The sequence below is a fragment of the Ochotona princeps genome, chromosome 1 (genome assembly GCF_030435755.1).
Source record: "Ochotona princeps isolate mOchPri1 chromosome 1, mOchPri1.hap1, whole genome shotgun sequence".
Taxonomy (NCBI): Eukaryota; Metazoa; Chordata; class Mammalia; order Lagomorpha; family Ochotonidae; genus Ochotona; species Ochotona princeps.
Genome location: NC_080832.1, coordinates 169,620,741 through 169,691,579, shown reverse-complemented (window position 1 = coordinate 169,691,579; position 70,839 = coordinate 169,620,741). Strand labels below are relative to the sequence as shown.

Sequence of the window (70,839 nt, the reverse complement as noted above, 5' to 3'; positions counted from 1 at the left end):
ACCCAGGGTTTCTACACCTTGCTGCTCCTCTGCCTTCAACACGTTTATCAAGATCAGTGGTTCGTGGCTTTGAGAGTAATTAAAGCTGTTTGTTCTTTCTCCTGTCAATCACAATGGCTTTGAAACTCATAATTTATGTGTCATTCCAGAAGAATGAAGAAAGAGGTGAATGAAATAAGAAAATTTACCATTGTCAATGTACAGGCAGGCGTGATGCTCCTGAAATACTTGTGCAACTCCTGTAATCACGTGTTTTATGTTTCGATGGCGTAACTAAGGATGCAGAAGTTAGATGGAGAAAGGGAATGCCTTGGTGAGCTTCTATTGTCTGTAGTGCATTCACTGATCCGGCCTTAACTATTGCTGTTGTTCAAAAGAGTGTCCTATCTTAAAAAGAGACTTTGGGAAAAATAACCAGAGCCCTGCTGTCTTCCAGGCAGCCAGCAGTGTGACCAGAGGAGCTGAATTCCCGAAGAAATGGAATATACTTGTAATTGTCACAAGTTTTCGGTTTGAGGAAGCCACAGATTTGGCAACCAAAGCTGGTGTTGACTTGAAACTTCCTGAGACAACTCTGGGAACTCAGCAAGATAACCTGGAGTATACACTAAACACAAGAGTGACTGTAAAGAAATAACCAGTGGTGCCACAGTGAAGCCCTCTTATTCACTCCCTTAACACCTCTTCAGTGAACACGACTTCTCAGTTTGTCCAGGTGTACCACTGCCACCTGAGTCACACAGCGGCCACCTCAGTCACACAGCGGCCACCTCAGACACAGAGCGGCCACCTCGGTCACAGAGCGGCCACCTCGGTCACAGAGCGGCCACCTCAGACACAGAGCGACCACCTCGGTCACAGAGCGGCCACCTCGGTCACAGAGCGGCCACCTCAGACACAGAGCGACCACCTCGGTCACAGAGCGGCCACCTAGGTCACAGAGCGGCCACCTCGGTCACAGAGCGGCCACCTCAGACACAGAGCGGCCACCTCAGACACAGAGCGGCCACCTCGGTCACAGAGCGGCCACCTCGGTCACAGAACGGCCACCTCGGTCACAGAGCGGCCACCTCAGACACAGGGTGGCCACCTCAGTCACAGAGCGGCCACCTCAGTCACAGAGCGGCCACCTCAGACACAGAGCGGCCACCTCAGACACAGAGCGGCCACCTCGGTCACAGAGCGGCCACCTCGGTCACAGAGCGGCCACCTCAGACACAGAGCGGCCACCTCAGACACAGAGCGGCCACCTCGGTCACAGAGCGGCCACCTCGGTCACAGAGCGGCCACCTCGGACACAGAGCGGCCACCTCGGTCACAGGGCGGCCACCTCGGTCACAGAGCGGCCACCTCAGACACAGAGCGAACACCTCAGACACAGAGCGGCCACCTAGGTCACAGAGCGGCCACCTAGGTCACAGAGCGGCCACCTCAGACACAGAGCGGCCACCTCGGTCACAGAGCGGCCACCTCGGTCACAGAGCGGCCACCTCGGTCACAGAGCAGCCACCTCGGACACAGAGCGGCCACCTCGGTCACAGAGCGGCCACCTCAGACACAGAGCGGCCACCTCAGACACAGAGCGGCCACCTCGGTCACAGAGCGGCCACCTCAGACACAGAGCGGCCACCTCGGTCACAGAGCGGCCACCTCAGACACAGAGCGGCCACCTCGGTCACAGAGCGGCCACCTCAGACACAGAGCGGCCACCTCGGTCACAGAGCGGCCACCTCAGACACAGAGCGGCCACCTCAGACACAGAGCGGCCACCTCGGTCACAGAGCGGCCACCTCGGTCACAGAGCGGCCACCTCGGTCACAGAGCAGCCACCTCAGACACAGAGCGGCCACCTAGGTCACAGAGCGGCCACCTCAGACACAGAGCAGCCACCTCGGTCACAGAGGGGCCACCTCGGTCACAGAGCAGCCACCTCAGACACAGAGCGGCCACCTCGGTCACAGAGCGGCCACCTCAGACACAGAGCGGCCACCTCGGTCACAGAGCGGCCACCTCAGACACAGAGCGGCCACCTCAGACACAGAGCGGCCACCTCGGTCACAGAGCGGCCACCTCGGTCACAGAGCGGCCACCTCAGACACAGAGCGGCCACCTCGGTCACAGAGCGGCCACCTCAGTCACAGGGTGGCCACCTAGGTCACAGGGCGGCCACCTCGGTCACAGAGCGGCCACCTCGGTCACAGAGCGGCCACCTCAGACACAGAGCGGCCACCTCAGACACAGAGCGGCCACCTCGGTCACAGAGCGGCCACCTCGGTAACAGGGCGGCCACCTAGGTCACAGGGCGGCCACCTCAGACACAGAGCGGCCACCTCAGACACAGAGCGGCCACCTCGGTCACAGAGCGGCCACCTCGGTCACAGAGCAGCCACCTCAGACACAGAGCGGCCACCTAGGTCACAGAGCGGCCACCTCAGACACAGAGCGGCCACCTCGGTCACAGAGCGGCCACCTCGGTCACAGAGCGGCCACCTCGGACACAGAGCGGACACCTCGGTCACAGAGCGGCCACCTCGGTCACAGAGCAGCCACCTCAGACACAGAGCGGCCACCTCGGTCACAGAGCGGCCACCTCGGTCACAGAGCAGCCACCTCAGACACAGAGCGGCCACCTCGGTCACAGAGCGGCCACCTCGGTCACAGAGCGGCCACCTCGGACACAGAGCGGCCACCTCGGTCACAGAGCGGCCACCTCAGACACAGAGCGGCCACCTCAGACACAGAGCGGCCACCTAGGTCACAGAGCGGCCACCTCGGTCACAGAGCGGCCACCTCAGACACAGAGCGGCCACCTCGGTCACAGAGCGGCCACCTCAGTCACAGGGTGGCCACCTAGGTCACAGGGCGGCCACCTCGGTCACAGGGCGGCCACCTCGGTCACAGAGCGGCCACCTCGGTCACAGAGCGGCCACCTCGGTCACAGAGCGGCCACCTCAGACACAGAGCTACCACCTCGGTCACAGAGCGGCCACCTCAGACACAGAGCGGCCACCTCAGACACAGAGCGGCCACCTCGGTCACAGAGCGGCCACCTCGGTCACAGGGCAGCCACCTCAGACACAGAGCGGCCACCTCAGACACAGAGCGGCCACCTCGGTCACAGAGCGGCCACCTCAGACACAGAGCGGCCACCTCGGTCACAGAGCGGCCACCTCAGACACAGAGCGGCCACCTCGGTCACAGAGCGGCCACCTCAGTCACAGGGTGGCCACCTAGGTCACAGGGCGGCCACCTCGGTCACAGAGCGGCCACCTCGGTCACAGAGCGGCCACCTCGGTCACAGAGCGGCCACCTAGGTCACAGAGCGGCCACCTCGGTCACAGAGCGGCCACCTCGGTCACAGAGCGGCCACCTCAGACACAGAGCGGCCACCTCAGACACAGAGCGGCCACCTAGGTCACAGAGCGGCCACCTCGGTCACAGAGCAGCCACCTCAGACACAGAGCGGCCACCTCGGTCACAGAGCGGCCACCTCAGACACAGAGCGGCCACCTCAGACACAGAGCGGCCACCTCAGACACAGAGCGGCCACCTCAGACACAGAGCGGCCACCTCGGTCACAGAGCGGCCACCTCAGACACAGAGCGGCCACCTCAGACACAGAGCGACCACCTCGGTCACAGAGCGGCCACCTCGGTCACAGAGCGACCACCTCAATTACTGAGCGACCACCTAGGTCACAGAGCAGCCACCTCAGACACAGAGCGGCCACCTCGGTCACAGAGCGGCCACCTCAGACACAGAGCGGCCACCTCAGACACAGAGCGGCCACCTCAGACACAGAGCGGCCACCTCAGACACAGAGCGGCCACCTCGGTCACAGAGTGGCCTCCTCAGTCACAGAGCGGCTCCCACTCAGCACGAGGTGAGCCAGGACTGAGTGCTCTGTGATCCCGGCATCTCTCTGCCAACCTTCATCCCTGGGAGATGAGGCCACACCCCAGGAACGAATGCTGTTTGCACCCACCTTACCCGAAGGCCTTGTTCATCCTGCTTCAATGTTTCTCTTCTTCTCGAACAAGCTTTGAATGCCTCAGTGTTCCTCCTTGAGGAAGGCTTAGGATGCAGCCGTGATACTGCATGAGAGTATCTCAAATAAGGCTAAGAAAACCTCAGGGGGTCCCTGGAGCAGTAGCCTAGCAGCTAAGGTCCTCACCTTGCATGTGCCTCGATCCCGTATGGGCGCCGGTTTTAATCCCAGTGTCCTCACTTCCCGTCCAGCTCCCTGCTTGTGGCCTGGGAAAGTAGGTGAGGACGGTCCAAAGCCTTGGGACCCTGCACCTGCGTGGGAGACCCGGAAGAAGCTCCTGGCTCCTGGTTTCAGATCAGCTCAGCTGCAGCCATGGTGTCTGCTTGGGGAGTGAGTCAATTGACAGAAGATCTTCCTTTCTGTCTCTCCTCCTCTCTGTGTGTCTGGCTGTACAATAAAAATAAATAAATCTTAAAAGAAAAAGGAAGGAAAGAAGGAAGGAAGGAAGGACAAAAGAAAGAAAGAGAGAGAGAGAAAGGAAAGACAGAAAGAAAGAAAGAGAAAGAAAGAAGGAAAGAAAGACCTCAGGGAAGAAGAGATTCAGTTGTATGACTTGGCGTAACACAAACACTGCTGTGAAACAGAAGTTTAATTTAATGGTCGGTGTGTATATCACAACTCACAATTAAACCAAGGGTTTCTGTGAGAACTTCAGAAACAACCGAAAGTGCCCAAGAAAATGACTCAAAACGGATGGAGAGCTTCCAGTTATGTTTGATTTTTGGAGACAACATTTTCAGGTACATGTAGGACGTTCATTTTTTTTTCTTTTGCCTGTAAACCTTCCACTGAATGTATCAAGCATTAATAATTTACTGTTAAATGAGCTTTTTTTAACTTCATTCTTTGAAGACGTCTCTTTTCAGAAGCTAACCTTAAAGGAGCATTCAGTTTATGTGTGATTTTTGTTGGCCTTACGGGGATAGTTCCATTAAATGCATGCATTTATCGTACATAAAGTTACAATCTCCTTGAGAAAATGAATGTTGGACAGGGATGGAGAGAAGGAATTTACGTTAAAAATATTACCAGGAGCACAACATTAGCAATGGTCTTAGTGCATTTTCTGTTGCTGTACCTGAATGCCATAGGCTGAATGGTTTGCAAAGAAGGGAGACTGATTTGGTGCATGTTTCTGGAGGATGGGAAATCGGCAAGCCCAGTGCCAGGTGAGTACCCCTGCGGCTGCACTGGAACCTGGCAGAGAACATCACTTGGCGAGGCAGAATGACCATGCTGGTGCCCGACTCCTGCTCCATAACGAGTCATGACTGTCTTTGGGAAGGGCCCATCCCATGTTCCACCTAATCCCAAGTACCTCCCAAAGGACTCACATGTGAATACCATCAACATGAATCGGGAAATTGTAAGCTTTTTTTAAAAATTTAAATATACATATTTTTATTTTTATTAGGAAAAGGCAGATTTACAGAGAGAAGGAGAAACAGATCTTCCTTCCACCAATTTATTCCCCAGTTGGCTGCAACAGCCAGAGCTGAGTCAACCTGAAGCCAGGAGCCTTTTCCAGGTCTCCTACATGGGTGCAGGGTCCCAAGGCTTTGGGCCGTCCTCGACCGCTTTCCCAGGCCACAAGCAGGGAGCTTGATGGGAAGTGGAGCAGTCAGGACAGGAAGCAGTGTCCATATGGATCTCCACGCCTGGAGGTGAAGGATTAGCCAATCAAGTCGTTGCACCAGACCCCAAAGTGTAAACTTTGAGACACTTTCAAACCATAGTAACCATTGAGTAGCAGATGTTTTAAGTTGTTGTTAAAAATATATACTGAATAGTGCAGGAAATGATCAGCCAGAAGCAGCCACTGTGACATAGCAACACGCATTTCAGTGGATTTTCTCTCTGTGGAGCAGTTCTGAAGAGATCATAGAGATTTGTTTCTTTTTCTGTTTGTTTCATCATGAACCAGCTAAGCAGGATGACAATCCGTCCTTCTGATGGGGTTTTTCTGCTGCTGTCATTCTGTTCACCTGCAGTGTACAGTACTTCCCGCACTTTCCTGGAGCCCCCACCCTCCTGCAGGAGGATTCCGTCTTTAACAACTCTTGCTTTGCTCACTGGAGGAAAAAAAAAAATGGAGGTTAGAACAGAAGACGATCCAAAGCTGTGCATCCACAGAAGAGCTGGTTTTGTGACTCGACTCATCATGCTGAACCATCACGGTCAAATCAGTGCTGGGTATGCCCTTGTGCTGGATTGTCTCACAGCTCGCATGGCTGGCAAGTTTGCTGAGCGAAAGGGAAAAGATTGATCTTCATTCTGGAACGAAGCTGGAAGGTGGCCCTGGAGTCCTGAAATCTGGTGACGCTGCTAGACACGGTTCCTGGCAAGCCCAGGTGTGCTGAGACCTTCTCGGACTACCCTCCTTTGGGTTGTTTTGCTGTCCGTGATAGGAGACGCATGATGCCGTCCGTGTCATCAAGAAGGCTGCTTGGGTTGGCAAGATGAGCATGTCTGCCCAGAAAGCTCAGAAGGCTAAGTGAGTATTATCCTTCGTACCTGCCACCCCGTCTTCATCAATGGTGGCGGAACAGTCTCAGAGCTGCTAGTCTCAATTGGCCATGTGATTCATAGGAAAAGGCTGGCTCATGATAACAACGCATCATACAGCTTTCAGAAGAAAAGGAGAATGTTTTGTGGATCATTTGTTTCTCGTGTATGGTGGTTTTGAAGGGTTTTTAAAATCAGTACTTTTTCATGGAAACAACCTGATCAAAAATCTGTCACAGAACTTTGAGACCCATTAGAATAAAATTTAACGAGAAATAAACAATAATATATAAACGGAAAGAGAATGGAAATCCCAGAAGTAGGCTCATATTTACACAATTAATTTTCAACAGAGGCACTGAAGCAATTCATCGAACGCCAAGGGAACTCTCTCATGTGTTATATCTTAAAAGAAATTGTAATCCGTCTTCTACATGCTACCAGGATTTTATACATTAAAAAAATTTATTTATTTACTTGAAAAGCAGATTCGCTGCCCAGATGACCTCAACCAAAGCTCCATCCAGGACTCCCAGGCGCTTTGCAGGAGGCCCTGTACTCGGGCCGCTCGGGCCACCTTCGCCTGCTTTTCCAGCCACACGAATCAGGAAGCTAGATGTGAAAGGACGCAATGAGGACTAAACTGGTGCTCACAAGGCAGGCTGGGCATGCAGATGAACAAGAGATAAGATCTATAGCTTTAAAAAGGATACGAATGAAAATCATGAAGACAAGAAATCACAAAAAATGATGTTTTGGAGTGTTTTTTTAAAGATTTATTTTTTTTTTATTGGAAAGTCAGATATACACAGAGGAGAGACAGAGAGGAAGATTCTCCATGTGTTGATTCACTCCCCAAGGGACCACAACAGCTGGAGCTGAGCCGATCCAAAGCCAGGAGCCAGGAGAGTCTTCTGGGTTCCCCACGCAGGTGCGGGGTCCCAAGGCTTTGGGCCATCCTCGACTGCTTTCCCAGGCCACCAGCAGGTCACTGGTTTGGAACTGGGGCGGCCGAGATTAGGGCGAGTACAAGGCAAGGACTTTAGCTGCTAGGCTACCACACAAGGCCCAGAATGATTTTCTTAATCTATCTGATTTCATAAAATTTTTATGTGTTTTAGCCTCATAGTTTCATGCGATTTTCTATCTCTGAAGTTCCCTGGCGATTCAATAGTTTTTTTTTTCTGCATCTAGTGACAATATTAGCTTTCTTTTCAACATAGTTTTGCGACTCCTTCAATTCCATGTTAACTGTAAACGGTAGCCAAGTTGCACTTCCAGTAGCTGTCCGTTTCTGCTATATCATTTAAACAGACGGTTCTTGAATGAAAAGTATTCATTTCACAATGCCTTATCTCAAACAGCACTTAAAGTGTTATGTTTAACGTTGAACAATTATAGCTCAAGGAAGTAATTATGGAACAGATTTATTTTTGCTGTCTGTGGTCCTTGAGGTTTATTCTGTATGCTTAGTTCTTCCTTTGGCCCTGGTGAAATTTAGGCGAGTCACAAACTAAGCATTTCAGCATCATATTGAAATATGCTGTCTCAAGTCCAGCCACAGAAGCCATCTCCTGGCAGCCAAAGTTCTCTGTAGATAAATCCAATCCAAGGCCATGGTTCATCACGTCCTGGCCAACTGCGCTCCCACTCAGGAATTCCAGAATTAACTCCAAAGATAAAGCTTATCTCTTCACTGTGACCCTTGTTGTGGCTTGAAGGCCAGGTCACAACCGTCTTCAGAGAGGAAGACAGGAGATGCAGAAAGCAGAAGCAGAGAGGGGCCACAGGAACCTCCTGCACTCTGTCAGCTGTCAGCTGCTGGTTTCACTTCCTGCTAGAACTCTGGTTGCATTCCTGCCTCTGGGTCTACGGAATCCCTCAGTCATCCTTAGTTGTCAACTCCCACCTATGGGGGGGAGGGGGTGGTGCCGCGAGGCAATCTTATGTTTAAAAGGTCCAAATCAAACAAAAACAAAATGGCTTAGGAGCATTTTTCCCCACAACCAACCAATCCTATTTATGGTCCATGTGTCCTTGGTTTTTCCCACTACTGAATTCCTCGGTTCATTTGCTGTCAAGTCAGTTTCCTTCTCATCCCCTAAAGTGCGGAGCGTGGCGCTACCCAGATCATTTCTGTTCCACAAAACGTCAGGGTCACACTAAAATTTCTGCACACTAGATTTTCTTGACTGATTCAGTGGCTCTTATGATTGTTTTTAAAAATCCTAATAGCTTCGTATTGTCCTTGAAAAAAATTTTTTTTTGTCCATCGCTTCGAATGTAGCCAATAACTTTAATATTGTAAAACTGAAGCACTTGAGTATTTTTGGCTTTTGAATATCAATGAATTCTGTTTTTAGAATTCAGCCTGGGTTAAGCATAACCCAAGGGATTTCGAAAAACTCATCGAAACTGGAAATAAAAGATATGTTAAGTTTCCAGAGCTTTTGGAAGCTTCCTTGTATCTTTAGTGATAACAGCAAAAAGAATAACATTCGTTCACATCGCTAAATAAAAATTCAGTATTTCCAATATGTTTTTTGATTATATATTTTAAGAATATGTCTAGAAAATGTGATAGCAGAGAATTAATACAACTCTATCTTGATAACTAAGCTTTGCTCCCAAGTTTGGGGGAAAATTATTTTCACACTATTAAAAGATTGTGAGCTTGAGGTAAAATATTTTAGTTTATAAGTTCAGCATCTAAAAATAGTTTTTGAAATCTTAGCTTTCTGCACTTTTCCAAGAAATGCCGCTCTCAAACTGTTGCAAAACTTTCCTAACTGAAGCAGGCAGAATCTCTCCAGATGTGCTTGAGACATGAACTTTACCCTCACGTTTCTTGTAAACAAACTCATGGTTCTCTACTGGTGAGGACGAGACGTACAGTCACAGTAAAAAAAAAAAAAAAAAACACAGGACAGTTTAGAGGAAGCTGAGTTTTACAAGTACTGAGACGAGAGACAGAAACGGAACTTTTACCATTTTATCAAGCGGAACTTCACTGACATGAATTCAAGTGGAAAGCATCCTAAAGAACCTACAGGGGGCAAAACAAAGAGGAAGGATTTGGGAAAACGAAGGTCTGAGTGCACAATGTCATCCAAACCACGGAGCTGCCAATGTGCCCGATTTCACACAGGGACAACCTGTCCTGCTGTCGTGTCGGCAGCCGTGGGAAGTGGTACCAGCTGAGTGCTGTGGACAGAGAAACGGCATGGGAGTTAACACGAGAATCACTGTACAGACAAGGAATAGGATGGCACTTGAGGTGGGGAGATCAGTTGGGCAAGGTTATGCCAGACCCGTTGGCTGGGTGGAGACTGGATCTGGGCAAGCTAGCTAGGGAATCACTGGAGTAAACCTCCCGGGAGATATAGAGTGTCAGTGAGGATGTGAGACAGGAGAAGGGCTTTCCGAAGAAGATACGTCCGGGCCCTGAACATGCCGTGATGAAGATGAGACCTGAACTATTGTCTAAAAGAAGCCTGGGCCATGGGAATGTGGTGGAGCAGTTAACTCATAGCTTGGACTATCTCCACCCTGTATTACAGTGCCTAGGTTCGAATCCTGCCTCTGAGAGCAGCATCCTGTTAACACTCATCCTTGGAGGCAACAGCTAATGGCCCAACATGTGGGTCCTTGTCACCTACATGGGAGAACTGACTGGAGTTCTTGGCTTCTTGCTTTAGCCTGGCTGTTGTGGGCATTTAGCAAGTGAACCTGCAGATAGAAGATCTCCCTGTCTCTGTTTTTCAAATAAAAATAATTTAAAAATAAACAAATAAAATGAGTGTGGCGATGCAGAGCTGGAGCAATAGGGACAGGACAGAGTGGCAAAGTCGACTAATCTAGCCCGAGTGGCCAATGGCGTTGAAATTACAACCGAAGCCAAGAAAAAGGAGGTGATTTTAAAAAGCAAGCATACGAAGGCAAGTAGAGAGGAATATGAGTTGAGATGCAGCTATATTCAGGGAGTAGCGTTACGAAGGGAAACGGAGCACACAGCCTGGCATGTGACTCTCAGTGTTGTCAGAGGGTTCCAGAAGCCGACTGGCTGACAGGGGAGATGTGGTCATCCATGCAGGAGACAGAGGAATGATCCAGAAGATCATTGCCTTGAGGAGATGAGCTTCAATAGTGCTCAGAGACTGGAAAGCCAACTTTGTGGACAAAGGAGGTTTGAAGGGGCGAGACAGTGTCCACCCCCAAAGGAAGTATGAGCTGTGATGGCCACTGCAGCTGAACCCTGGTTCCACCCAGACTGGACAATTTAATGTGTGGGAGTTGACCTGAGTGTCACAGCACTCGGTTAAAGAGTGTCTCCCAGATTCACACCCTTTCCAGAACCTCACAATATGATCATATTTGGAAAGAGGACTATTATTAGTTGGCATAGTTAATTGAGGTGAGATTAGGCTGCAGCAGGACAAGTCCATATTCCAGATGGCAGGTGTTCCTGTAAGGGGACGAAAGAAACACAGTGAAGAGGGGCAGACGCCATAGCCTAGCAGTGAAAGTCTTCGCCTTGCAAGTGCCAGGATCCTATATGGGTGCTGCTTCTAATCCCGGGCGGCCCTGCTTCCCATCCAGCTCCCTGCTTGTGGCCTGGGAAAGCAGTGGAGCAGGGCCCAAAGCCTTGGGACCCTGCACCCACGTGGGAAATCCGGAAGACTCTCCTGGCTCCTGGCTTCGGATTGGCTCAGCTCCAGCCATTGTGGCCACTTGGGGGAGTGAAACAGCGGCAGAAGATCTTCCTTTCTGTCTCTCTTCTCTGTATATCTGACTTTCCAATTAAAATAAATCTAGAGACAGACAGACAGAGAGAAAAACACAGGAAAGAAAGCCGTGTGGTGACAGAGGTAGATATTGGGGTTGAACCATGATATGGCAAAGATTGAAGGCCACACCAGAATCGGACAGAAGGAGCCCAGTAGAATCACCAGAGGCAGCAGAGGAGCTGTGGCCCTGCCTCCATCTTGTGTTTGACTGTCTGGCTTAACACATTTCTCTCGTCACCAGCTTGGGATCCTATGTCATGACAGCTGCAGGAAACTAATACCCTGGGTCGGGGCACCTCGTCCTGAGAGTGACATCTCACTTTTCAGCAGGGAAGAGGGGCAGAACACGAGCACACTCAGCCAGCATGTGCCCCACGGAGGAAACCCACTTCAACATCTGTCAAAGCTACTTTCAAATACCTCAATGGGCAACAAAAACATTCTGGTTTTGTTTCTTTAAAGATTTGTTTTATTTGAAAGATGAGTATAGTGGGTGAGTGGGGAAAGAGAGAGAGGGAAAGAAGGAGAGAGAGAGAGATCATCTGTCTACTGGTTTACTTGTCAAATGGCCGCAATAGCCAGGTGTGAGTCAGGCTGAAATTAGGAGCCAGGAACTCCATCCAGATCTCCCACACAGGTAGCGGGGACCCAAGTGGCCAAGCCTTCTTCCATTGTCTGGATTAGACACAGAGTCACTGGGAACCACACTGGCACTCTGATACAGGAAGCTGGCGTCACAAGCAGTGGCTTAACCCACTGCACCCCAACACTGGTAGCATTCTGAGTTTGAAGGGAAACAGCAACATTGTCAGCTTAAATTCTGACTTCAAACCAGGCTAGCTGTTCGATGCAGCTCGTAAGAAGTATATGAAGCGCCCCATTTTTAAAAAAGGAGCTTAAGCAGCTTATGTGGCTACTCTGTAGCAGTGATGAAGATCTCGGTGGTGTTTGTAGCTGAGGTCTACTCAGAAATTTCAGAGTGAAATTAAACCCATGGATTTCTCTCTTCCTCCTTGTAGCTCAGACATCAGCACCCAAGAAGGGAACAGGTTTGTTTTGCAAAGACATGTAAAGAATAGAAAGGAAACCACAGTGATTCGCCTCTACACCATCTTTCTCAGTAGACAATGGCAAGGTCCTTCATTTCCAGCTGGACGGTCCAGGTGAGGTACAGGGAGGCTGAGATGGACGATGAGGCTCCTTGGTAGCCAGGCTCCTCTGGTTGACTGCGATGTCAGGATCTCAACTCTGACAGGTGTACTGAGAAACAGTTCACCAACGTAAATGGTAGCGCAATCAATACACGTTTTACGAATAATACGGATGCATCCTTCCTCCTATTTCTGTCCTTTCTCCTCCACCGAGTTTTATTTTCTTCTCCAGAAAACAACCACCAGAGCTTTCATGTCTTACATTTGTGTGAACGAACACGACTTGGGAAGAAGTGTGGGGGTGTGTGGCATTTGAAGAACATTCATCTAAGTTTCAATTCAGCTTGTGAAAACTAAATGAGCTAATACACAGAATCTGATGCCAAACCCGGCAGGAGGAAGAACTGTGACAAGCTCTGAGCTGACGAGCAGGACATCAGGAATGCAGGGTGCCATTGTGATCACAAAAACACACTGAGAGCATGTCACTGTAAACAATAAAGGGAAAAAAAAAACCGAAAAGAGAAAGGTGGGGAGGGTGAGAGGGTGGGGAGTTACATGATATTCCTAAATCTGGGTATAAGCAATTCATGGAATCCGTTCACCTTACAGAAATAAAATTTCTTGAAAAAAATAGATATTATATCTACAAAAAATTCCTAGGATTTGAGACTGCTGAAATGTGTGACAGCATAAAAGCACATTGCTGATGGAGTATAAGTCTGCAACAGAGTACTGTAGAGACTATTAAGGACCAAGCTGACAGCAGGCAGGGCTGGAGGGGAAATGAACGTCTTTGATGGTTGAGATTTTTCTCATAGGATCACAATTTTTTATGTTCCAGTTGATTTTAAAAGCTTTCTTCCAGGTTCTCCCTGGAGAATTAATAGAGTAGCTAAGACTTACGACTATTCCCTCACTCGCGTGGAAGAAATAAGCCAAAAAAAAAATCTGTGAATTGTGTCTTTTACACCAAAGGGCACAAGGTTGCCAAGCACCTTTAGGACCCCTCTTGGGACATTTCGTATCCCTGGTGCAAACGTGGCTAGCTTATTCTTGGACTGCTGCAATAACTCATCATCAAAAACCCACCAGAAAAGACTTCTATAACTTTTCTTCTGTGTGAACTATGACTTGGGTTTCTGAAGACCCCGTTGTCTCAAGCACACACGCTTCCAACACAGTGGGTATCACTGATTTCACCCAGGCCAAAGATAAAGCAGAACAAAATGAAACCTAACTTAAAAGCAGCGACGAATTTTCAAATCCCCACATTACGCTTGGTGCACACATGACTACGCTACTGCTAGGAGATGCCCCACAAATGCTGAATACCTTGGACTGAGCTTTCCGGCAGCAGGGCTGCTGTTCCCTGAGGCGCCACTGCTGGGTCTCACCTGCTCACTTCCTGACAGCAACTAGAGGCCTGCGTGCATGTGTGTTAATGTATGCAGAACAAGAAAAATGCTGACTTGATACATGACTCATTTCTCTTTGGAGCAGCCAGGTGCTGGGCACTGTCCCAGGTTCTGAACGTTGGAACTAACAGTGTGTAGCTGCAGGGACCTCAATGGATTCCACGTCAACTCTCGCTCAGTCTGTGATGAACGCGTTAGGGCATGTGGGCACGCCTCACGAAGCTGGATGTTCAGGGTCAAACCCTTCCGTGATAACAAGAGCTAGCCTACACCTCACTCGGAACCTTAGTTAAGGGAACTAAGGTTGAGTCAGAAAGGAAGGATGCTACACAGAAGCGCAGACAGGGAACACAGAAGCGGGTCAGCTTCCCGGTCTAATAAAATGAATCCGAAAAATAGTTAATTCTCTTTCATGTCTCAAATGAACATATCCAATTATGGCCAGGAGGTCAAGAAATGCTACATTAAGACTTCTGACTTAATTCCCATCAGGGATGCAGAATTTCTCTTTCTTATGTTGTAACACCGTAAGGCCCATTTGTATGTAAAGAAGTATTCAATGTTTAGTGTTATTAACAAGAGTGGTTTCTAAATGATTCAACGCTGGGCCCTGCCGGATAAATGTCCCCTTAAAGATTTTATCAGAGGGCAGAGGAGTTGAGAAAGATAAGGCTATTGCATGCTTAGATTACCACCAGAACTCTATCTTGATTTTTAAATTTAAAATGTTTCAAATTCCAAGGAGTTTAACCTGTCAAGTTGCATTTTCAGGGCTGCAGGACTTGAAGTGGAGAGAAACAGGAACAATTTAGATAAAACAACACTAATACTCACCCCTTCCCACTCCACTTCCCAAAAGAGAAAAACAAGAGCCAGGGCCAGAGCTGGACTGAGCGTCGGGGACACCTGAGGAGGCCTTGCTGCAGGGATTCCTGTGCTGCAACCACAGGGGCGCCTGGTTCTTGCAGGAGAAAGCACGACCGAAGCTAAAAGCGGGTCTACTTCCATGTTGGTGACTGTAACATAAAATTCTGCAAGTGGTCCTATCTAGGTCACTGGGCTGAGTCAGGAAACACACACACACACACACACACACCCGCAAATTACCACCTGTATGTACTGAGCGATGTACACCCTTAAAAAACACTGTACGCAAAATCTCTACCAAGAGCGTTTCTTCCTTCCAGGGCAGCGAGCCCCAGGGTCGGAGGGTTGGCTCCGCAGCCCCAGGGTCGAACCCGCACTCGGCCCTGCACCCAGCCCCGGGGGCGCACCCCGCACCCGGCCCCGCACCCGGCCCCGGGGGCGCACCCCGAACTCGGCCCTGACCCAGCCCCGCACCCGGCCCCGGGGGCGCACCCCGAACTCGGCCCTGACCCAGCCCCGCACCCGGCCCCGGGGGCGCACCCTGCACCCGGCCCCGCACCCGGCCCCGGGGGCGCACCCTGCACCCGGCCCCGCACCCGGCCCCGCACCCGGCCCCGGGGGGCGCACCCCGCACTCGGCCCTGCACCCAACCCCGGGGGCGCACCCCGCACTCGGCCCCGCACCCGGCCCGGGGGCGCACCCCGCATCCAGCCCCGCACCCCGCCGGGGCTCCCCGGGGCGGCGCCTTCCGAGCAGCCAATCCGCCGCCAGGCCCGTCGGTGGCGCCAGTGACGCGAGGGTCGCCCGGCTCCGCCCCACTGCGGGCCGACGCCGGCCGGCCGACGGAGCCTGCGCCGCGGCCCCGGGGCGGAGCGTGGGGAGCCGCACGGGCACCGGGGCGGCCGCGGGCGGAGGGGGCGGTTCCTGGAGTGTCGGCGAGCCGAGCGCGGGCGGCGGGCAGGCGGGTCCCGCGGCGGGGCCGCCGGCGCTGCAGCAGCGAGCAGCCCGAGCAGCCCGGCTCCCGCTCGCTCCCGCGGCCTCCGCGCGCACACTCCTCCCCCGGAGGCCATGCGCCGGGCCGCACCTGCCGGCTGCCCAGCAGCGCCGGCCTCCCGGCGTGACCTCGGCCTCCCGCTCGCGTGTCCGGCCCCCGCGGCGCGGCGCGGCCCCTGACACGGAGCGCGGGGACAGCGCCCGGCCCCTCCGCCCGTCCGCCGTCCTCAATGTCTCCCCGGCGGGGAGGGGGCTGCCTGGGAGACTCGCAGCGCGGCACCCTTCGGAGGCCCGGCGGCAGCAGCAGCAGCGCCCGGCCCGGCGCCCCGCGGCCTCCCCCGGCGGGGGCCTGGAGCAGCCCCGCACCCGCCCCCCGAGCCGGAGAGGGCGGCGGGCGCCCCCCGGGGAAGATGAAGGCGGAAGGCGGCGACCACTCCATGATCAACCTGTCGGTGCAGCAGGTCCTGAGCCTCTGGGCCCACGGGACGGTGCTGAGGAACCTCACGGGTAATTGGTGGGGCTGGGGACGGGGATGCGGTACCGCCCCTCCGGTGCCGATCGGGGCGAGGCGAGGAAGGCGTTCACAGGCTGCAAGCGGGGCGTCCCCCGGTGGGAGTCTCACCTGCAGCCCCGCACGGGGCCGCCTGGCTGCGGCCGGCAGGTGTTCGTGCGGGGAGTTGGGCACAGTTGGCCTGGGCGCCCTCTACGCGCGCACCTGCCGCGACCCTTTAGTTGGGCTTAGCTCTTGGCCTGTCTGCCTGGCACATCACAGGCCGAACGCAGGACTTCACTTCCCTGCTTCGGGAGAGCAGTTTGCGTCCACTTGTATTATTTTCTTTTTTTGCAAAGTAGACGGCTGAGTAGATTATAGCGGTCAGGGGCTGGGCCTAGGTCTACTGCTTCCTGCATTTTAGCTTTTAGACTTGCGTATCTTGTCCCCACTGGTTTCCTCTTGTCCATCAGTCTCCAGCCGGAGACCGCTGCTTCTGGGATACCTGATAATTTTGAGCATTTCCCCTCCTCAGTGGTGTCCCGATAACATCAGTTTGGTGTTTGTTACAGTGAGCCAGAAAGCATGTATTTTTCATCTAATCTGTAGGTTTGCCTAAGGAAGAAACTGCTGGTAAGGTTGGGGGCGAATGCTTCCCATGGTAACTTTAGAGTTGCAGATTTTAAAAACAGTCTCTGCTTGTACTGTGTACATGGAATTGAATGAATTGCAACGCGATGACTGCTCAGAGACCGCTTTTCAGACAACTTCCATGATGATTACACACACACACACATCTGTTGGTGTGTGTGTGTGTGTGTGAGTCCCGCAGAGCCAGGGGTCCAGCTGTTCGTGGGTAATTGAGGGCTAACAAGGCCACCTCTGGGGCTAGGAGTGCCTTAGAGTGTGGAAACTTCTACAATCAAGGTAGTTCTGCACTGGTTAATGGTGGCCTCACTTGGAGGGTGTGCAAACTGACCTGATGTGATAATTACAGATTCCAGGCATGTTTGTAACATTCTGAGAAACAGACTTGATGTACAGACTTTCATGATGTAAGCTGAAGGGCTTGTAGAGTGCTTCAACTTTATGGCTTTGCTGCTGACCACTCTTTCCTATTGCAAGTGTATACATTTATTAGAGTGAAATGAGAAGCACTTAGTAAATGTGTGGGTGCGTGTTAAGGAACAGGAGACAGAGCTAGCTTGGGGTCCGTGAAGTCAAGGTGTATGGCTTGTCCAGATTTGACAGTTTGTACTCTGAAGTTCTGAGGCTGATAGTGCCACGCTACCAATTAGTCACTGGGCTCATACCAGCCCGTCCAGGGTTGCTTCCAATTATCTTCTCACTGATTTTTTTTTTTTAAATAAATATTTGCAAGGCAGAGGAACAGAAAGAACCTCCATCTGGAAATTGACTCGTCAGGTTCAGCCCTCGGGCCACCGCTTGGAGGGAGCCAGGCTCCATCCAGGTGATGTGGGCAGCAAGAACAGAATGGCTAGAACCATGTGGGCGATAAGCAGTGCCTGAATAAGCGGGGCTCTGTGTGTCAGAGCGGAAATGAGACCCTGTGTGCAGGTACCACACTGCTTCTCAGAGGTAGAAGGCAGCCACTCCCTGTGGGCCTTTGCGCTCCAGTGCCCTCGGTGTGCCCGTAGGCAGCTGAAGTGAGCCGGGAGAGGCAGCGGGCAGCGCCACTGACCACAAAGGCGAGCTGAACTGAGACAGCTCCCGGTTAGGCACGTTCTGGTGTGGTTTCAGGCTTCTCAGTTGGTCCTGGGAAGGTGTGGAAAGGGATGTGAGAGCGGTGGAGTTGGTCCCAGTCATGGTAGGGCCGTGACAGGCCGAGCCAGGGGTGGGGCCAGGGTCTGTGTGCAGATGCCCCCTCTGCTTTGCCCTTTCAGGCGCAATACAGGTCTTGCTTAATCTTGTTGTTTCTGCTCCTTGTGCGCGACATGGTTTTATTATACTTTTCAGTTACATTGTATCGTCCATTTGTCTCCTCTAGACTGAACTTGGAAAGTAGTTTCCGTAGCATTTTTGCACCTGACAGTAAGCACTAAGTCCACGCTTACTGAGATATGCACAATTGAACCATTCTTTTTGTGCATTCAGACATTGGAGCAAGGGGAGCTACTTCCAAGAACAGGAGAGAACTCATCTCACTCCTCACTTTCTTTGCACAGTCTGATAACGTATACTAACTCCGAAGGGGTTAAATGTGGAAATACAGTAGGAATATAGCGCAAAACTGGACTTTCGGGGATGACTGTGTGAAGGATTTGCAGAGCTGTGGTGAATGGGAATCTGGTTATTAAGTACCAAGCAGAAGGGAAGATGCTCCCCTTTGTACAAACAAGTTTGCTGCTATCCTCTCTGTATCCTAACAACGGGAAAAGCTGTTGACAACTTTTTTTTTTTTTTTGTATGTATCATGAAGACGAGCCTTTAGAAGAAATAGTTTTGTGTATTCATTATTTTGGTAGAAACGGCATTTGAAAAGTAATACGAAGGACTAGCAGCATCACAGTGTTTTAGAGCTAGAGTCAGTTCACTTTGGGAATGTTGACATCACAGTTCGTTCATGACATACCCTCACCGGGGGTCTCAGTGCCACCGTGGTCCGGGGGCTCCCGGGGCTCTGCTCTGCCCGCCCTGTCTGCTGGGACTCCTTAGCCCAGGCAGGCCTGCTCGGTGCCAGGCTGCTGGGAGGATGAGAATGTGTGATTGAAGCTCACTGACATTGTAGTCCTCCTAGACCGCAGGTGCCGCTGCCCGCGTGTGCTGGGCCTTTTCTGTTCCTTTCTCACCTGTGGCGAACATCTGTCGCTTAGGCACAGGAAGGGAACTGGGTGCTATGCTGGAACGGCCAGTGCCTCTTGTGCTTTGGGTCTCATGAAGCAGTTGCAAAGGTTATTTGAGCAGAAGCGCTGTGAAACCATGGCAGTCTGCTTAGAGATGAGTGTGTGGCCATGTTGGCAGTGGGATGACCCCGTGCTGGGCAGGGCCACGCGAACAAGATAGCGAGTGCTTTCACCATGCTGCTCAGGCAAGCACTTTTTTAAAAGTGATGACTTGCTTATTTCTGTAATGTTCCCTTTATTATTTTCACATTGTGGTTGACCACCAGTAACTGAAACCGTGGCAGACCGTCTTGTAAGAGTGTGTGTAGGGGGCTGGGGCGGGGAGGGACATGACTGTTGCAGTTTGGCAACTAAGCTACTGGCAATTGTAAGGTGTTATGAAATAACATGTGCTGAAATGGTAAGTTGCCATTGCAAACTTTGTGATTCTCCACGGTCTATTGAGTTTTGTGGTTTTAGAGACTAGGCTACTGAGTCCGTGTGGGTATTTAGTTCTTCTTTACGGAACCCAGTGCCATGAGGGTTCCAGACAGGACAGATGAACTGCTGAGCCCCTTGTCCCTGCTGGATTGTGTCGCTGCCCCGGGTCACTGCAGCGTCTGTGTCTCCCCCTAGCGGGTCAGTCACGGATTGGCAAGGTGGCGGAGCTGTCAAAAGGCCACAGGCCTTGTCAGTTCAGTGACCAGAGAAGCCGTTTCTTTCCTTTCTCAGATGCAGCTTCTCTGAATTCCCAGGAATCTTCTAACCTACAGTTAGAGCCAGTGGTCTTTATAACCTGGAGGTTTTTTTTTTTTGAATCATCACTAAATGTGACCTGTAATCTTTTCTTTTCTTCAACCACCTCAGCTTCCTGAGGCACATTTTGTTGCTGGGAAGAATTTGTTTAGGGAAGAATTTTTCCTTAGGAAACGGCAGGAACCATCAACTCCTGGGTAAACACGGAGCTAGGCTGGTGTTGGCAATGGGATGATTGTCCCCTGTGTGAAAGACAGAAGCTGCTGGGTCAGTCCCTGGTTCAGCGTTGGCAGTAGATGAGGGGCCAGGTGCTGGGTCAGTCCCTGGTTCAGCGTTGGCAGTAGATGTGGGGCCAGGTGCTGGGTCAGTCCCTGGTTCAGTGTTGGCAGCGGGCATGGGGGCCAGTGCTGGGTCAGTCCCTGGTTCAGCGTTGGCAGTAGATGAGGGGCCAGGTGCTGGGTCAGGTCCCTGGTTCAGCGTTGGCAGTAGATGAGGGGCCAGGTGCTGGGTCAGGTCCCTGGTTCAGCATTGTCAGCAGGCATGGGGGCCAGTGCTGGGTCAGTCCCTGGTTCAGCGTTGGCAGTAGATGAGGGGCCAGGTGCTGGGTCAGTCCCTGGTTCAGCGTTGGCAGCAGGCATGGGGCCAGGTGCTGGGTCAGTCCCTGGTTCAGCGTTGGCAGTAGATGAGGGGCCAGGTGCTGGGTCAGTCCCTGGTTCAGCGTTGGCAGTAGATGTGGGGCCAGGTGCTAGGTCAGTCCCTGGTTCAGCGTTGGCAGCAGGCATGTGGGGCCAGGTGCTGGGTCAGGTCCCTGGTTCAGCGTTGGCAATAGATGTGGGGCCAGGTGCTAGGTCAGTCCCTGGTTCAGCATTGGCAGTAAATGAGGGGCCAGGTGCTGGGTCAGTCCCTGGTTCAGTGTTGGCAGCAGGCATGGGGCCAGGTGCTGGGTCAGTCCCTGGTTCACCGTTGGCAGCGGGCATGGGGGGCCAGGTGCTGGGTCAGTCCCTGGCTCAGCGTTGGCAGTAGATGAGGGGCCAGGTGCTGGGTCAGTCCCTGGTTCAGCGTTGGCAGCAGGCATGGGGCCAGGTGCTGGGTCAGGTCCCTGGTTCAGCGTTGGCAGTAGATGAGGGGCCAGGTGCTGGGTCAGTCCCTGGTTCAGCGTTGGCAGCAGGCATGGGGCCAGATGCTGGGCCAGTCCCTGGTTCAGCGTTGGCAGCAGGCATAGTGGCAGGTGCTGGGTCAGTCCCTGGTTCAGCGTTGGCAATAGATGTGGGGCCAGGTGCTGGGTCAGGTCCCTGGTTCAGCGTTGGCAGCAGGCATGGGGCCAGGTGCTGGGTCAGTCCCTGGTTCAGCGTTGGCAGTAAGCATGGGGGTAGGTGTTGCCTTCCTGCTGTTGGTGGTTAGCACTGGGAGTCATTCCGACGGCATAGAAGGGCCATGCACTCTCATGCTGGATTTCTGTTGGATTACATATGCTCACACTATCATGCCTCCCATTTAGTCTCTGTGCTTGCTAAGCCGTTTTAGTTTGATAATGTTAGCAAAAAGGAAAAGGGAGGGGTGCTTGGTGTCCACGGGCATCTTTGAAGGTGCCCACAGCTGTGCTGCCGTGAGGGCGAGCGTTTTCCATTCGCTCCAAAGCAGGCATGTCCTGCTTGCTGTTGCTCTGGATTCTAAATTCCTGTTGGGCTCACTGCTTCCTTAATACTGTCTTGTAAGAGGTGAATTTATGTGTGTAAAGAGATTTATGTTTGCCTGGAGTTTTTGTCTTATGTAAATACATCCTTAAAAGTTGGCTGCTTTGCTATATTTAAAGATTGATTATTCAGGATGAAGATGCTGTTCATTTTGTGAGAATGGTCATGGTCAGGTTTTACTTTCTTAATTCCCACCTCATTATTTTTTTTTTAAAGATTTATTCATTTTTATTACAGCCGGATATACACAGAGGAGGAGAGGCAGAGAGGAAGATCTTCCATCCGATGATTCACTCCCCAAGTGAGCCGCAACGGGCCGGTGCGCGCCGATCCGAAGCCGGGAACCAGGAACCTCTTCCGGGTCTCCCACGTGGGCGCAGTGTCCCAATGCATTGGGCCGTCCTCAACTGCTTTCCCAGGCCACAAGCAGGGAGCTGGATGGGAAGTGGAGCTGCCGGGATTAGAACCGGCGCCCATATGGGATCCCGGGGCTTTCAAGGCTAGGACTTTAGCCACTAGGCCACGCCACCGGGCCCCCACCTCATTATTTTTGAATCATAAATCCATATACCCTGGCACTGTCACATCAGGGACCTGATGACATTTCTTAAACCTGAAGTAGTTCCTGGCGAAGTGTTGGGATTGCTTAAATTAATTGTTGTAATGAAAATGTGTTGAAGTTAGCTTTGTGTAGTGATTGAAGCGAAGGTGCCAGAGAGTGACCATCATTTGGAGGACTAGATGCAGAGGGGAGGCCTACACTGAGGAGGAGCTGCCCGGGCACGGAGGTGAGGTGGCAAGGCCAGCTGGCCGGGGAGAGCCCAGTCATGTAGGTGTGGAATCTTGATAGCATCAGATGAATAATTCTTAGAATGGCTGTAGTACTTAGTACCCACTGTGTGTCAGATACTGTTAATATCATTTGCATGTGTCTCATGTCCTAAAATTGACATGACCATGAAATTTATCTTATTTAATATACATGAAATATCAAGTGATTTAAGCTAATTATCATTATATATTTTGTGACAGTATGCTTTAGTGGTACAGTCATGAACAGTGTGGTAGCAGCACCTTTTAAAGACTTCTCATTTGGGCCCGGTGCAGTAGCCCAGTGACTAAAGTCCTCGCCTTGCATGTACTGGGAGCCATTGCGGGCGCCAGTTTGTTCCTAGCTGCCCTACTTCCCATCCAGCTCCCTGCTTGTGGCCTGGGAAAACAGTGGAGGACGACCCAAAGCCTTGGGACCCTGCACCCATGTAGGAGACCTGGAAGAAGCTCCTGGCTCCTGGCTTCAGATTGGCTCAGCTCCAGCCGCTGGCGGCCACTTGAGAGTGAATCACCAGATGGAAAATCTTCCTCTCTGTCTCTCCTCCTCTCTCTGTATGTCTGACTTTCCAATAAAAATGAATGAATAAATAGTTCTCATTTAACTATCAAAATTCTGTCTAGTGTTCTTACCTTAGTTAAATAGATTAAGCCTTTAAAAACAAAAAGATAATTTTCACCAAACTTGTATCCGTTAACATTAGTTTATTGCATACTCTGTTACTACGCCCCTTTAATAGATTTACTTTATTTTTTGTTGCTCCCTGCCCAATGTGGCTGCAGCCGTCGGGACTGGGGCAGGCCAAAGCAAGAGCCTCGAATTCCATCTGGACCTTGTATGTGAGAGGCGGGCGCGTTACCAGGACCTAGACTAAAAGAGAAACATCTAGGATTCCCACTGTACTCATATGGGCTGCCAGCGTCACCGGTGGCAGCTTAACCCAACGTGCTGTCACCTTGTGCCCCTTGCCCTTTGATGTACCGGCTCCTGTATTTGAATGTACATTAGCAAATACTACAAACCTGGGATTTCGGAATTTCAGGAGGAGTCAAGCGGACAGCCTGGGCCGCCTTCTGCAGCACTTTCTTGGCGCAGCTGCCCAGTGGCTGGGGCCATCTCCCCGCAGTGCTGGCCAGAGGCAGGACCCAGAAAGAAGGCACAGAAGCCCATGGGTCTTCTGAAGCTGATCTTGGAAGTGGCATGCCACAGTTCTGCTGTGTTCAGTTCCTTACATGGACCATCGTGGTCCATTGGGGAGGGAACGGCACGAGGGCGAATTGGTCATCCTTGGGGCCTTCTCGCAGGATGAGCTGAGGAGAAGGGAGACCTTGAGAGGGCTGACTGGAGGCCCCCGGAGTGAAGGGCAGAAATGTCTGTGAGAGAAGCAGAGGGGGACAGGAGAGGCAGAGAGCTGCGTGGATACCTGGAAGAGTGCTGGGGCACAGCGCTGTTCACAGGGTTAACTGGGGGTTCTTGAAGTGAGTCCCATTTCAGTGCCTGGTGATGAAGATGAGAACACCAGCCCCAGGGAGCAGGTGACCTGCCCAGAGGAGCAGTGGGTCACCAAGAACGAAGCAGGTGGTGGAAGAGACCTAGCATGGAAGTCCCCGTTGGAGGGGTGTGCAGGAGTGCCCTCCAGACTTGCCCACGTTCCCAGGAGTTCTCGGTGGCTCCTGGTGCCTGTGCCTGGCAGCCAAACTTGTCTTCCTCAGCGAGTGGAAATCCATTTTCATGATACAACTTTCTCCTCTTCCCCTGGCTGCCTCGAATCTCCCTTCCCCAGGGCTTGTTAGAGAGCGTGGTCATCTAGCAGCGAGTTGTCTGTGTCAGGCCCTGGGGGGAGCTGCCAGGTTCCGGTCTCTGCCAGCCAGCCAGGAGGCCACATGTGAGGGCCCTTCTCTGATTTTGCTACTGATGGCTCAGGCAGTGGGAGCACCTGATGTGAACAGCGCTAAGTGCTGTGTTCATTGCTGGATATGTGGTCATGTCAAAGTGAACAGGGACTTCCAGGACCTCTAAATACTTAAAAATGTCAGTATAAATGATGCCTTTATTTTCAGTGAGATTATGTGATAAGTTAGATTTTCTTTCAAGTGACTATCTTTTAACAACAGATTATATTAGGATGTATCTTTAACAAATGTCCTCTTGCGCCCGGTACGATAGTCTAGTGGCTACAGTCCTTGCCTTATACACACTGTGATCCCATATGGGCACCAGTTCATGTCCCGGCAGCTCCACTTCCCATCCAGCTCCCTGCTTGTGGCCTGGGAAAGCAGCTGAGGATGGCCCAAAGCCTTGGGACCCTGCACCAGCGTGGGAGACCTGGAAGAGGCTCCTGGCTTCAGATCAGTTCAGCTCCAGCCGCCGGCGGCCACTTGGGAAGTGAACCAGTGGACAGAAGATCTTTCTCTCTGTCTTTCCTTCTCTCTGTAAGTCTGGCTTTCCAATAAAAATAAATTAATCTTTTCTTTAAAAAGAATTTTTTAAGAAAGATTAATCTTTTTTTAAAAAAAGATATAAAAAGTCTACGTGGTGTAGTTATATTGAATCTGAGTTATATGGAAGAATTAAGCATTGCAACTTTTATGTGTGTACTTGGATAATGTATGCTGGAACAGCATATACCCTTTTGACTATTGAGATTCTATTAGAGTAATTTTTTTAAAATTGATAGTCTTAAGTAAGCAGCATGGTGCAATGAAATACTTTATACTTTTAATCTTCTAATTTTATTTATGGTATTGCTTCCATAGCTGAGTGGGCTGCACAGCCGTGTGGGCCTCTGGGTTGGGGGGGTCGAGGCGTAGAGGGGGAGGGGTGAGGTCAGGAAGCCCAGTTTGCCCTTGATAGCATCTGTTACCTTTTCTGTTTTCAGACAAATCGTGTTTCTCAGGTCCAGGTTTCCTCATCCTGGCCAGTCCGTCCTACTGGGTGAAGGGACAACTGCTCTAGACATTTCTACTGAAGAAAACAAAAGGCTTAGACATTTTATGAGGAGTTAAGAATCCAGTTGTTAACGTTTGCAACTAAACCTGTTTCTTTAATCTTTGAGGTTAAGCAATGTGTCCTTTTCCAGCAAGGCTTCTTCAGCTCTTGAACGTGTTCAGCCTCAGCTCAGAGCGTCTCTTCTCTGAACACCAGGCAGAAGCAGGCGGCCTGGACACCTGATACGGGAACTCGAGCTGACTCCAGACGCACAGATGCCGTGCAGAGCTGACATGGCCTCTTTGCTGCTGCCGCTGCAGCCTCACCTCTTACTGACCTCACACTTGGGGTGTGCCTGGCCTGACCTTGTCCTAGGTTGCTCGCTGCCCTCCCTCCTTGTGTGTGTGTTGGTCCCTCCTTCAGTTTTAGGGATGTATCAAAAGGAGAGTATTATGGTTAAGTTATAGTCACAGGTGTCAGAGTTCATGGTTGAGCACTCCATAGAAATATCCCTTGGAAATGTCATACTGTAAGATTATAAAACATTGCATCTTGGAGCAATAAAATCAACAGCATCTCAGAACTATTGGAACCACTTAGGGCCCAGCACAGCAGCCTAGTGGCGCAAGTCCTCACCTTGCATGTGCTGTGATTCCATATCGGTGCCAGTTCACATCCTGACTGCTCCACTTCCCTTCCAGCTGCCTGCTTGTGGCCCGAGAAAGCAGTAGAGAACAGCCCAAAGTCTTGGGACCCTGCACACACTTGGAACACCTGGAGGAGGCGCCTGCCTTCAGATCGGCTCAGCTCCAGCCGTTGCAGCCACTTGGGGAGTAAACCAGTGGATGGAAGATCTTTCTCTCTGTCTCTCCTTTCTCTCTGTAAATCTGACTTTCCAATAAATAAACAAATCTTGAAAAGAAAAGAAAAGAAACCACTTAAGCAGTACCCCCAGACCGTACTCCACGCTGGGGACCCTGGGATGACATCAGGTGGCTGTCAGTGGGTCCTGATGCGGTCGGCCTCCGGGAGCGGCCCTCTCCCCTCCCTTTCCACCTTCCCCAGATACAGGAAGAAAAATGATTGGAGGCAGCTGTCTCATCCACGTCCCCCGCTCCTCAGCCCTCCCCATCCTGATCAGGGGCCCACGGGGGCATCCACCTCAACTATGTAAACATCATCGAAAATAAAGTGAATTATTTAAGAAAGTAAATAGAAACATTGTATCTAATGTTGAGAAGGTTTTTAGGTCAGTGATTTAAAAAAACATGTTATTGTTGCTATTTCTTAGCTTTGCATATTCTGTGTAAGTTGTTTGAGGGCGTATGAGAAGCAGCAGCTGCAACTGTTACATAATCGTGCTGTTGTATTCAGATTTTTCATTGGATCCTCAAACTGTTTTTTAAGATTTACTTTTTTAATTGAAAAGTCAGATTTATAAAGAGAAGGAGAGACAGAAAGAAAGATTTCCCATCCATGGCTTACTCCTCAAGTGGCCACAATGAACTGATCTGAAGCCAGGGGCCTCTTCCAAGGCTTCCACACCAGTGGTGCAGGGTCCCAAGGCTTTGGGCCGTCCTGGACTGCTCTCCCAGGCCACAAGCAGGGAGCTGGATGGGAAGTGGGGCAGCTGGGGTATGAATCGGCACCCATATGGGATCCGTGCGTGTGCAAGGCGAGGACTACCGTGCTGGGCCCAGGAGCCTCAGACGCTTACCCTGATCAGTTATGTGGAAGCACAGGCTGAATAGTGTCCTTCGTGAAGGCTGCATTATGGCTTAAATATAATGAGCTTTCGGGCTGTTCCGACTGGTCTTTTATTTCTTTTGATTTGTTCATCTTCATTGAGATTACCTGATCTGCAAGGCAGAACAATAGAGAAGGGCAGGGAAGGAACTGGCTGTTGGTTCTCTCTCCAAGTGGCTTCAGGAGCCAGGACTGGGCCAAGCTGAAACCTGGAGCCAGGAATTCACAGAGCTCTCCCCTGGGGAGGTGGTTGGCTGGCTGGCTGCTGCTGCTGTCCCCGGAGCGTCACTGCCCAACGGCGCTCCCATGTGGCAGGCTGGTAGTGGCCAGTGTCCCCTCTCCTATTTCCTTAAAGCAAATGATAATGTAATTGTTGTAAATTAAAGCTGTGGTATTTAAAAAATAATTTCACTCTTCAATAAAGGACATTGTCATTTACAGTTTACAATGATGTGCTTATGAAGGGACTGGTGATTTCTCGGTGGGTTGTGGACAATACTTCCTTCAGCCTTAGGGGCGGTATATCAAAGCAGTCCTGACGGGGGTCTCAGTGCACTTGAAAAGCAGGGTTTTTGTTCTGCTTGAAGGAGAAGCAGCTAAGTATTAAATATCCAGAATAAAGGTTTCGGGTAGACAAATAGGGCCATTTATTTTGAGTAATTAAAAAATAAGAAGAATGGTTTGAATATTTACCTACAATTTAACTTTCTTTGTCATTTCATTTCTTTGGCTAGTTGTTTCTACTTAGTATCATATTCCTTCTACCTAAAGAGCCTCCTTTAAAAGGTTCAAACAGGGGTCCCTAACTCTCCACATGAATTCTGTTTGAAAAAGTCTCTATTTCACCTTTGGTTTTTTGTTTGGTTGTCTTGTTTTTTCTCTCTTGCCTTTAGTTTTGAAGGAAATTCTGCTTGATACAGGTTTCTGGCTTGTTAGATTCCCTTCCCCACGCTCAGCCCCTTCCGTACTGTGTAAATGTGATTCTGGGTAGTTTCCAATGGCAAGTTTGTCATACTTTTTATCTTTGTTCCTTCATATATCAAAGCCTTTCCCTCGATTGCCCTCAGTAATTTCCCCTTATCTTCGAGGTTTTGAACAGTTCACTGTGATATTGAGCGGTGTGTATAGGAGGATTATTTTATTGCTTTGAAAAAAAATTTTTTTTTTTAATTTTACCTGAGAGAGTTTAAGACTTTCAGAGGGAGCTTTCCCGTCTTTCTGTTGGTGCACTCCCCACATGGCTGAGATGGCCAGAACTGGGCTGGCTTGAGGGTGGAAGGCGAGAGTTTCTTCTTGGTCTCCCACACGGGTGCAGAGGCTCCAGGACTTGGGCCGTCCTCCACTGCTTTTCCAGACTGAGTGGCGAGTAGAGTAGCTGAGACTCGAACCAGCAACCTTATGGGATGCTGGTGCCACGGGCTTGGGGTTGATCCGTAAACTACCTGGCTGGTCGCCGTTGTTAGTTTGTGATTCCTTAAGGTGAGTGGAATGTTCCAGATGTCTTGGGTTTGTAATTGGATGTCTTTCATTGTTTTCGGAACATCTGCAGTCCATTCTGTCTCTCAGTCTCATTCTTCTTTAGATTACATGTGTGTTAAAACATTTGACATTGTGTTTGAGCTCTTTTATACTTCCTTCTCTGCTCTGTTTTTTTTTCTGTGATCTGCCAAGCCTGTTGGTAAACTCCTTCAAGGTGTTTTCAGCTCTGCTTGGTGGTTTTGAAGTGTTCAGCATTTCCTGGAGTCGTCGACTCTCTCCGAGGGTCCTCATGTGGGAGCTGATCACCTGCTGGACAGTCTCAGGCCTCTGGCTGGTGCTTGGGTGGGTTGGGGACATCACAGAGCCGAATCTGCGGCTGCTTTGTCCGCGCTGGGTTGTTGGTTTTGTCTGTGGGTGTATTCTATAGTTTTGCTTCCTTTATTTGAAAGGTAGAAAGGGTTTTTTCCAGCCTAAACAGAAGGTGTTGGCTTGTCCCTTTAGGATGACGGGTGCGGTGCCCTTGCCCCACAGCAGATGGTCAGAGAAGGACGCCGTTGGTGGCCTGCGTGAGTCTCCTGAGACCCCCGAATCGGGAGCATGTTCCCTGGTACCACGGGGTAGGAGGTGATGGAACTTTTAAGGAGGGGAGGCCTGAGGGCAAGAAGTGATTGGATCCTTAGGAGTGCTGCCCCCAGAAGGAACTGAGGTAGTTTTTGTCTGACCCTGCTTAGTTCCTGGGGTGGGTCTTAGGAAACAGCCGTTGGGGCCCTGCTGCCCGGCTCCCCTGTTCAGTGCCCTGCTTGCTGACCTGCCAGTGCCTCCCATCCTTAGGTCTCGCCCAGCCTGTCAGGACTGCAGCTTGCCAAAGTATGAGCTAAATAGACCTGCTTTCTTCACATGTCACCCGGCCTCTGGAATGTAGCTACAGCCATGGGCAACTCTCTAATGCACGTGTTCAGCAGGGGAAAGGTGTGGAGAGCCTCCACATTTTTCTGCATTTCACATCTTTAATCCTGCTTGCAAGAATTTGAGCAGTATTGTGATGGACTAAGCAGGTTTCCGTGCTTCCAAATCTGAAAGCTGATTGTCTTGATCTATCCACACCAGAAATTGGAGAAGCCAGGCATCACATCTCCTGGGCCTCCAGCTATACAGGTCATCAGCAAACCCTTCTAATTATTTATCAGTTTACTTGCAGTCCTGAGGCCTGAGTCCCAGGCCTTAGCATCCCCCTGGATTCTTGAACTAGTCATGTAGTCTTCCATCTGCTTCTAGAGCTGCCTTCTGCTGGCTATCAGAGGCATCTTTTCAAAAGGTCATTCTGGTTGTAACTCTTTATTTAAAGCTTTTCATTGACCTCATAGTAGAGCCCACACTCTTCAGAGTTCATATAGGACCCCCATCACATATTCCCTCTATTATATGTACCCCTCTCTTATTCTTAGCATTTGGAATTAGCCAACTCCGAGAAAGAAAGAGAAACTGTTATACACAGTTTCATGATTGAAACAATTGTCTTGAGTAGTGATTTCTCATTCTTGGCTGGGTCTGAGAATCACCTGGAAGACCTGAAAAAATCCAGTGTCTCAGCTGCATCCTGGACCAGTTACATGGACGTTTCTGCAGCTGGGGTCAGTCCCAGGCGACTGCAGATACACCTGCCGGCGCCTACCTTCATCCTGCCTCCTGTGTGTGTATCACTGATTAAGTCCTGTTTGTTCTAGAATTCAGGTGTGGCTGTGATTATTCTTGAGGCCTTTCTTGACAGCGTTCCCCCTTGCTTAGGACTGTGCACCTCGTAGAACATCACTTGCCTTCTAGATGCCCTGTGCAACCCAAGGCAGCTGAATCCATGCCATTGGAGTATTGTTAGTTAAATACCTGAGTGTTAATTCTTGATAATACATGGAAAGACCATGGCTATAATTGTTAACCATGTGATGGGGTGGTTTAGTCCCCAGGAATATTTATCAAAGTCAGCTAGACCAGGGCCAGCGTTGTAGCATCACAAGTAAAGTGCCACCTCTGATGTGTCCCATGTGGATACCAGTTTGAGTCCTGTCTGCTCTGCTTCCAGTTCAGCTCCCTGCTAATGTGCCTGGGAAACTAGTGGGAGATGACCCAAGACCCTGGTCCCCTGGTTTCTGGCGTGTTACTACTGAGGCATGAAGCTAGTCACAGGGAGTATGAAAGAGTTTTAGAGCTACAGAAACAGGAGCTTCATACATTTTAAAAAATCATTTATTGAGAGACAAGCTCAGAGAGAGCATCTTTGTGCTGCTTCACTCCCCCAAGCCGCACACCTGCCTGGGCTGGGACTGGCCAAAGATGGATCTGGAAAATTCCATCCGAGTCTCTGAGGGAGATGGCTTTCCAGGAGGCGCGCTTGCTGGAAGCTGACCCCGGAGCAGCACTGTGATGGGGAACAGGTGTCCTGATGCAGGATGCACACGGCTCAGTCGGGGTCCTAACTGCTAGGCCAGATGTCTGTTCCCAGTTGTTGGTCATTTTTGCCTGTTGCAGAATTTTGCTTTGATTTTTTTAGGACCATTTCTAAATATGAAAGTCACTGTTTAGATCCCAGATTGCACAGAAACAGTGATGAACTGCATGTGGGACGTGGGCCACACCTGGTTGTCGCCTAACGTAGAGGACGTTTTCGGTGCATCTTCTCATGGGGAAATTAACAAGCCCTCTGCATGGGTCAGACCCCAAATTCAGGAGCCCCTATCATCAGACGTGTGATGAGAGTGAATTGCACACCTTTTAGTTGGTGAAATAAAAAAAAAACGTAAAATAATCTAATTTACTTAAAAATATCAATTATTTCTATAATGGCAGAAAATTATGAATAGTCCCCACATGCGTTTTTTTTTTAAACAGGTGAGCTATTTCCGGCTTGGTGCCTGGCATATTTTGAATGCACAAAGCATTGCCAATATCAACTTGACAATGACGGAAGGGTTGGGTGGTCTATATTAATGCTTGTCTGATGCAGTAGGTTTTGGTAATGACATTTGGAAGTTTATGTGAAATTACCCTAGACTGTGCCTCTCCTGTGGAATCCTCATTTGAGGGATTTGATTGGCACACACTTGTACTGGAGCCCGTCGTGAACTGTTCTCTGTGTGCCCAGGAGCAGCCCAGGGTGAGAACCGCTGGCTTGCCGTGACATCTTCTTGCATGAGTTAAAGGACACAATGACACTGATTTCTGAAATCAACGTATTTGCAACAAGCTTTTAAATTCTTCTTAAAAGATTTATTCATTGCTTTCTCAAAGGCAGAGATCTCCCAGCTTCTGATTGGCTCGCCAGATGACCCCAGTGACCAGCGCTGAACTGATCCAAAGCCGGGAGTCCTTCCGTGTCTCCCGGGTGGCTGCAGGGGCCCAAGGACTCTAGCCATCCTCTGCTTTCCCAGGCCACCAGCAGGGAGCTGGATCACAAGTGGAGCAGTCAGGGCGTGTGCCAGTTCCCATATGAGAGAGTGGCACTGCAAGTGGAGGATCCGTGTGCTACGCCACCACATCAGCCCTAAGCAAACTGTGTTACCTGTAGGTGATGGTTTCCCTGGTTAGGAAGGAGGGCGGCGTTTGCATCAGACCCACTGTGTCACTGGGATCTCAGGCCAGACCTGGAAGGGCGCGTTGCCATGGCAGCGGAGCACCCCCCCCCAGCAGACCAGTGATGGATTCAGACCGGCCCTTCCTTTCCTAAAAAGGACCGGAGTGGCACCCACTCCAGCTTTGCATCAGGAGGGTTATAAAAACCCCCTGCACGCCTCTTTGTGCGCCTTTTCAGTCCCACACCTGCCCGCTTGCTCTCTGCCTCTCCACTACAGAGGAAAGGTGCTAGGGTGGACTCCCTCCCCCCAGTAAAGTTGACCAAGGCTTTTCTTTCCCCGATGGTCGGCGACCCTGACAGTAGGTCAGACTAGTTGTTATAAAAAATGTATAAGATAGTATCACCCATCCTGTATTTTTGTTTGTAAAAGAAAGCCATTGGTATGCCCCCCTTCCGTATCATTTTCTGTTTATATATAGACACACTTGCTGTTTGAAGCAATAGGATCAGGCCCCATCTACAATTCTTGGACTTGCTTTTATCTAAATATGTAGAGAAATTAATTTCTCCTTAATAATTCTGCTCCGGAATGAATGAAAGCACTGTGAATGGAGTTTGAACGACCTTGTGTCCGGGGCTGGCGGGAGTCAGGGTCAGGAGCAGAGCTGCTTCTGGCCTCGCCTCTCCCACCTTGCTGACCACTGGGAGGTAAGCTGAGAGTGGCTGGGAGCGGAGCTAGCCCTCGGGGGGCTAGCCCTCCGGGGGCTGCCAGAGCCCTGCCGGAGGAAGGCCTGTTCCTTTGCAGGGAACTGAGATGCTTGGGGCTGAGGCACTTCAAACTTGCAGTGGTCTGCAGAGTTTGGTTTAGCGCTAAGCCCCTGCCGACCTGCTCCCTTTGTGGTTGCGCAGTTATTAGAGACTTGGGGGAGGTGGACTGGATTGTGGGCAGAAAGCAAGCTGTGGGTTGAGGGCATCCACTTCAGCTGACCAGTGTTGGCTCTTTGGATCGGTTCTACAGTTTGTTCCTGCAGGCTGGGCCTCTGTCGGAAGTCCACAGGCATGACTTTGGACTGCATCAGGTGTGGGTTGGTGTCCTGCGGGCTTTACTTCAAAAACCCTGCCACGTACTCTGTGACCCAGGCCCCTGTCAGTGCACCCTGGGAGCGCAGCCCAAGTGCCTGCGCCCCTGAACCCAGGGGAGAGCCTTGGAAGAGACTCTCCCGGCCTGGCCGGGCCCTGCCCCAGTTGTAGCCATTTGGGAAAGTGAATCAGGGCTTCTTCCAGGTCTCCCACGCAGGTGCAGGGTCCCAAGGCTTTGGATCTGACTGTTTTCCCAGGCCACAAGCAGGGAGCTGGATGGGAAGTGGGGCTGCTGGGATTAGAACCTACGCCCGTATGGGATCCTGGCGCATGCAAGGCAAGGAGTTTAGCTGCTAGGCTACCATGCCGGGCCCCCAAAATTCTACTTTTTATAACGCCAAATAATTTCCCTGTTCATGATGTTAAATCTAGTAAAGATATTATTTCTTCTGATTGTGTCAGAAGGACATTGAAGCAGAGAACTTCTCAGGGGGTAGATGTGTTATGATGTTGTAGGTGAACTTAGGTCCAACGTACAAGGTGGCAGCTCTGGGAGAGCCCATGCTTGTCCTGGGGCGAGGTGTCTGTGGAGTGCCCTGATGTGGCAGCAAGCTGCCTCCCAGTGTCGCTGCCTTCTGGGGCATCATGTTGGGAAATTAGGTCTTTTAATAACCAAATATCGTCTGGGCAAGTTAGACCTTTTTAATGTGTGTGTGTGTGTGTGTGTTTTAATTGAAGCCATTTGTTCTGGAGCGACAGTGTGATATGAAAGCACTATACATATTGCTCTGAAAGTTGGAAAACTGTAAAAGGCACGCTTTGTCGATTTCTCCTTAATTACCAGTATCTATCTCTTCCATCATTGAGAAGCACCCGTGGTATTTTAATACACATTGTAAATTCTATCAGATGTCTCCTTGCAGGAAGTTCAAATTATCTTGAGTCTATTCTGTGTGCCAGTTTGTGTGAGCTTGGCTGGGTGGTGCCGAATTTTTTTTTTTGGGGGGGGGATCATTTTTAGAAATATATCCCTCCTTCCTTTAAAAAATCAGACCAATTCCATTGCAGTTCGTAAGAAATCATGTGGAGAGAGCTTCAGCTACCCAGTGGGAACATCAAGGGAAACGTGTGTTACGTCACGGCTGAGGTCTTAGGCTGACGCCACGCCCCTGCCCCGCTGTGCGCCTGTTCTCAGCTCCGCGGGCTTTTATCACCTGTTTGTGTGTCCGCCGCCACGACCGGAGCACCAGGCCGTTGTGTGGCCACCAGGAGCCCTTGCACTGTCTGTCCAAAACCCTTAGCCTCGATCCTTCACAGAATTTCTGTTCTGTTTGAAAATTTGTGAACTTGACTCAATTGTATTTTAAATATCCGTAATTAACGTATTTTTACGCATTTTTGTGAATTGTGGCCCAAAAAACCCCACAAAGCTGCCTGCAGAGACCCCCTGCTTGTTTCCTGTGTCTCGCGGGGTCCTGTGAGGCTTTCCTGACACCAAGCAGGTCTCATGGACACCACTGAGTGGAGTGCCCTGGGCTGTGATCCCACAAGATGGGGGAACTCGCAAGGTCCCCTTGCTTCAGATACCACCTGAAACATAGAATTTCTCACACTTAGAAATATATATATATACACATATGTATACATATATGTGTGTGTGTGTGTTAGAAAGGGAGCGGCCGATTTCATCTGCTGGGTCACCGCCCGGTGCCTGCAGCTCTCAGAGCTTGGCAGGCTGCAGCCAGCGCTCCTCCGGCTTTCCATGTGCGTGGAAAGCTGTGTGCTTGGCCGCTCATTGCTGCCTCGCAGGTGTGCCGACAAGAAGCTGGCCAGGCAGCAGAGGCACTCTGAAATGGATGCAGGCGCCACACACAGCAGTTTAGTCTTCTGTGCCACAGTGCTTGCCCCTCTGCATACTTCAGACTGGCTTCTAGATCTGGGACTCCCACGGAGCGCCTCCTCAGGTTTGATGGTTTTTCTAGAGTGGCTCACAGAACCCAAGCAAGCACTTTTCTTAGATTTACTGGTTTGTTGTGTAGGAACCAACTTGGGGACGGCCAAATCTAAGAGCTGCATTGGGTAGGTGTGGGGTGGGATGGAAGGAGTGGGGCTCCTGTGCTGAGCGTACCTGCTCCCCTGTGTGCCCGTGTTTGGCGGTCCGGAAGTGCGTCATATCCAGTGGCTGGGGAGTTTGCACAGAGCTTGACTTCAGCCCCCAGTGGACTGGAAGGTGCAGCTTCGCCATCACACATTTTCTGGTGTATTTCTGTCCCAGTGTGCAGCACCAGCATACACGTGGTTTTATCCACAGAAAATAACGTAAATAACCAAATATCATTCCATGTGCCTGGAACCATTTACCAGTACTAAACATACTCATCAATGACATGCAACACCAAATCTGTGATCGTTGGGTGTATGTTCTTGTAAAGTTTAGTCCATTTGCAGGGTTGCGTAACGCATCTCCACCTCTGTGTCATCTTGCAGAGAGGAAGCTCTCCCGTGCTCCAGAGCCGCCAGCCCCACGTCTGCCACATGCGTTGCAGCCCCCCGCAGCCAGTGTCCCCCTTCTGTGTCCGTGCTGGCTCCTCTGGGTGGACCCCTGCTCCTTTTGTAACAGGTGGATTCCACCGCAGCATCGCGGCCCCAGGGTTCGCCTACGTGCAGCCCATGACAGGATTCCTTTCCCTTTAGAAGCAAGCGGTTTTCCATCATATGTCTCTGCCACATTTTGCCCATTCGTGGCTCGTTGGACGCGGGGACTGTTTCCACCTCTTGGCACACTGTGACGGTGCTCGGAGTTTCGGGTTGTAATTCTCTTGGGTATACACCTAGCATTGGAGTTGGTGGAGCATACGATAATTCTGGTTTTAATTTTTTGTTTTTACAGGATTGCCTTCTGTTTTCCACAGCAGCCACATTATCTTGAATTTCCGCTCACAGTGTATATTATACTGTGTTGGTGTTTAGATAGATAGGTTTTAATGCACTCATTTTGGTGCTGTTTGCTCAGTGTGGTTTGTAACGCCTGACATGGAGTGAGCGTGTGACACAGATGACCAGTGAGGTACTTGGAATTGCAGAGTTTTGTGTAACAAGGTTGATCCCCAGGGTGACTGCTTTACAGCGTGGGGCCCACTAAGTCATAGAAACGCTACCTGAACTAGTTAATACATATATATAAAAAACCAAAAAACCAAAACCAAAACAGATACTATTATTCGGGACCCAAACTGTGATGTTGAATGTTGGGATGGAAATGTGGCAGGGCTTTAGAAGTCACTAGAATAAGGGATACGGATGGTGTGGTGCTTGAGAGTTCTACATTCTTCCTGTGTTGTGATTTTCCCCATGCGCTGGCAACAAGGCTCCCAAATCCTCAGCCTGGCATTGTCCACCACCCCCAAACAGGGAACACTCATGGGGTCCCAACCCAGGATGTCCAGTGAGAGGGAATGCTTGGTCAGCCTGGCTCCACTGGCTGCCCTTTTGCGCCTAGAAACAGTGTTGGTCAGAGGGATGGGGTCGTGCAGGAATGCGGAGCCCACAGGAGAGGCAGTGCGGTGCAGGTGCCAGGGGCCGCAGGTGCTCCAGGAGGGAAAGCTGATGGAAGGCTGCCCCGCCGCCGAAAGCGGAAACGCCCGCGGTTGCGTGGTTGACGACACGTCGAAAAACAGTAGCATTCAAAAAGTTCCCAGTAAGAAGTATTCGAATGACCAGAAGGCAAAGAAGCAAAAAATAAAGGAAAATAAGAGATCTGACTTTTTTTTTAAAGTATATTAGGTTGAGGGCAACAGTGAAATTGCCTGCAATTCTTGAAAGTCATAAAAGGTAAAATCACTGACTAAGTGCCAGGCACTGTACTAGATGCTTTAAAAAAAGCTGATTAACTTGAAACTGTAACAGGTAGAGATGAGGTGTTCCATTCGGATTCAACATCTGAGCCAAGGTCCAGGTGGAGCCAGGAACTCCGACGGGTCTCCCACGTGGGTGATGAGCCCGCCCTTGCTGCCTTCCCAGGCACGTCAGCAGGGAACTGGATCAGACTTGAAGAGTCCCTCACACCGGATGCTGGGGTGGCAAGTGGTAGTTGAACCTGCAGCCTTGCAGCAGCCCCTGTTGCATCTCGCCCTGCTCCCCCATGGGTTTTGGCTTGTGCCGCGGGGGTTCTCAGATGCGTTCCAGCAGGATGCTGAATGCTGTGCTCTTCCCTGCAGAGATGTGGTACTGGATCTTTCTCTGGGCCCTCTTCTCGTCGCTCTTCGTCCATGGTGCTGCGGGCGTGCTGATGTTCGTGACGCTGCAGAGGCACAGGCAGGGCAGGTTGATCTCGGTCATCGCGGTCAGCGTGGGATTCCTGGCGTCCATCACCGGGGCCATGATCACTAGTAAGTGCCTTGGTTTCCGTTGAAGAGTGTAGCTGACGTAACGACTGTTACTGTACATGTCCCATTCGCCTAAGCTTTCTCCCAGGGTACATCGGAGCTTCCTCGTGTTGTTTGGGAAATGGAAGTTCAAAGATGAGTTTGCGGCCAAAAAAAGAATAATAATAATTTGAAGTCTACACATATGAGGGTGTCTTCAAACAGTTTATCGAAGTGTGTATTATGGAAAAGCTGTGCGTGGTTTTCTGGTTTCTTCGTAGCACAATACATATTTTAGCTGCATCTTTCCATGAACTTGTTAAAGTCCTTTTGTAGTTGTGTTTTACAGTCTCCACTGGTCAGGTGACCATGGCTTCATTTAATGATAATCAGATGGTAATTGTACGTGTATTAGGTAGGGATTCATTGTGCAAGACTTTGTAGGAAATAAAGACTTTGTGGATATCGGCAAGGAAGGATTTCACCGAGAACATTATCTTATAGGCCAAGTTGTTTCTGCTTTAGAGTTGCTGACTATCTAGTGAGGGGAAAGACAGGCATAAAAATATGACAATAATTATACTTTTGAAACAGTGACAGTGTGGGCCCAGTGTGGTAGCCTAGTGGCTAAATCCTCCTCTTGCATGTGCTGGGATCCCTTATGGTGCTGGTTCATGTCCCGGCTGCTCCGCTTCCTACCCAGCTCCCTGCTTGTGGCCTGGGAAAGCAGTCGAGGACGGCCCAAAGCCTTGGGACCCTGCACCCGCATGGGAGACCTTGGAAGAAGCTCCTGGCTCCTGGCTTTGGATCAGCACAGCTCCAGCCATTTCAGCCACTTGGGGAGAGAATCAGAAAACAAAATCTTTCTCTGTGTATCTCCTCTCTCTATATATGCCTTTCCAATAAAAATAAATATGTCCTTACAGAAGAAACAGTGTGGGTAGAGCACTCAGGTTCTTTGGCATTATGTGCCTGTAAGACATCATGCAGTTCATTTTTCTACATAAGTTTTTAAGATTTTTAAAAAAACTTTATTTGAAAGAATGAAATAGAGACCCAAAAAAGTGTTTCCATCTGCTAGGGTGGAAGCTGGGATCTAAGAACTCTACCCAGGGCTCCCGTGTGGACGGCCCGGGTCCGAGCACCCTGGTCTCCCGTGTGGACGGCCCGGGTTGGAGCACCCTGGTCTCCCGTGTGGACAGCCCGGGTCGGAGCACCCTGGTCTCCCATGTGGATGGCGCGGGTCGGAGCACCCTGGTCTCCCGTGTGGACGGCCCGGGTTGGAGCACCCTGGTCTCCCATGTGGACGGCCCGGGTCGGAGCACTCTGGTCTCCCATGTGGATGGCGCGGGTCGGAGCACCCTGGTCTCCCGTGTGGACGGCCCGTGGCCGATCACTCTGGTCTTCCGTGTGGACGGCCCAGGTCGGAGCACCCTGGTCTCCCGTGTGGACGGCCCGTGGCCGAGCACTCTGGTCTCCCGTGTGGACGGCCCGGGTCGGAGCACCCTGGTCTCCCGTGTGGACGGCCCGTGGCCGAGCACCCAAGGCTCCCGTGTGGACGGCCCAGGTCGGAGCACCCTGGTCTCCCGTGTGGACGGCCCGGGTCAGAGCACCCAAGGCTCCCGTGTGGACGGCCCGGGTCCGAGCACTCGGGCCACCCCGGCAGCGTTCTCATTCCAGAAGTGGAGCTGCCTGTACTTGAACCTCACTGCATTGCAGGAGGAGGCTCAACTCACTGTGCTATAACCCAGACTCCTTTTCCAGAAGCTGTTATGATGTGTCACCCCCTAGTTGTCAGGCGCCCTAGGGTGGTCTTGCAGCGTGAAGGCCTTGGCTGCCTCAGCCGGTGTCACACCGCTCTGGCTTTGTTCCCCTTCCCTGGCCCCTGCTCCAGTCTTAGCTGCAAAGGATGGGCTGCGGTTGGTGGAGTTGAACTTCCAGGCCTGCTTGCACCTGCAGCTGCTTGCCTTGCTGCTGGCCCTGACTCTGCCAGTGAAGAGCAGGCCCTGTGGCTGCACCTGTCCTGCCTGGCCGTGGGGAGTCTGGGCACTCAGGTGCTGCCTCCGGCTGTGACTGGGCCCCCCCAGAGGCTCTGCCTACTCTGGGCTGCCTTCCTGCCCAAGCACCTTGCTTTTGCCGTGGGAGGCCTGTCTCCTCTCTCCCCAGACTGGCGTCCCTGCTCCCGCGTGACTGGGTCTGTCTTCCCATACTCGGAAAGCCATTGTGAATGCAGGAGACACTGAGGGCTTGGTTTTGTCTTCCTCTTTCTTCATTGGCTGTTTGGCATTTTGTCAAGATTGTGAAGACAACTTTGGCTTGATCCATCATCTGCGTTGCCACATCTTCAGTTCTAAAAAGGCTGGTGGCTTGGCTGTATCACCGAAGCCATGTTCTGCACCATGTAATAGTGGGAGATTGTGTTGGGAAGGGGTGAGGCCAGCTCCTGGGGGAGCCTGGGGCCTAGGTGGCCTGCTGCCGAGTTTGGAGATGCTTTTCGATAGACCGTGGAAAGCATCTGGATGTGTTTGAACAAAGGGACAATGTAGTGCAATGGGAATACTGGTTCTAGGGCTGATTATATAAAGTTTGATAGAACAGTGAAAGAGTAGAGACCTCGTGTGTCTTTGTCATGCACCCCCCCAAAGGTGGAACCACCCCTGGAGCACACTGCGTGCCCAGGGAACCCTGTTTGTAGTGGTGGGTACTGCAAGAAAGAGAAGGAAGAAAGAACAGGAGGGGAGAAAAACAGTAAGTCGATTAAAGGAAGAGTAACTGATGCACCCGGCTGTGAGCTTGAGCAAGGCTGCGAGCCGGCAGGGAAGGAGTTGGTGTGAGAGTTATGACAAGAGCTGAAAAAGTGGAACCAGTGCCTGGCTCTGCCAGTGTACGGAGACGGGCAGGGCTCCCGGTGCTGCTGCCGTGGGCCACTGCTGTAACCGTGGATCTGTGAGTGGAGAAAGAGCCACCGTGGCTCGGCCACTGAATTGTTGGGCCTGTGTGGCCACTCGTGGGCAGCCACTGCGTACAGCTGCAGAGGCAGCGTGGGACCGCTGGGTCACTGTTTTCTGGTGGCATATGCGTGCCTCTCCAACCCACTTCTGATTCAGTCTGAGTAAGCAAGCCAACAAGTATAGAATCGCGATGTTACGTTTTAAAATCCTTGAAGTGCACGTCAAGTCCCTGTCCCTTCTGACAGACGGCTGAGTGCTCACCGTGACTGCTTCAGCCACAGTTACCGTCACGCTCGCGGCTGCGCAGTCGAGCAAACCGCACGTGAGAGTCCCCGTCGATGCAATCCGCGGCATTCTCTCTGAGGTGGAGTGTGGTTAGTGCTGATGGGAGAGAGGACGTTTCTCTTTAATGCCTGATTTTAGCTGTTTAATTTTAGCCAGTCTGAAGGGCAAAGCAGCTTGTTGCTGGTTTTTTTTTTTAAGATTTATTTACTTTTTTTATTAGCAAGTCAGATGTACAGAGAGGAGGAAAGTCAGAGAGGAAGATTTTTCTGCCTGCTGATTCACTCCCCAAGAGGCCACAGTGGCTGGAGCTGTGCCAGTCTGAAGCCAGGAGCCTAGAGCCTCTTCTGGGTCTCCCACGCAGGGGGATTAGAACTGGCGCCCTTATGGGATCGCGCTGCATGCCACACGAGGACTTTAGCCACGAGGCTATCGCGGTGGGCCCAGCTTATTGCTGTTTTAACTGCGCTTCTCTGCTCCCCACTGCATTTGGTCCGTCCTGCTTGGAATGCCACACATTTGGGTTCCCGTTCTCTGGTTTCCCTGCGCTGTTCTGGATTCTTCTTAAGTCATTTGTGCTTCTTAGAGATACTGGCTTTGGTTGGCTTAAGACTTTGAAAACAGCTACCTCGATTTTTGAGGTGTAGGGGATTCACTCATCTTCATCCAGGGTGTTTATTCAGTTGAAATCCTTAATTGCAATGTAATCAGGGCAGAGAGGGATTTTTTTTGTTTATTTGATTTTGCCCTTCCGTGTATAATTCTGGGTTTTAGTTAAGCAGTTCTCCCTCAGACCAAGGTCGGAGTACATCCTGATACATAGTCTGAACCGAGTTGTAGTTTTCCTTTTGCATTTAGTTCTGTAACACGTCAGAGCTGGAGTCAGCAGTAATATGGAAGTAAAGAACAGGGCTTGGTCCAGTCACCTTTGTTTACGGAACACACACCTGCTATTCGGGCGTTATTACCCCTGCGAGCTGCCCCCGTTCCTGGTGTCGGATAGGATTCTAGCGTTTTCTTTCCTCCCCCACCTCATGTAGGAAGCCAGTTTTTTTTTTTAAATTATTTTATTATTTGATGATACAGTTCCATAGGCTCTGGCATTTCCTTTCCCTCCTCTACAAATCCTTCTCCTTGATTTCCCCTACATCATAACAACAGTATAGTCCTTCCTAAACAGTCGCAAGTCCATCGTTCGGCCGTTTTAAGTGTCTGCTGACACTGTAGGTGTGGACAGTGGCCTAGTCCAGCACCCTGTTGTTAAGATATGTTTAACAGTTTCATTGGGAGACTGTCTTTGATGTGGAGGTAGAGATGCACACTGCATTGTATCCTCACATCTGGGTATGATAGTCTCCATGACACAGCTGCTAACAGTCCCTTACCTGAAGGAAGTCGGGTTTAGCACACCACCGTGAGCAGGTGTGCAGCGCCCCCTGCTGGCGTGTTGCTTGTGAGTGCCCTGCTGACTTGGTATTCCTTGTACGCTGTTAGCTCCCTGGTTTCGCGGTGTGTCTTGATATCTGTTAGGAATCGGCTGCTGTCTTTGCTTTCAAGATCTGTCTGTTTGAAAGGCAGAGTTACAGGCACCCGCTGCTTCGTTCCCCAGAGGGCTGCAATGGCCAGGGCTAGGCCACGCGGAATCCAGCTATACCTGCTCTGCCAGTCAGCCTTTGACTTTCAAAGTTAAAATAACAACTCATGGGCCTTTACTGTTTTATATAGATTATAGAGTATGCCAACTATTGGACTCCGGATTTTAATTAGGATTTAGTTGAATAGTAAGGTGACTTGGGGAGCAGTTGACTTACTAAGTCATGCTAAGAACGTGTGTACTGTCCCTGTTTATAGAGACCATCTTTTCTTATACTTCTCCAAGGGGTTTGTATTTTTTATGTAATTCCTGAACACTTATGGCCCTTGGGCATGTTACGTTCTTGACTATATTGGTAACTCTTCTTAGTGTAGAGAAATAATAGTAAATTTTGTAAATCTTATTTAGGAATGATTAACAAAAATCTTTGGAGAGAGAAGCTATATGAAGTGCAAAAACTCAGTTTAGACAAAGAAGTAAAATGTAGGCTCTAGTAGGGGAAACTAGCTTAATAACAAAAATAGGAACAATTTAAAATTATAATAGTTTATGAACAGTTGCATATTCTTAAATATAAAATGTCCATGTTGGCATAAGAGCAAATTGAAAATGTGAATAGGACAATAGTTACTTTCTGAACAATTGAAATTGACCCTCACGCGCAAGACTTTCTAGCCAAATGGGGTTTACAGGTGAATCCTGTCAGGTTTTCTTTTTTTTTTTTTTAACATTTTATTATTATTATTATTATCATCTTATGATACAGTTCCATAGGCTCCTGGCATATCCCCATCCCCTCCTCAATTCTCTCCCCCACCCAGTTCCTCTATATCACTACTAACATGTAGTTCTTCATACACAGTCATATGTCCATCATTGCAGGCATAGACAATGGCAGAGAGTCCAGAATCCTATTGTCAAGATACAGTGACAATGACAAAAGACATTTCATTATAAGTCCATCTTTGTCTGGAAGTAGAAATGCATACTGCATTGTATCCTCACATCTGGATGTTAGTCTCCATTTCACAGCTACTGTACATCCCCTCAAATAAAAAAGTCATAATACAAAATCAACAATAGAAAGAAAAATAGAAATTTACAATGCCATGAAGTTAAATGACATGTTACTAGATATGACAGTCTCCATTACACAGCTACCATACATCCCCTTAAATGAAAAGCCACAAAACAAAATCAACATCAGGAAGAAAAAAGAAATTAACAACACCAAGAAGTTAAATAACATGCTACTAAATGACTAACGTGTAGCTGAAGAAATGAAAATCAAGAACCTTCTTGCAGAAAATGATGCCACTGCATGATCTATGAGTCATTGAATGATTTAATCAGAAGAAAGTGTTTTGAAGAGATGAAACTAACAGAAAACAACAAAACCCATGTGATACAGTGTCCGCTGATTTTTGTTGGTGAAGTGTGTCTCTTCTAGACAATATACAGATGGGTTTTGTTTTTTAATCCAGTCTACTAATCTATGATGTTTGATTGAGATTAAGCCTTTTACATTCAGGGTTAATATATATGGGTGGTATTTTGGTCCTGTCGTTTTAGGAATGGGTTGTTCATTGGTTTAGTCTTCTGTTGTCATTTTACTGGGATGTTCTTCCCACTTGCCTTTGGTTTTGGTAGGTGCTATTCCTCTTCTCTGTCAAGAGAACATCTTGAAGTATCGTTTGTAGGGCAGGTTTGAAAGAGTCATATTCTTTTAACTTTGCTTTACTGTGGAAGAATTTTATTTCATTTTCAAAGACGAAAGAAAGCTTTGCTGGATATGTTATCCTAGGCCGACAATTTTTTGCTTTTAGAATCTGGAATATGTCACTCCATTCTCTTCTTGCCTGTAGAGTTTCCTGTGAGAGATCTCCTGTGAGTTTACTTGGCTTTCCTTTATATGTCAATTGATTTTTTTCACATGCAGATTTAAGGATCTTTTCCTTATGTTCAATTGAAGAGAGCTTGATAATCATGTGTCGTGGTGAAGATCGCTTTTGGTCAAGCCTGTTGGGAGTTCTGTGCCCCTCCTGGATCTTGTTTCCCAATTCTTTCTCCAGATTAGGGAAATTTTCCTTTATTATTTCATTAAATACATTTGCAAACTCAGCTTCTCTTTCTGCACCTTCTGGGACTCCCATAACTCTTATATTTGGCCTCTTAATAGTGTCTTTCAATTCTTGAATACTTTTTTTGGCCTGATCCAGCTCTGCTTCCAGCTTTTTGTTTGCTTCCCCCGATGACAGGAAATACCTTCCAATTCTGAGATTCTTTCTTCTGCTTGCTTCATTCTCTTTTGGAGACTCTCCACTGTACTTTTAATTTGCTCTACTGTGTTCTTAATTTCTGATATATCAGCGTTCATTTGATTCATTTCCAGTGTGACATATTCCTTGAATTCTTTGAATGCCTGCCTTATGTACTTCTTGTGGTTGGTAAGAAGCTTTATAACAAGTGTTTTGAATTCTGTGTCCCCCATTTTCTTGGTGTCTTCCTCAGTGAACTCTCAGGCTAGCAGAGGGTTTTGCTTTTTTGCAGGGGAGTCTTCAGTAATATTCATTGTGCCTCTGTCTCTTCTTTTGGTTTGGTCATTGTACTTCTGGTTAGCATATTCTTGTCCTTGGGGGAAGTTTTTAAGCTTTGTCACCCACTGGTCTATTGTTCGATATCACTGCAACACCACACTGTTGTTTTCACTGCTTTCCTCTGTCTGTCAGTCTCCAGGTACCCCCCTGCTGCTGTTCTGTGCTCTCCTATTTCCTGGAATGTGTCTTCTCTGCTTCACACTGCCTAATATTTCTCCGTCTGTTTAAGCGTGTCCTTACCCTATTCTGCCATCCTGATTCTCGCTTCATTGTGTTTTGATTTGTATTTCGCTGTCTCCGTGTCTGCCTCTTCTGCTTGCTGTGTGCCTGTAATCAGGCTGCTGCCTTGCGGCTTCATCCTTGGATACCCTGGGTAATGACTTCTTGTCCCAGGTGTGGTTGGTGAACACCTGCTCCCTGTGGGAGTTCTCTCCTGGGCGGCTGACCGTTTCTCTTGTTGTACAGAAGCGTGTTAGTTTGATGTCCTCCCACTGGTCTGTGCCTCTTCTGCTTCCTCTGCTGTTTGGGGCTTTAGTCAAAATCCCCGTGCCCATTCCAATATCCTGAAATGTCTCCCCTGGATTTCCTCTGACAATGTTGTACTTTTAGCCCTACAGTTTGGAAGCCTGTTTGAGCTGGTGAGTGACGGGTTCTGTTCCTTCTCGTGCCCAGGGATACTCAGTTTCCTCAGTGCCCTCTGCCCGCTGTCCACTCCTCACTGCCCTCTGCTCGCTGCCCACTACCTACTGCCTGCTGCCTGCCACCCACTGCCCACTGTGCTGCTCGCTGCCCTCTGCCTGCCACCCACCGCCCGTTGCCCGCTGGCCGCTGCCTGCCACCCACTGCCCACTGTGCTGCTCGCTGCCCTCTGCCTGCCACCCACCGCCCGCTGCCTGCCACCCACTGCTCACTGTGCTGCTCGCTGCCCTCTGCCTGCCACCCACCGCCCGCTGCCCGCCTGCTGCCCGCTGCCTGCCACCAACTGCCCTCTTCCTGCCGCCCTCTGTCTACTGCCCACTGCCTGTTGTCCACTGTCCCCTGCTTGCTGCCTGCTGCCTGCTGCCCACTTCCCACTGCCCTCTGCCCTCTGCCCTCTGCCTGCTTCCTGTTGTCCTCTGCCCATCACCCGGGGTGTGCTTCTGGCAGCTCTGTTGAGGCTCAGGTGTCTAGGTGTAGGGATTTACTTTTAGGCTGTTTGTTCTGTCCCATTGAGCTGTGAGGTTATTTTGAAAAGCTCATGGGAAAATGGAATTAATGCTCTGAGACAAAGAACACAGTCACTATGCACTTAAAGCATATTTTGGTATAAAATATTGTGAAATCCACGCTTACTTTTCTTAAAATAAGCATTTTCAGGAACTTTTTAAAGACCCCCTCACATAAGTGTGTACTAGCATAGAACGCACATTTTTTTTACGTTTGCTGCTTCTTTCCTACATGAATGAGAAGTCTTCCATCTTTTCTGTGAGTTCTCACAGTCTGTAAGGGGCTCCGTGGTGTGGACACTGAGCAGCTTAGCCCAGCTGATGGGGTGGATTGGATTTGGTTGGAAACAGTGATCACTCCTTATGGTTTTTGCCCCTTTTGTGGTCTGCACATGAAGATCTCTTTTCTGGGATCGTAAGTATATTCCCTTATGCTTTGGAGTTCATACTTGTAGCTTTGGATTTAGCATTTACAACCTTCCTCCCTCTCGAATTTGCTGTGCGTTACGGGGTGGCAGGGCCCTGTGGCGTCCAAACAGCTCCCAGATGTTTGAACACAGTCCAGCGAGAGTTAGCTTCCTCGCTGTGCACCCCTGGCCTTGGAGCCGGGATGGGGTGGGTATGCCTGTGTGTGTGTGTGTGTGTGTGTGTGTGTGTGGTGTGTGTGTTAGGGCCAGCCTGTGTCATGCCCCTTTGCATGTGCTGCCTGGGAATGGCTAGGCTTGCCCACCGAGTACAGGCCCAACACACTGAGGGGGTGTCTGGCCGCCTTCAGAGGTGCTGAATAGTGGAGTGTAAACTTTAACCCGTTGTGCCACTGCAAAACCTGGATTCTTTAACACACACACACACGGCAAGTTCGGAGTCACAGATTTTATTTGTCACTTCCCAGCCAGTCTGAAATTAAAAAAAAAAAAACAAAAACAAGGAATGTGTTCCATGTGGAAAATTTGGATATATGACAGTTATGAGGTTACTACCTGACGGAACAAAAGTTGAAATGATTATGAGTTACTTTGTTGTTTCCTGGACATCACTGAGCGATCTGGGGGCTCGTTACTGGGCATGATTGACCCTCTGCGAGCCTCGTTTCCACTGTGGGGGTCCCACCGACGGGGTCCGTGGTGTTTGAGCAAGGTGGTGTCTTTGAAGGCCTGACCGGATGCGGACTGCGCCATGAGTCCGCTGGGGTTTCTTTCTCATGCGTTAAAACACACACGTGAAGATTTTTGGGCTTACATCATTAATTTTCTTTCCCCACTTCCATTGCTTGTGGAGGAATGTGGTAACTTCTTTTGGGGAGATTTTGGATGATATATGGTTATTAATCCTTAGCTATTTTTGATAGATGAAATTTTATCTTATGAACGTATTCTTAGTTTAAATAATTGTAAATGCATTGTAGTAGGATAATTTACTCTTTCTTTTCGAACCCTTGTAGGAGATGTAGTCTTCCGCTCTGATGCCCTGTCAGCCTGTCAGATTGTGTAGTAGAGGCTTTCTCTGCTGATTTGCCAGTGTGCCTTCGGAATTAGCCTCGTGGTCCCCCATTACCGTGTTCGCTATTTTAAGAGCGAGTGTCGGATCAGGAGGACTCTGAGGTCGCCTGTAGCTCTCACAACGTCCAGGAGGGGACGTTGCTAAAGCGGTCTCCGCTCCTGCAGGTGTCAAGTTCACCTGGTGTGGTTGTTCTGTGTCAAGATTCTAGTCTCCAGATGAGATCCCACCCTAAGCTTCCTTTACAGGATCGACTGTAGAACAAGCCAGAGATTCTTAGGTTTTCCACGACACTGACGAAGGAGTTCATTTCACTACGAAAAGTATGTTTCACGTTAAAACTGCCTTTTGGAATTAGGGAATTACTGCTGCGTAGTTTTTCTGCATTTTCGCCAACAACATGGGGGTAAGGCCAGTTGAATGCCCAAGGTGAGAGTGAAGTATGAATTACTCCTTTTTTTTTTTTGAATAAACGTATTTGTTGATTGAGTTAGCAGTGTGTGCCATTAATATATACACTTTGGTTGAATAGAAAAGGCTGTTTTTCAGCCCGAAGGCTCCGAGGAGGCCTGTGGAGTGCTGAGGGGCGTGTCATCTCTGACTCAGCACCTGTTTTTCTCCTTCCCTGCAGGTGCAGCGGTGGCTGGCATCTACAGAGTGGCAGGGAAGAACATGGCGCCCTTGGAGGCGCTGGTGTGGGGCGTCGGGCAGACTGTACTCACCTTAATCATCTCCTTTTCAAGGATCCTCGCCACACTCTGAAGCCTCTGTGGGAATGCCCGACCTCACACAAGCAAACAGAGCGCCGGATCACGGTGTTGTTAACCAGTAGAAACAGAATGGCACGGGGCTGTGCGCCCTCCCGGGCCCTGGCGAAGGAAGCCCTGGCGCTGTGGAGAGAGACTGCCCTCTGGGGTTGGAGCGAATGCACTACCGCACTGCGCCTTTGGTGCCTCCATCCCAGGCAAGGTGCGCGAAGACACTCCGGGAAGCCACCAGAAAACAAAAGCACCTGTTCAGCCGCCATTCGGGCCCTCTGGTGTGGAAACCATCGTTCTCACCGGCATCGTGTCAAGTCACAGGGACGTTTCGAGGAATTGCGATATGTGCCAAACTCTTTTCTTTTCCTTAACACTGATCTTGTGACAACTTGCCAGTGTAGCTGTAGATGAGTGCTGTGAACATATTTGACATGAATTCAGGTAACGTCGTGTGAGATGCTGTGTTGTGAGCCGAGTCTGGTGTGAGTGTCCAATCCCAAGTCGTAGGTGTGAGAGAGCCGGTGTGGTTGTCAGCGTGCGGTGCGTCTGGACTTAGGGCTTCCTTCTGTTTAGGCGTCGTTGTTACTTAACTCATGCAGGAAGTCAAAGGCTCCTTCCCGGAAGAGGAGCGAGCCCGTCGGACGGACTTGACGGGGATCTGTGGGGCGCACACTTGCCACACGGTGAACTTTGGGGCATTTCCCTTCTGTGTGTGTGAATTCATGGACTTCATGGATCACACACGTTCATGGTCATCTGTGTGTCACAGTAGTATAACCTGGAAAGCTGCTTGTAGATTTTGTAAGACAGAAAGGCGCCATGCATGTTGTATCCTTTGGCCCTTCTCAAGAGAGCGCTTGCCTGCTCGCTGCGCCAGAGAAATGGTCTCCACCACCAGCCGGCTAGTCCCAGTGGGCCATGGCACCTGCTGACGCAGCTGGGTTTTTTTTTTTTTTTTTTTTTTTTAATGGAAACAGTCTTTCATTTAAGCAGTGCAGTGGATTAGGCTCTGGAAATAAAACCTGGTTTAGGGATAAGTAGCCAGTGACCTTGACAGGAAGGGGAGTGAACCATCTTTATTTGGATGCGTGTCGACGTCATTGTAGGCACCGTAGCATTGGATGTTCCCACTTGGCGTATCAGCAGGGCCCCAGATGTGCCCCGGGGTCATTCATTAGTGTGTTGTTCTTAGGCTGCTGTGGTGGTGACATCAAGGAATAGGGACGGTGGCCTTGGCACGCAGCGCTCGGGGAGTTGTGGAGGAAGCAGGGAGATTAGAGAGCCCAACTGAACTGGTCTCCCGGGGGACCAGTTGACATGAGAAATATGCAAATTCCCACAGAAGGTGTTAGCAGGAATGTGAGCTTATGGACAGTCTGAAAGGTCACCTGGCGTCTTCGCCTTACCCTCTCAGCTGACTTAGGTAAAATAAAGCAGATCTAAGTCCCCGTTTAAATGTAAGGCCTCTGTTAGCGACAGTCCTCCAGCAGAAAAACGCTGTAGAATGCTTGAACAGCGTGGCAGGGAGGAGCTGCGGAGGGGCGCTCTGCCTGTGGGGAAGCCAGCCGAGGAAGATGATTGGTTTAGGAAAACGCCAGTCAAATAAATGGTTCTATGTTCTTCGGGCTCTTTGGAGGAAATCTTTGAACTCGGCACCGGGATGGAATCGGTTCCAGGCGCTCCATGTCTTTGATGTTGTCTTGGGTTGAATTGGGCCTGACTTGGCTGGGGAGCTTCTTCTCTTTGCTTCCTTGAGCCTTGCTTGGCTCAATGCCACACTTCATCCCCCCTGTTCTCCAAGCAGTGCAAAGCATCCATCCGCCCACGGAGACGTCCCCAGTACCACGGGGACCCGCCTTGCCACTCGACTCCCGGATGGATTTATTTTAGCATGTGGTTTTTTTTATGGTCCCAAAAGCTTAGGGATGCGGTAGCCTGGCTGCATTTCATGGCTGGCTGACTGCTACAAAGAGCTGCAGGCTCCGGGTTTACCCTGAGGGAGGTGCGGTTCGGGGCTTGGGAGTGAGCTTGCAGAGTGCCCTGCTGTTCGCTCATTGTCAAGTTGATCTGTGTCATGAGATGTGTGTGTAGGGGTGCACTCTTAATTTGGGGGGCACTTTGCTTTCTGTGGCTGTTGTCGTTTACTTCCACTCGGCATTTGGGGCTGTGCCTCACTGTTGATGTTCTGAAACGCAAGCGAACAGTGTGAGCTTTTGAAATTGTGTCGACAGTGTGTTCTGTTGCTGAGATTTGGAAAGTTAGCTTGTTTTCCTAGAGACAAGAGCCGTCTGATGGTAGAGATTCCAACCTTAGATGCCACTGTCTGCGTGTACAGGCTGGCAAGCTTTTTGTTCATGGGACAGTCTAATGTTCCGTTGGAGAATCTGACAACATGCTAAGTTGAATGACCTATTCATTAGGTTTCAAGACAGTAGGGATTTTTGCATTTGGGGAAAATTGTCCTGGTTTCCTAGTGCGGGAAATCCTTGTTTGGGACATGGCATGAACCTTTTCTTAAAACACATTTGTGACTTGGCAGTAGCTGTTCCTCGTGTCCTGGGCAGACCGGGGCCATCAGCCCCCGCAGGTGACCGCCCTCTGTGGCCAGGTACAGCACTGCTCGTGGTGAGCTCGGTTCCCCCAGAGAAGCAACCCCTTGTCGCCCAGGCGAATTTCTTTTGAACACACCAGTTAGGAATGTCCACAGCTCGGAGCTTGTCAGGGAACCTCACGTGAGCCCTAGATAAGCTGAAAACCCTCAGAAGCAGCAGCCGTGCGCTAGCCCGGATAAGGAAAGCCTTAGCAGGCCGTGTTCAGTAGGGACCCATGAGCGGTGCCAGTGGTTGCTACAGGCAGCTCCGCAGCACCAAGGAAGCTTGAGGGTTTGCCTGTGCTTGCTTGGAGAAGTGAAGAAGTGAGCTGGCCTGTTTGTGCTGTACTCGTGGAGGAACTGGTGGCGTGCACTTGCTGGGAGAGGACATGAACAGAACCTCCCGCGGAGGCGGGGCAGACACACTCCTGCGGACGAGTTCAGTTCCGTGGTTGACGTGTGCATCCCCTCCGTGTGATGCGCCGCTGTAGCAGGCGTTTTCCTGCAGGGATGAGGGCCTGTCTTCAGCGCCACCAAGAACCAGCAAGACAGGTTTCAGTCCTTAGCAGGTGGGGACATTCTGCTTCCTGATGCTAGTTCAGAGCCTGTGTTGTCCCCTGCGTTCATCTTGTTCTCAGCGCAGCCACTAACTGGGCCTGTGCCGACTGCGCTGTCATCGCCAGGACAGGGGAAGATCAGGTTCCAAGCCAGCAACCTGGGCCTAGGCGCAGGATCTGCCACCCGTGGCTTCACTGACAGTGGCATCGAGCCACCACGAGCCCTGCCTCTGCCTCTCCGAGGCGTCACGGATGTGCCCAAAGTAGCCAGCCTCGCAGCAGTGTGGATGGGCTGCGAAGGATTCAGTCACGGGGATTTTGCACTTGTACTCGGCCACCAGGGCCATTTGATTTGTTGCTTTGTACAATTGCGTGGTGTTTTTCCATGTTTTCCTTTTCCCTGCTTGGGTTTTATGAAGGAAGCCAAACAACAACAACAAACAAATGATCTTACGCACTTGCTGGCTCCACCGCTTCATTTTTCAGATAGCGGGAGTGTGTGTCTTGTGGGAGTCGGTGGTGGCGGATGTGGCCCCGGGTTCTGTTTGCCAGCAGTGGAGGGAGCAAAGGGGCAGGTGTGATCTGCAGTCGCCCCTTCCCACACAGGCTGGATTCCCCCAGCCAGCCTTGGCCGCTGACGGCTGCGCACCAACCGTCTTCCTGTACCTTAGGGATGGAGGACGGAGCAGGAGATAGTCCTGTCCCCCGTCACCCGCCTTTCACGGGCCATCCCATGACCTTCGCTCTGCAGAGCAGTGTCAGGTTTGCAGGGCAGTCCTCCAGATGGGGTCTCGTCGCCCCCAAGCCTTTCCTTTCACGACCACTGTCTGGTTGCTCACGGGCCCACCGTCAAAGGAGAGGCCACTATGTTAACGTCCTGACTGCTGCACAATTCAGGAAGGACCAGGCTGCCAAGTGTGTTTCTGAAGCATTCTCAAACTGCTTCTCTCTCCTGCTGTTTCCAAACTGGCTCATGCAAAGTCTCATTCAGGGCCTCTTGACCAGTTGATATTTGGTTTTGAAAACGTGAGGAACATGGAAAATTGACGAAGAAGTTCTGATCGACTTGGGTTGGAGACAGCTGGGTTGCCCCGGGAGTCCTTGTTTCTTTCAGTAAGCAGGAGGGAGACGTGGAGTGGTCCCAGTGGGCTCACGTTCACGTGGTCGTCGTCTTTCCCTTGCCTCCCTGCCCTTAAACCAGCATGGAGGGACCCTGCGGGGCTCAGGGGGCATCCTTTGCTTAAAAGGCACAACGCTTCTCAGATGGCTGGCACCACCTCGGAGCACAGAGAAGAAGTGGTGTTGGTGGAATGCCCAGATCCGAGGCATAACGATAACGCTCCCTCTGCCCACGTGAACACAACCCAGCCCCTTGTGTTGAGGCTGTGGATTGCACAGTGTGTGTGTGGTGTGTGCTCACACGAGCCGCTCTCTGCACGCGTGAGAGCTTGCTGGCCATGATGCATTTTAAAAGTGTGTGTGTGTGTGTGTGTGCGCGCGTGCTGAATGAACTTTGCTCTTCTAACTTAGGAGTCTGCCGCATGGAGGCAATACAGCCTAATGCAGGTTGATGCATTAGTCACTAAAACATGAATTTGTGGATTTGTTTGGAGGAAATAGTTAATACATGAAGTGTTTCCAGCGAAACAGAGGTGCACCTGTTAGCACTTTATTGCGTCAGTGGAAGCCCTCGGCTGGGGGACGAGCTGAGCTGTGAGCCCTAAGCGGCCCCTCCCTGGGGACTGGGGGCCTCATCTCCACGCCTGTCACACGGCCCCTCGCTGGGGACTGGGGGCCTCATCTCCACGCCTGTCACACAGCCCCTCGCTGGGGCTGGGGGCCTCATCTCCACGCCTGTCACACGGCCCCTCGCTGGGGACTGGGGGCCTCATCTCCACGCCTGTCACACGGCCCCTCGCTGGGGCTGGGGGCCTCATCTCCACGCCTGTCACACTCACTGCCTGTTCACTGAGTGTGGGGAATGAGCCTTTCTGGGTTTGGAGAGCTAATCTGGCGGCGTCTGTGAAAACCTTCCTTCTCTTTCCGCATGGACATCATAGGGCACTGTCTGAGCCATGGACAGGATCTGGAAAGCTCCGGAGTGCTGGGGGCGCAGATGGAATTCTAGCGGGAAGTGACCTCCATGGGCAAGGCAGGAAGGAGTGGGCAGGTGGCGTGTTCGTGTTTGGACTGTGCCCTGTACCAGTTCAGTCTTGTCTGCTCCCTGTCGAGGGGGTGTGCAGCTAGAAATGGAAGGCGGTGGGGCGGATGCCTGGGTCGTGAACCGTACTGTGACACAGTCCTCCTAAACATGTGGTGGTGGCCCAGAAAATGACCACTTTGTTAGGGTCCTGTTAAGTGATTGCTAATTGGAAAGTACTTTTGATAATGAAGGTTTACTATATTGTTGTTGTATTTTTTTTTTAATTAAAGGATTTGCACATCATCATTAAATAGCTTTGGAATAGAATTTTGTCAGATTTTCTCCAAAATAAGCGACGTAAGAGGTACTTGTTTGAGAAGTAGCGAAAGTGACTTGCTGTTAGTATGAGGTTAGCTGCTAGTCTAAATGTTGCCACTTGCTTACTGTTTGTGATACCGGATGTGTTTGTGATGGAAGAATCTTAAAAAAAATCTGTCCTGTTCCCCTTTCTAATATTGATGTGAACAAACTATGGACTTCCACAGTATTTTCTTCCTGGTAGCCATATGACTTGACAGAGTGGGTGCAGGTCCGCGCTCACTGTGGGGCGAGGAGATAACTGTATCTTCGGGTCCCCTGGCAGAGAGGCATTTATTTCATTGATAAAAGTGCAGGTCACCTACATTAAGTTTATCCCTGGCCTCACTCTCCAGTTATGGTGTGATCCCCGACGCGTCAGGTTGTAAGTCAGGGTACTTTGGAAAGGCTACGTGTTGTCTCGGTGCCTTGAAAGTTAAGACACTTTTACAAAGTGGATTGAGTGAAGTCGAGGATCGGGCTGGGTTTAGAGGAGTTGATGCTGTGCCCATCCGGTTCGGGGTCTGGAGAGGCGGCCTGGAAGCAGAGCTGGGTGGCCGGTGGCCATGTCATCCCGTGGTCATGATGTGATTTTTCTCTATTTTTTATTTCTTTTGATGAGTAAGTGTGGAATGGGGGAAGTAGAGTCAGGAAGGTTCCGCGTGGGATTGTAGAGCTGAGCTTTAGTGTAGCCTAGAGATTCCGGCGTGAGTAGTGTTCGTTTTACTTCGTTGTCCACGGGCGGCCATGTGGTGTACCCTTCGGAAATGTGTTTACCATCAGGGACTTCTCTTTACTGTAGAAACATGTACTGTGAAGCGTGGGGGCGGGAAGAGTCAGTGTGGAGGGGTAACACACAAACACGTGTTTGCTGAAGCCCCCCACGTTGTGTGACCACAGCTGGCCCTGCTGCGAGGGCTAGAACACTACCCCGCAGGAGTGTGAGGCTGCGTGTTTACAAGAAGCAGTTTCATTTCGCAGGATTATTTTAAAAAGAAGTACGTTTATATATTATACCTAACAAGCTGTAAATAGTGTATACTATTGATTTTTAATTTTATAGAAACAATTTTTTTATTTCCCGATCCATGTACAAACCTCATTGTACATAGAGCATACACTTTGCCTGGAGAACAGAGATTTTGCAGCGCGTCCTAAGGCTTTTCGTCGCAGCCGGCGTCTGACCAGCCTTCCAAGACGTCGTTCTTGGTTTGGGATCACTTTGCACCACTTTGATTTCCTTCAAAAGCGCAGCAATAAACATACGCAAGTTCTTTTCGGTGACAGGAAGTTGGTAAGACCTGGGTTCCGGTCAGGGCTTCGGAGCAGAGGCGCAGCTGCTGTGCCCAGCGTCTGATGCCAGGGCCAGCCCCGAGGCCCCCGCGCGACCCTCCTCTGCGTCACACACCACATCTGTCCAGAGTGAACCCAGCACTTCGGTGTCATTACACAGAATTTATTGCATTACAGATTTGTAATATACAGTATTTTAATAAAGTTTCTGTATTTGATTCATGCACTTCTGTATAAATAAACCTGTCTTTAAAAGCCGAATGGTGTGTCTGCTTTTCTCCACTCGCCCTCCGGGGTGTGGGTGCGGCTCTCACTGCCCTAGGGATTTTTTTTTTCCCAAGCTAGTTTTAGAAATTATGGATTCTGGAGATTGGCCTGAAAAAGACGGTAAGCATGAAGGTTAAAGGTGAATCTGAAGATGGTTTACAGGTTTTCCCGGGACCAGATGCGGGTTCTGGAAGCATCAGCTGTGAGTTGCTATTTGAAGGACGCTGCTGCCCTTGGTGGCTCACACCTGCGCTCTAGTGATCTCGTATGGGAAGGACACTCCTGGGGTGAGTCATCCCCTTCTTCAGATGGCATGGAGCATCGGGGATACCCCTGCTGTGCCAAGCTTAGCCCCCTCCTGTGCTGTGCTGGGGTCCACCCACTACGCCATGCTGGGGTCTTCCTGGTCCCGTACCCCTGTTTGTTCCTGCTGAGCTGGGTTGATTTCTGCAGAATATTCTGGGAGCTCTTAGTCCAAATGGCATTAAGAGAATTTGAAAAGTTGTCAACTCAGGATTCACATTTTCAAGCCGATAGATACTGTTGTATTCTCTGCTAGGATCCCCAAGGGAAGTGCTAGATACCCAGGTAGGCTCAACGAGTGTCTTGCCCGAGAAGGGACTGGAGGTGACTGCTGCCTGATGAGAGCGTGACCCTCACCCCTGCTGGAGAGAAAACTGACTTTAGAAATTACATACCTGCTCCAGAAGTAGGCATGGCCTCATGTTGGCTGACATCTGATGTCTGTTACCAGATTAAAATGTAGGTGTTTTTTTCACATAGCCTTTTCCTTTGTTGTTAAGAAAAAATTGGGGCCCAGTATGATAGCCTAGTGGCTAGAGTCCTCGCCTTGCACGTGCTGGGATCCCATTTGGATGCCAATTCTAATCCTGACGGCCCCACTTCCCATCCAGCTCCCTGCTTGTGGCCTGGGAAAGCAGTAGAGGAAGCCCCAAAGCCTTGGGACCCTGCACCCACGTGGGAGATCCAGAAGAAGCTCCTGGTTCCTGGCTTCAGATTGGCTCAGCTCCAGCCGTTACAGCTGCTTGGGGAGTGAATCATAGGACGGAAGGTCTTCCTCTCTGTCTCTCCTCCTCTCTCTGTATATCTGACTTTCCAATACAAATTAAAAAAAATGATAAAATAAACGTTAAAAATATCAACTATTTTGAAAGATGTTATAGTGGTATTATTTTTGGCTCTGTGAAATAACACTTTTCAGAGCAGGTAAACTGGGCTTCCAGACATTTGTCGACCACTGGCAGAAGACCGTAAGTTCCAGATTTGTCACCACCGCGACAGCAAGTCTGCAGCAGGTCACTTAGGAGGAAGCTGGGTCTTCCAGAGAGCCGGGGCCGGGAGGAGGGCGGATCACCGAGCCTGATGGAGTAGACGCCCCAGCGTCTGTGTGTAAGATCAGCTCTGGCTCATTCATAGACCGGTGCCTAAGGCTCAGGGTGCACAGGAGAGCAGGCAGACCTTTCTTCATGCTCTTAATTTTGTGCTATCCTCAGTCTCCAGACATTTGTTAGGCCAGTTTTGTGAAATATTCTTCAGCCTCAGAAACCTGGAGTCAAGCTGGCAGTAGATGGTTTTCTTGCAGCACTACCTGTCGGTCACTAGATGGCGCGGCGACTCCATTGTAATTTTTCTCTCCGGCTTTGGCTTGGCTGTTCTTGCTCATGAACTCAAACTTAGTGTGAACTTTTGGACTAATTTCCATTGGATGAATGTAGAGTTCTTTTTTTTTTTTTTTTTCCAAAATTAACACTCGTGAGTAACTTGAGAAAAGCCAAGATTTTTATCGTCACCAGCTAATTCAACTTTTGGAAGAATATTTGGAGTGTTCATGATTGCTTGCAAATCAGATAACCGTAGTAGCAATTCAATTTTGGTGACTCATTAACCCTATGCCTAGACTTAGTCTTTTCCACAAATTCCACCTTTGCCCTATGGTTTTTACCAAAGTTAAAATGTCTACCCATCCTGGGTGGCATAGAGTTACATAGTTAATCAACTGGCAAAGATCAGAGGGCTTCCCACCACATACTGTAACTGACCTGGATTCGCTCACTGCTGTTTTGCGTCCGGAACTTGGGCCAACTTACTTCAGTAATCTTTGCAGGTTCTCTCTCGGTGACAGGGTTAAAGCATCTGCTCACGTGGGTCGATTCTCTGCCCTGTCCCTGGGCCCTGATGTGTGCGTGGAGGGGGCTGGGCTGGGCTGCCGGAAGGGTCAGGTGCTTCCCTTTCGACGTTAGAGTCCGGTTTGGCACACCCACAGAGCACCGTGTGTTCTTAGATTTCTCCCAATCCCGGCTCAAAAGTGTCCCATTGAACTACATGCCGTTTCTGTAAGAGATCCTGCTGTGGGAATTTTTTTGTTGTTGTTGAAACATAACTCCACAAGGAAGAGGCTGGTTGAAAAGCAGAGTGGACAGACTTGCTCAGCCAGCAGATTCCTTGCATTTTCCAAAACGAGACACATCCAAAATAGGGAAGCCAGTGCGGCCAGCATCCATCAGGTGCTTGGCCTTGACTGCCAACGGGGTTGTGGTCAGCAGCCACCCCCATGTTCCCGGGCTCGTGGTCGGCGGCCACCCCGGATGCTCCTGGGCTCGTGGTCGGCGGCCACCCCCCCATGTTCCCGGGCTCGTGGTCGGTGGCCACCCCGGATGCTCCCGGGCTCATGGTCGGCGGCCACCCCCCATGTTCCCGGGCTCGTGATCGACGGCCTCCCCCATGTTCCCGGGCTCGTGGTCGGCGGCCACCCCGGATGCTCCCGGGCGCACTTGCGGTCCTGCCTTGGGGAAGACTTGGCTCAGGTTTTGTTGCACAGGGTGGAGTGTAGTAGCCGGAGAGACAAGACAGGCCTTGCACAGGGGCATAGGTCAGGACTGAACCAGACAGATCAGGGAACGTGGTCAGATGGATTTTCAAAGAACCGTCCCTTTTGTGCCCCCTGTGCTGGCCATCTGTGGAGACTGGTGTCGGTGAGTGACCGCAGTGTGTGGATACAAGATACTGAGCTTCTGAGGGCCTGGGTGCTCCCCAGAGTCCGGCCCTGCGTCCACGTGAGGTTCATCATCGCCCTGACCGCTCTGAACCAGGGGCGTCCCTGACAGGCATGGAGATGGATGAACTCCTGTACTCTCCTAAGTGCGAGTGAGACTTAAGGGGGCAGCTTCAAAACAGACCTGTTACTCTTGAACTTCCCTAGACCAGGGCCAGTTCAGCAGCACAGACATGACATTTCTTGTATCTATTCCATTTCCAAACTTTAGTCTCCTGCTTACTTGAAACAGCAAGTTTTTCTTTTTTTTTTCTTTTTTACAAGGTCAATAAGAAAGAATGAAAATCTAAACACAAGCTATAAAATCTGATTTGTGGATTTTATTTGTTCTTGTGCCTGGAGAAAACACATAAAAGTCCCGTCATAGATAGAGGAATTATTATTATTATTATTTTAAAGATTTATTATTATTGGAAAGCCGGATATACAGAGAGGAGGAGAGACAGAGAAGAAGATCTTCCATCCGATGATTCACTCCCCAAGTGAGCCGCAACGGGCCGGTGCGCGCCAATCCGATGCTGGGAACCTGGAACCTCTTCTGGGTCTCCCACGCGGGTGCAGTGTCCCAATGCATTGGGCCATCCTCAACTGCTTTCCCAGGCCACAAGCAGGGATCTGGATGGGAAGTGGAGCTGCCGGGATTAGAACTGGCGTCCATATGGGATCCCGGGGTGTTCAAGGCGAGGACTTTAGCCGCTAGGCCACGCCGCCGGGCCCAGGATAGAGGAATTATTGCAAGACATGCTGCCGTTCAACTTAACGCTCTCACGTGATCTTCCATCGGCAGGCTCATTTTCATCTTCCCAGTTTATTCTTGCTTTGAGGAAAGGTTAGAAAAAAAAAAAACTCGTTTTCAATGACAGCCATTTGATTAAACAGGTCCTTCATGAGGCCTGAACAGCTGTGCCGACACCTGCCACTACAGACCTACCACTGCCCATCGGCTTCGCCCCGGGTGATTCTCCGGGACCCAAAGGGATCCTGGGTAAGTCACGGGCAGCCCGTTCTCCTGGCTTCTGCTTCTTCAGTCCTCCAAAGGAAAGGGTCTGAGAGGCCCCGAGTGTTCCCATGGGGTGAACTGTCCTATGCCAGTGTTCATGGAAGTGCCACCATGTCAAATTAGGAGCTTTCAAGGTTCAGCTTGGTTATGGAGACTCTTACTTTCATAAAATGGAACAGCGGAGTTTTCAGAGTCTCATTCACCCTCTTAGTCCAGCACCCAGCAGCAGTTCTCGGGCAGGGAACAGTCGACAAGACAAAACGAAGCGTTACACCTTCGTGGACATTGTAAGTTCGGAGGGACAGAAGCAATACGGGCCCCTGTGGGCTCACCGAGGGGCTGTGGGCATCTGCCGGCCAGGCCCTCGACGCTCGTCAGCAGTAGGTTTGTTGGGTGTGATGAGAAAAAAGAAAAGCTGTGTGCGGATGAACGCCCAGCTTCAGGAGCAAGCCCAAACACAGCACCGGGCCGTCGGGGATCTGTGCTGTTTTAGACTGCGCTGGGGGAACAGCCCGGCTGCAGCTGAACTGGAGGTCGGCATTCCATCAGCCCCACTCTGGGAGAGACGAGCAGCAGAGAGAACCCACTGGCAAATAACCCCAAGAGGATTTGGGCCTGACATTGGAATTTGTGTCTGTTTACAAACAGCACTTTCTATTTTAAAGTATTACTCTCAGATATATATAAACTATCTTCACTGTTTCTGGAGGAGTCAAGCGGTTAAGGTTAAAAGATTTCTGTACATGTAGTGTGGGTGGAGAATTAAGAAGGGATGAAATAATTTTGTTATTAGTATTATTCAGAAGTACTGTCTGTTCCAAGAGTTAACAAAATAAGACCTTGGGGAGGGCTCTGTCACAAGAGGAGGGCTTTTTGTTAGGGAAAACTAAGAACTGTCAAGCCTAAAGAACTGGTTTATTCTTAAATACCCATTGAATGCTTTTGAATTCTGGAAAACATCAGACGTCAACTTCAGAGGAGTATCAGATCATTTGGTAGGATTCCAGTTTCATGATGAACACCTCAAAATACTCCGTAGTTATCTTGGTTGTTACTAAGCCTGTCTGCTGTCATTCTTTCATCTCAACAGTCCCAAACTCTGCAATTCAAAAAAAAAAAAATACATATATTCATTGGAAAGGCAGAGTTGCACAAAGAGAAATCTGGAGATGGGAGCTTCCTCCTGCCTCGCTCCCAACGTGGCCACAGTGGCAGTGGCCAAGCCAGACCAAAGCCAGGCGTCCAGAGCTACTTCTGGGTCTCCCAGGTGGGTCCAAGGGGCCCAAGCCCTCAGGCATCTTCTGCCACTTTCCCAGGTTCATTGGCCGGGACCTGCATTAGAAGTGGAGCAGCGAGGACTCCAACCAGCCGCATACGGGATGCTCACGATGCTGGCGACGCTGGCATGGGGTTGACTTGCTATGCTGCAGCACTGGCCTCCAAACTCTACCTTTGAACACAGCAGTAAGTGATCCTTCTCTCGCTCTGTCTTCAGAATTTTCCAAACTTCTCACTTTTTAAGCCACAATGAAGCAAGGGTCTGTTTCAATCTAATAGTATTTTTTAAGGTGATCCAGAGGACATTGAGGGGAGGAGTGCCGAGAACAAGAATTCCAAGCACAAACCCCCTCCCTTTTTAAAGAGATTTATTTTTAAAAGAGTAACAGAGAGAGAGAGAGAGAGAGATGGAGAGATCTTTTGTTCTCTAGTTCACTCCCCAAATGGCCACAGTGGGTGAGCTTGGGCAGAAGCCAGGAGCCAGACACCAGAAAGTCCACTGAGATGTCCCGCTAGGGTGCAGGGACCCGAGGACTTGGGCCGTCTGCTGCTGCTTTCCCAGGTGCATTAAGGGGGCTGGATGTGAGCTGAGCAGCCAGGACTTTAAGCAGTGCCTGTAGGGCATTGGCAGTGCTGCAGGCATGGGTTAACTCACTGTGCAACAAGGCCAGCTCTGCCAAATAATAAAGCTTGGATCCATGTACCGGTCAGAGGTATTCACAAGTCCCATGTGGGTACAGGGTCCCAAGGCTTTGGGCTATCCTCAACTGCTTTCCCAGGCCACAAGCAGGGAGCTGGATGGGAAGCGGGGCTGCCGGGACTAGAACCTGCGTCCATACGATATTCTGGCATGTGCAAGGCAAGGACTTTAGTCCCTGAGCTACCGTGCCGGCCCCTGGACTTGGTTTGGTTTTGGATATCTAAGGGTTTTTCTTTTAATTTCAAAGGAGAGAGAGAAATACATTTCTACTTCATTTCCCTAATACCTGCGGTGGGCAGAGCCGACCAAAAGCTAGGAATCAGGTCTCCCCTGCGGGTGACAGGAGTCCAATCACTTGAACCCACCCCGAGCCACCCAGGTATTTGTGGACAGATGCAGGTTTCGTAGCCACTAGGTGGCGCTCCTGCCCTGCCACCTGCATTCCCTCTGCTGCCCAGTGTTGCCCCTGGGTGGCTCTCCAGTGTGTTCCTGTTCTCTGGTTCCTTCCTCTGACCCTGGTCTCTGGGGCCTCCCTGGCCCTAGCATCCCATGTTTCCTAGAGCCATGTCCCTAACCTCTTAACTTGAACTCTCCTCTGAGACTTCCTGGGCCCAACTCCCCTGACCTGGGATTTTCTGTCGTTGGGCTCAACTTTAGGCGATCTAGGACTGTGCCTGAGGGGGCAGTGGAAATGATAGAATCCAGTGTTTGGGCCCCTGCCACCTATGTGGGCGACCCTGGTTCTTGGTTTTAAGTTGGTGTAGCCCTGGCTGTTTTGGGCATTTGGGGAGTGAACAAGGACTCTTTCTCTCTTGCTTTCACTGTCTTTATTCTGTCAGTCTTTTAAGTTAAGAAAAAATCTATTAGAAGTTTGTGAAAACGATATTAAAATGAGTTTATTTTTGTGCAACGCCGTTTTGAAACATGTAAGTAGTTTTTTCAAATATACATTTTTCTATGACTTTTTTGACAATCTTTTGTGTGCAGATTTCAGTTTTTATTTTATTTATTTATTTTTTTGGTACCAATATAAACTCAATCTTTTAATTCTGCATTTATTTATTTATTTATTTATTTATTTATTTATGGTACCAATATAAACTCAATCTTTTAATTCTGCATTCTTCAAACTGTTGCGGATACATGAAGGCGTGAGTTTGGGGACATTGCCATCTACAGCCACAAACAGGACTGTCCCCCAGTGACGCTGGCAGGGATGCCCCCTGGTTGCCTGCTTGCTTTCCCAGAATTCCTGAGTCTGCCCTGCCCTGGTTTCCCCCAGCAGCACGAATGGCGCGGTCAGAACGGCCTTCCCTCTTCATCCACACTGCGTTTCCCTCCAGCAGCACTTTGTCAACAGACAGAAGCAGCCACCTGGGCCGGCTCTGGGCATCTGACTTCTTGGAAACCCAATCTGCCCAATTACCTTCTGTGAAAAACGACAGGTCAGAAGGAGGTGAAACCAATTGACCTCAAGTTGGCAGTTTGTTCCCGGAGCCCCGCATCGCGAATTCCCTGGGCAGCTTTCTGCTTTCTTCTTTGTGAAGTGAGTTCATGGGATAAGGGAGCGAATGCCTTGTGGGAATTCTCACCATTGCTTCCCATCTGGACACTTCTTGGGACCCAAAATCTTGAAGCTGGGTAGAAGAGAAGGACCTTATTAGAAACCATTGGGTACTTGGCAAGCAGCCTGGCTAACTCTGTGCCCCATGTCTTTCATAGATGAAACGCAGCACCCGCCCCCACTCCCGCTGCAGTCTGACTTTCCTCTCCTCCTGCAGCAGGTCTCCCCTGGGTTCTGGTCTCTGCACCTGCTCCTGCCCATTCCACCATCTACCAGGCACCAACCAGGCACGGAGCCGCCTGCAGGGGAAGCTGCACCTGGTGGTGGTTCCTGTGGGCAGACTTCAGTGGTTGAGAAGTCAACAAGGAAGGAGGAAGTGATGAGGAAGAGAGAGAGAGATGGGGAGGAGAGCGCGAGAGAGTAGCTTAATTAGAGTCAAGTCTCAGGAAGCAGCCACAAAAAAAGAGCAGAAAGCCTTGCCAGGCTTGATGCTCCTTCCACTGCCACTGAGAAAGATAAGACTGCGAGAGGCTAAGGACGAGTGCAGAATCTACCCTGCACTCTCAGGAAACCACTGCACACGCTCACCCACCGTGGGGAGCAGTGCTACACCGAGCGCTGTCAAAGCGAGAGCAGTGGAGGCGGCATGCCTGTGGGCTCGGTTTGCAGACCTGTGCTGTTGGCAGCTGAACGATCTGTAAAGGCTGTGCCCTACCCCTTGAAGTACCCCACCTCCCCATTAGGGGGATCCAGGAGGTTCTGGAAGAGCAAGAACAAGCAGGTGCTGCTGCCCCTGCGCCTCCAAAACGTAGACAAAGTAGCAGGTTTGAAATCTGCCCAGGTCAACCACTAGGGTGTTTTTACATAAAAACTCCTGTGGTTATCCAGTCTGAAGAACCTCTGAATTCAATGGGCAAAGTCATCTGAAGGCTGGACAAGCCACTGTCCCTGGGGCCCTGAGTTAACACAGGGAGGGGTTTTATCTGTTTCAAGTTATGTGGCACAGTGCAGCAGGTGAAGCCGCAGCCCACAACGTCAGCATCCCGTATGGGCGTCAGTTCGAGTCCTGGCTGTTCCACTTCCAATCCGGTGGTGCTTGGGAAAGCAGCAGAAGATGACCCAAGTCCTTGGAACCCCTGGACCCGTGTGGGAGGCATGAATAAAGCTCCTGACTCTTGGCTTCAAATTGGCTCAGCTCTGGCTATTGCACCAACTGGGGAGGGAGCCAGCACATGGAAGACCTCCCTTTCTGTCTCCCCCTTTCTCTCTCTCTCTGAAATTCTGCCATTCAAATAAAGTGAAGAAGTCTTAGCAATTATTCACTTATTTATTTGAAAGGTAATTTTATAGAGGCAGGTTTTCTTAAAGATTTATTTATTTTATTTGAAAGAGTTACAGACGGGGGAGAGAGTGAGGAAGAAGAAAGCAGAGAAAGATTGAAAAAAAAAAAGGAAAGAGAGAGAAAGATCTTTCATCCACTAGTTCACTCCCCAAATGGCTGCAAAGGCCAGAGCTCTGCTGATCGAAGTCAGGAGCCAAGACCTTCGTCTGACTCTTCCATGTGCATGGCAGGGGTCTAAGCACTCCACCGCCTTCCAGGGTGCACCAGCAGGGTGCTGGATAGGAAACAGAGCAGCTGAGACTCAATCGAACACTGCTCTCAGGGATGCAGGTGTCACGGGGGGAGCCTAAACCGGCTCTGCAACACAAGGCCCTCGTGGTAACTGACAGAACAGCTTCTTTCTAGACTCTGCCTGCAAGTGAGACCACGCCAGTTGTTTTGTTCCCGGGTTACTTCATGCATCTTTATGTCCTTTGGGCTCATCCATGTTGCCACCGGCGACACCCAGGTTGGTTCCATATCTTCTCTTGTGTGTGGCGCTGCAGCGAGCCTGGGGCAGCGGAGAACTCTGTGACGTGTCGATTTCCTCTCCTTTGTGCGTACTTGCCGATGTGGGACTCGGCGATCATATGGCAATTCTATCTCCACTCTGTTGCGCAAGCACCTTCTTATCTTCCGTAACGGCTCTACCAGATAGCATTCCAACACTATAAATGTGAACCCACGGGGCACACGTTTTCCCCTGTGACCTGAAAATCCTCCTCCTCCTCCTCCTGCTGTCCCTTGGGAGGAGCAGAACTCACAGGACAAGGCCCTTCCCATCTCAGCCTCATGGCTTTGCCTTCCCCCCGCCACTCCACTCCCTCCTTCTTCTGGCCTTGAAGGTTTGCCATGTCAGGGTACATCAAGCTGGTTGTTACGCACTTCTGAAAACTGTCAAGAGGAGAAAAATCCAGAACTTGTCTTGTACTTTTACCCTTTTGTGCTCATACCTAGCTACCACAATCTACTCCTGGTCTCTCAAGTTTTATAAATATTGTTTTTCTTTTTTGACGTTGTTTTCACAGTTTGCCCCCAAAACCTCACCTGGGGTGACCTCAGATTTGACTCATGTGAGCCAGCCAGTGCAGAGTCAGTTGTGGTCTGTCACCTGCAGCAGCAATGTGCACACCAATGGATGCAGCTGCCTGCTCAGTTCTGCCCCAGTCACATATCTCACAGGTGAACTGACAGGTACTGTGGCCCAGCACAGCCAGCCCACCACAGAGCCTCGTACCAGTGAGTGCCACAGCCTAGGGGGGCGATCCCCAATAACTACCAACAGGCCCGCCTCGGCCCTGTTTTTCATGCGCCAGCCTCTGTTGCAGCCTAGCCTAGACCAGCCCACACTCCACTTGGCTTTCTTGTGCACACAAGTGGATGCTGTGGCTTAGCTCAGCCTGGCCAACCCCAGATCTGGGCCACACAAATGTTGAGGAGTGCCATACCCTGGTCTGGCCTGGCCTGGCCTGTCTCCAGCCCTGGCTCTGGTGCTACTCAGTTTGAGCTGTGGCCATTTAGGGGAGTTCCCCAAGTTCCCCTACCGGATCTGCTCCCAGCCCCAGATCTCACATGTACCAGCAGGTGTTTAGCCTGACCCAATCCAGGCTTCCTCCCAGTCTTATCTCCCAGGTTCCTGTCAGGGGAGTTCCTTCTCCACGCTGGTTCAGCCTATCACCACCCCCAGCTGTCCACATAAACTGGCAGGTGCCGCAGTCCCACAAAGGTGAGCCTACAAGTGCTCTGTAGACTCTGCTCTTAGATCTAGTTCACGTGCATTCTGGTGGCTGCTGCGGCTCAGCCTGACATGGCCCTCCCCTGCTCTGACACTCAAAGGTGGTCACTATAGCCTAACCCGGTTAGGCATGCCCTCCAGCCCCAGCGTTTGTAGGCAGCAGACAATACTATTTAGCCCAGCTCAGGTCTCCCAGTAGGTGCCTTGGCCTGAATCAGACATGCCTTCCAGTTCTACTCCCTCCTCCCCACAGAGCCACTCTATCTTAGCTCTCTTACTCGCCTGCGAGTACAGTGGCCAGGTCCATGGAAGACCTCAGAAGTCATCCCCGCCCCCCAACCCCCGTCAAACATGCCTGCAGCAGCTCCCACTCCAATACGTCCTCAGACCCCTTTCCCAAGCCAAGCTGCCTCTTCCCCACCTGGGATGATCCAACATTCTCAAACCGATAAGTGTGATAGATCACATCTCCAAGTTGCAGAATAAAAACCATGTGGTCATCTCAATAGATGCAGAGAAGGCATTTGAAAAAATTCAACACCACTTCATGCTAAAACTCTAAGCAATACAGGCAGAGAAGGAACATTCTATGACGCAATCAAAACAATATACAAAAAAAAAAAAATTCAACTTCAACATCACACTGAACAGGCAAAGCCGGAAAGCTTTTCCACTAAGACCTGGAATGCGGCAAGGATATCCACTTTCCCCACTGCTATTCAACATAGCATTGGAAGTCCTAGCCTGAGCCATTAGGCAAGAAACATAAATTAAAGGAATGAAAATCAGAAAAGAGAAATTAAAATTATCCCTGTTCACAAACAACATGATTGTATACGTAGCGGAACCAAAAGATGCAATAAAGAGACTATTGGAATTCGTAAGAGTTTGACAAGGTAGCAGGATACAAAATTAAGGAACGTAAATTGATAGATCTAGTATACACAGATAATTCCATGGCTGAGAAAGAACTTGAAAGTACAGCCCCTCTTTAAAACAGCGGAGAAAAATCCTAAATACCTTGAAATAAACCTAGCCAAAAAGACAGAGAAGACTCTGTGAGGAAAATCACCAAACGTTGTTAAAAGAAATTGAAGTCGACTTTGGAGATATTGACAGAATGGGGAATCTGGAAGCGTTTCCACTAAGATCCAGAAATAGGCAAGGATGTCCACTCTCACTATCAAATAGAACTCCAGGGGCTTTGGCCAGAGACGTTAGACAGAAAAAGAAACGAAAGGGATACAGATTGGAGAGGAATAAATCCAACCATCCCTGTTTGCAGGCTGTAAGACCCTACACATGTAGGAGCAAAAAGAATCTACTAACAGACCACTAAAGCTCCAAACAGTTTGGCTGATCTGCAGGATGTAAAACAGTTTACACAAAACCAGTAGCCTTCGCCCTGAACTGTCCAGTTTGCTTTGTACCTAGGCAGGTACTGCACTGCCAGAGGGCAAGCAGCCAATAGCTGGTGGGCATCCTGGGCCTGGTTAATGCCAAATTTGTGTTAGCCATCAGTGTGCCAGCATAGTTACTTACTCTTTTTCTTTCTTTCTTTTCTTAATCTTAAAAGAAATTCTGATGTATACCAATTTAGGACCAAAGAATAACCTCAAAACATTCAAGACCTGTGCTATGGTTTGTTCCCCACACATTTGGTTCCCTAAACTCAGGCAGGCATTAAAATCCCAAAGTCTCCTGAAATTGGTCGATGGACTAGTGGGGACTGGATCTGCCAACTGGACGGTGGCCTACAGGGAGGCCTCAGTCCCTGGGGCCTGTCTGTGGAAGGTTAGGAAGATGAGAGGCCTGCTGACTTAAGCCAAGTTCACCTTGGGGTCTCTTGCTGTTTCCTGGTCCCCACTTGATTGCCCCTTTGCCATTCTCTGGCTTTATCAAGTGTCTGGCCCAATAGGGCTGCCCAAACACAACCCATGAGCCACCAAACCATCAGCTGAAGCGAATCTCAATATTTTAGTTGAAGTAATAAAAGACTGACCAATGCATCTTGAAACAAACAAACAAAAAAGTGTGTAGTTTTTATGTTGAAAACTTTTAAAGTGTGAAAGAGAGAGAGAGAGAGAGAGAGCCCTCTTTGGCTAAGAAGCAGTAACAAGCAGAGTTCATTGAATACTGGAAGGAACTGACAACTCCCTGGGGGCAGGTCAGGCACAGCTAGGGCAGGGTAAGATGGTCTTAGGGCCCTGCCTCCTTACAGTGCCCTGGTTTCTTAGGGACCCTTGGCCTTAGGCCACCTGCCCAGGGCTGTCAGGACCAGATCCTCTCTCCCAAGACCCTCCCAATGCAGCCAGCGCTCTGGTAAGGATTAGTGCACACTCAGCACACTCGTTCAAGGGCAGTGAGACCCCGCTGATTCAGGGGGACTATTGAATAGGCCGTAGGGACAGTCACACGAGCTTTGCCGCAGAACAAAGAGGTTGGCTCCAACTCTGAGGACAAGAGCGGGGGCCGGGTTAGAAATACCAAAGAGCAGAATCGAAGGTGAGGGGAATTGCAGCCAAACCCACCTGCCAGGGTGGTGGCTGCTCAAAGCCCTAGGCAACTGGACGTCATCTGGCGAGGGAGGACGGAGGGTGGAGGAAGAGGGTTGTGGGCAGATAAGCAGGTGGAGCGCTCTGGCTCGCTTGCCACATTGACTGGGCAATGGAAAGACAAGCACACAAGTCCAAAGGCAGGGCCTAGCTGACCAGAGAATTCAGAGGGGCCGGGCTGGAGTTTGGTCCAAAAGAAAATTTCGATCAAGTGGCCAGTGATTGTTTCCAGAGGGAAGAGCAGGGGTAGGGTTAAGAGGCAAGCCTGAATCATCAAAAACATGTCTTAAAGGCTTATTTATTTTTATTTGAAAGGCAGATTCACAGAGAGAAAATATCCACCCAGTGGGTCACTCCCCAGAGGACTGCATTGGGCAGAGCTCTGCGGATCCGAGGGCAGGAGCCAGGACTCTTCCAGGTCTCCCAGATGGGTGCAGGAGACCAAGGGACTGGCCGTCCTCTCCTGCCGTAAGCGGAGGCTGGATCAGAAGAATGAGTTCCTTCTTACAGGTCAAGTCCTTTCATTCCATGAACTTCTCGGGACTGGCAAAAACCCATCCATGACCGAACCCTGGGCAGGCTCCTCCAAGTCCTATCTTTGGTTAGGTCTGCTTCTTGCCTCAACCTTCCAGTTTGCTTTGGCCTGCCCACCCCATCTTAGCATGAGTCAACCAGCGTGGTGAGAGTGCCCCGTCCCAGTATCTCCTCTTAGCAACGTAACATCCCCTCACCTCCTTAACGTTGCTGCTTGTCTGTTCATCCCCACAAATCCTCGCTGCCTTTGGACCTGAGGTCACACTCTCTGCCTTACAGCTCTACTCCCAAGGTAGTAATCTTGAACACTGAAGAATTCTTTCTTTAACAGTACCTATTTTAGGTTACGGCCTTATCTCTACAGAGAAAACAATGAAGGATTCCGGCTTTGAAGGATTTAAGGATCTGAAAGGAAGAAGGGTGTGCCCTGGAAAGTAGGTGTGCAAAAAAAGAAAAAAACCCAACAAAAAAAGTACAGTAAGCAGTCAATTGCTATGAGAATATAGAGGAGAAAAACTGAGGCTGAGCTGGGAACTGTGAGAGTGATTACATAGAAGAAAGGAGAACTTTTGCCTGGCAGAGAAACAGCAGAAAGAATATTCCAGAAAGATTGTGTTGAATAGTATCTTCCATATCTTGGCCCAATCAAGTGGTTTTGTTAATAGGAATGAGGGATACCATTTTAGGATACTGCTAGATTGCTCTATGCCACACGGTGGCTGTCGTAACAGGGACAGGGGCAGGGGCAGTGTGCTGCCTGGAGGCTCTGACCCAAGGAAAACTCTTATTTGGATCTTCTAATGGTAGAGACTCTTCCTATATTGAAGAACATTAATCCATCAAAAAAACCAAAAAGCTGTTTTACGTCAACTAATTCACCTGGCAATGCTGTTCACATCCATGACCGCATTTTCTGGTGTTATTTTTTGTGTTCCTGATAATCGACGAGAGGTTTCTAGGGGTTTCTAGGGGCGTTGGGCTGACCATCGGTCATTCTCCCGGTTAGCTTCACCCATTCTCCACCAGGATAACCAGGAAGAATGAAGGCGGGGTGGGGTTCACAGCAAGAATATCGTAATCTTGAATGCAATGGGGAGAGCAGGATGAAGGAAGCAGGATCAGCAGAAGATACAGAGCCCATCATCCAGGGAGCAGGTGGGGATGCTGGGAGGGGACAGCTGACAGGCTGGGAAGCCCAGTGGCTAGATCAAGGAGAGCCTCAGAGTCTCAATGGGCCCCCAGTTACAGCTGTGCAGGTGGATTGCCTGGTCCAGGCTCCTGTGGGCAGCAGCTGTGAATGATGATGATGAAGGCCCCGGGCGTCCAAGAACCCCTGTGCAACGGGGCTCTGTCCCTGCTATCATAAAGGCACCTATGAAAAA

General features: G+C 50.2%; 1 protein-coding gene across 1 annotated transcript; it reads left to right on the top strand.

Annotated features, from left to right (window-relative positions):
• The first annotated feature begins 16,153 nt into the window (after nt 1-16,153).
• On the top strand, nt 16,154-48,665 carry TMEM170B (transmembrane protein 170B). Its single transcript, XM_004598802.2, has 3 exons — nt 16,154-16,276; nt 37,397-37,567; nt 48,301-48,665. The coding sequence occupies exons 1-3, from the start codon at nt 16,180-16,182 to the stop codon at nt 48,429-48,431; spliced, it is 399 nt and encodes a 132-aa protein (XP_004598859.1). The 5' UTR covers nt 16,154-16,179; the 3' UTR covers nt 48,432-48,665.
• The last annotated feature ends 22,174 nt before the right edge of the window (nt 48,666-70,839 follow it).

What these genes read in the sequence shown, in the direction of transcription:
- TMEM170B (XM_004598802.2), top strand. Translation starts at nt 16,180, where the DNA reads ATGAAGGCGGAAGGCGGCGACCACTCCATGATCAACCTGTCGGTGCAG. An exon ending in GGTGCTGAGGAACCTCACGG is followed by an intron (nt 16,277 to 37,396) that starts GTAATTGGTGGG and finishes TCTTCCCTGCAG; the next exon opens with AGATGTGGTACTGGATCTTT. An exon ending in CACCGGGGCCATGATCACTA is followed by an intron (nt 37,568 to 48,300) that starts GTAAGTGCCTTG and finishes CCTTCCCTGCAG; the next exon opens with GTGCAGCGGTGGCTGGCATC.